This window comes from Schistocerca cancellata, chromosome 1 (genome assembly GCF_023864275.1).
Source record: "Schistocerca cancellata isolate TAMUIC-IGC-003103 chromosome 1, iqSchCanc2.1, whole genome shotgun sequence".
In the NCBI taxonomy this organism is placed as follows: domain Eukaryota; kingdom Metazoa; phylum Arthropoda; class Insecta; order Orthoptera; family Acrididae; genus Schistocerca; species Schistocerca cancellata.
Window position 1 is genome coordinate 613,436,502 of NC_064626.1, and position 60,948 is coordinate 613,497,449.

The window sequence follows — 60,948 nt, forward strand, 5'->3', positions numbered from 1 at the left end:
ATCGACTAGCAACGATAATAGCAGTGCTTGTGCATTGTAAAATCTTTGGGTAGGGAGTTGCGCGGAGCGCACGGAGAGAGGGAAGCAGGTTCCAGCACTTGCAGTGTGCGTTAAGTGTGGTGTTAACGCTCTCGCAGTAGAGTGTACCATTTTGGCAGCATCATGTACGCACGCCGGCCAGATGTCTAGTAGCAGGAGTAAGGACAGTGGACAGGCGGAAGAGGCTGTATTAATTACGATTGCCCTTTCTTGTAATTAGCCGTGCTCCACAAGATGCTACTGTCTTCAACAACAGAAGCAGTTCCAGCAACACAGATTCGTCGTCGGCTCCGAGTTTCGTCATATGCACAGTACTGAAGTAAGACTGTTCACTGGTGAGAAGTATTAACGGCTAACCCAACAACAAAACTGGATGTGATTTGACTGATAAAATTTATTTAAATGATAATCAGTTAAACTCACGGCGATTGTGTCCTCATTGTCCTCAGACATTGTTACCAAGTAGGATCCTTGTTCCCTTTTTCCTTATATGCTAACCGAGTGTCATAAGAAACAAATTGAATAGTTACAGTCAGTTTATTAATGAATAATTTCACTTTTAACAATTTTAGCCTCAGTCTACTTTCAATTAACTGTTGTACAACAGAGACTTCAGTATATGCGTAAAGTAAAGCAATTTCATTTTTCAAGTTTGAGAAACAATCACTGAAAATAAATCCAAATCTAAAGAAATTCACAAAATTAAGAGTGCGGAAGTTTTATTTATTTTACATATAGCTTGGAGCACATGGCTGTTTGGTTTGGTACGTATTCTATTATTTATTTCTCTTCAAGTCAGTAAAAAAAGGCTCAGTTGCTCTTTTGTTTTTTTTTTCTAAATTTCTTTGATGATGTTACGTTGAGGTCACTGAAAGTCATTGTTCACGTAGCGAAGTTCAATACTAACATACAGTTTAATTGCATATTTTCAAATCATTACTCTATTGGTTTTTTTTTCATAATTTAATGACAAACATAACGTAAGCGTGACTTCTCAGTATCTTTATCATTACATATTCACTTAAAATTAGTGTCAAAAAAACTTGACAACCTTCAGTTGCCACGTCAGTGTTTTACAATACATGTTTTTCTTTAGCTTGGAGCACATGGCTGTTTGGTTTGGTACGTATTCTATTATTTATTTCTCTTCAAGTCAGTAAAAAAAGGCTCAGTTGCTCTTTTGTTTTTTTTTTCTAAATTTCTTTGATGATGTTACGTTGAGGTCACTGAAAGTCATTGTTCACGTAGCGAAGTTCAATACTAACATACAGTTTAATTGCATATTTTCAAATCATTACTCTATTGGTTTTTTTTTCATAATTTAATGACAAACATAACGTAAGCGTGACTTCTCAGTATCTTTATCATTACATATTCACTTAAAATTAGTGTCAAAAAAACTTGACAACCTTCAGTTGCCACGTCAGTGTTTTACAATACATGTTTTTCTTTCCCATCATCTTGTACAGGATTTTGGATGTAAATTGCCCTAGTGGACTGGCGACCGTTAATTATTTCCATTTCGTTCATTAGTGAAACATTTGGATTCATGATCAGTGGTACCCCTTTTCTGTCCAGTGTTTTTCGCTAGGGAATGCACAAAAATCTTTCATTTTTCCAAATTATAGCTCTGTTCGGTTTAATTACATTTAATTTTAGTAGACTTTTCCATCAGAAGGATCTGTTTTACACTTTCCTCCTACTTATCGGTATTATTTCTTCGGGAAAGATAGCCTTATCCAATTAGTAAAAATCCATTAGGCATACACGCGATCCACGGTCATATTTTATATCCCAAGCAGGATAGGCCGAGTAGTAATGGGGAGGTTACAAACTGAATCGACATAATATGCATTATTCGTCAGTGGAGAATCTCCATTGCGTAAGGCGAGTTCAACACCCATAGCGTGTCAACGTTTGGTGCGGTATTTTAGGTACGCAGGTAATTGGCCCATACTTCATAGAAGGTAATCTCACTAATCAAATGTACAGTGGAATTGTGGACAATGTTTTACCCATACTAATGGACCATGTTCCACTTAAAACGAAACTGGATACGTGGTTTCAACACGATGGATGCCCGGCGCATTATTCACGACTAGCTCGAGAAGTTTTGAATCGAAACCATTCGGGTCGATGAATTGGACGAGGAGATCCTCAAACGTGACCCGCACGTTCACCTAGTTTGACTTCTGCCGATTTTTTCCTGTGGAAATGACTAAAAGAGATAGTTTACATGGATGTACCAACAACCCCCGAAGATATGTGGCAGTGAATTAGCAATGAATGTGCAAACATTAGCGCAGAGACACTAATACATGTCGGGGTACACAGAGATACAATGAGCATTAGAAACAACGAACAACATTTCGAACATTTGCTGCACTGAAACATTTGTGAGAGGCAAGGGGACTCACAGTAATCAAGCACCCCGAGATAGTGAGAGGCAAGGGGACTCACCAAAATCAAGCACCCCGAAGGCAACACATTACTGCTACGTCCACGTCGTTGTTCCTGGGTAACGCCAAATGTAGTCTAAGAATGCATTGCGGGAGGGTGCACGATGTCACATGATAGCATTTTCCCAAATGAAATAATGTACTTTGATTTTCCTGATCGGAGTGTATTTTTGTGAAATATTACCGTTTTGCAACAATTGCCACCCCCGTATTCGTGTGTGCCGATTACAGCGCGGTCTTTGATGAAAAGAAATAAATGTTTCGTACAAAAGTTAATATTTTTTCACGGAGAATCCAAATCTACAATGAAGGATAGTGGTTTCTATTTAAGATTTCAAACTCACCCCACCCCCTTCCCCCCCGGGGATGGTGCAGTGGTGCAGGGGGGGGGGGGTGTTATGTTAACGGATGTCCCTCATCGAGATGAACAACGATTTTTACCACTCTTTTTTTAATCCGATATGTATTTCGCCACATATTCCGACAAACAGTTTTAAATGCCTCATGCTGTATATCAAACAAGTTTACAGCAAATCATGTAAAACTGTGCTAAAAAGACGCAGATAACTTAATCTATCACTCACAACGCCAAATATCTACGAGGAGAGCAGGAATGACATCCCTACATGTTTTGGAATTTCGAGTTTCCCTGTGAATAACAGATACGATATTCCATCGATGAATAAAAAAGAGAAGACGCCGCCAGAGGAAGGTGCAGTGGCGATTAGGCCAATTTAAGGGGAACCGAATGAACGTTGCCCCCTCTCAGCGATCGGGTGTCAAGCGGTTTGTGTGGCGACCGCGAGTAGTTAGCGCCTCGGCGTTGTGGCCGATAAGATCCTTGGCTCTCTGCTACTTTTGGAATGTTGGTCAGAGCGGGTTACTTCATGTCCTGTGTTGGCTGGATCAGTGGACATTGCCCTCTGTAGAAACTCTCTCAGTGTGTTGCTTGGGCACCTAACTGCACTTGGATTTGGATCATTCTGAAGAAGCCTGGGCCGACTGTGGCGCCGGAACGGTTTCCTATGAGCCACTCCCAAGGGAACGAACGCGTGGGGTACTGGTGGATATGGTCGACCGATTTCAGACAATGGTCGGGTGGTTGTTGACGTATGTTCCTACTCCCTGGGAATTATGATGAGCATACGTACAAATACAGTCGTGGGCGAGCTGTTCTAGGCGCTTCAGTCTGGAACCGCGCGACCGCTACCGTCGCAGGTTCGAATCTTGACTCGGGCATGGATGTGTATGTTGTGTCCTTAGGTTACTTAGGTTTAAGTAGTTCTAAGTTCTAGGGGACTGATGACCTCAGATGTTAAGTCCCATAGTGCTCAGAGCCATATGAACCATTTGAATTACACTCCTAACTATTATAGTTTACGTGTGAAAGGGCTATTCTCTTACTTTCCATACTGGTTGTCCATCATCGTCTGTAAAGTAGTTATTGTGAACCTTTAAAGTGATCTCATTCAAGTTATTTTAATGAGTATTTTTTACTATTAAGCCGTCGGTGTGCAGTAAGCAGCACATAACGTGATTTCAGAGCGCGATTCACTTTTTCCAAATTTTCACCAGTGTATTTTGGTGTCGTAATTTTCTTCTAAACATGGTAATTAGTAATATATATGTTACAGGGTAGCTTGAGTACACATGTGGTTTATATTGTGAGTTCCGCTAAAAAGGTCTTGAATAAAAGAAGTGGTTAATCCTAAATTGCTTGCTCTCTCTGTTAAACGTACTACAGTGAGAGACTAAAAGCTCAGATGGCCCACCAGGTTGAGTGTTTTTAACAAACAACAGGAAGAAGTAATTTTGGTTCTACACAGGCACCTTGTCTGCACGACTATTTGTTTTGCTCGTAAACTTGTCTTCAGCTCCGAGCGGGGTAGGCGCGCGCTCTAGGGCGCCTTGCCACGATTCGCGCGGCTCCCATCGTCGTAGTTTCGAGTCCTCCCTCGGGCATGGTGTGTGAGTTGTCCTTGGTGTAAGTTACTTTAAGTAGTGTGTAAGCCTAGGGACCGATGGCATTAGCAGTTTGGTCCCATAGGGACTAACCACAATTTTTTTGTCTTCAGCCTATTTACTTGGATTTGTTTTACTTACCAGTGGATGTCGAATTACTTCCTGTTAATCATTTCTGTAGTTTTTTAAACCTTAAATTTGGAATATATTGTTAAGTGCCACATTCCTGATCTTATTAAACATCTGTGTCAAGGCTTGAAATTTGTATCAAGATTTCAGAAAACTTTTCTTAATATCTTTTTCTTAATTTTTTTTCTTAAAGGATAGTTTAGAGGTTTCGTAAATTCTACCACCAGTTATCTTGTTTCCAAAAGAAAAAGCCACTAGTAAATTAAATTCTGGTGGTAGTTGCTGAGATCTTTTAGATCTTTCTGATGTGACAATAAAGTGGTTTAATTTTTATTAAATTTTTTATAAAATTATGACCCAGTATCCTACCACTCAATATCAGCTCCCTAGCTCATTTCAGACAGGTTAACCATTGATGATTACTGTTAACGTGCTGTAAAATCAATCAAAGCAACATGTTGTGTCTACTATTAAACAACACTGAGTTTACCTGCACGGTATGATAAATGTTGTGTTGTTGTTGTTGTTATGGTCTTCAGTCCTGAGACTGGTTTGATGCAGCTCTCCATGCTACTCTATCCTGTGCAAGCTTCTTCATCTCCCAGTATCTACTGCAACCTACATCCTTCTGAATCTGCTTAGTGTATTCATCTCTTGGTCTCCCTCTACGATTTTTACCCTCCACACTGCCCTCCAATGCTAAATTTGTGATCCCTTGATGCCTCAAAACATGTCCTACTAACCGATCCCTTCTTCTAGTCAAGTTGTGCCACAAACTTCTCTTCTCCCCAATCCTATTCAATACCTCCTCATTAGTTACGTGATCTACCCACCTTATCTTCAGCATTCTTCTGTAGCACCACATTTCGAAAGCTTCTATTCTCTTCTTGTCCAAACTAGTTATCGTCCATGTTTCACTTCCATACATGGCTACACTCCATACAAATACTTTCAGAAATGACTTCCTGACACTTAAATCTATACTCGATGTTAACAAATTCCTCTTCTTGAGAAACGCTTTCCTTGCCATTGCCAGTCTACATTTTATATCCTCTCTACTTCGACCATCATCGGTTATTTTACTCCCTAAATAGCAAAACTCCTTTACTACTTTAAGTGTCTCATTTCCTAATCTAATTCCCTCAGCATCATCCGACTTAATTCGACTACATTCCATTATCCTTGTTTTGCTTTTGTTGATGTTCATCTTATATCCTCCTTTCAAGACACTGTCCATTCCGTTCAACTGCTCTTCCAAGTCCTTTGCTGTCTCTGACAGAATTACAATGTCATCGGCGAACCTCAAAGTTTTTACTTCTTCTCCATGAATTTTAATACCTACTCCGAATTTTTCTTTTGTTTCCTTTACTGCTTGCTCGATATACAGATTGAATAACATCGGGGAGAGGCTACAACCCTGTCTTACTCCCTTCCCAACCACTGCTTCCCTTTCATGCCCCTCGACTCTTATAACTGCCATCTGGTTTCTGTACAAACTGTAAATAGCCTTTCGCTCCCTGTATTTTACCCCTGCCACCTTCAGAATTTGAAAGAGAGTATTCCAGTTAACATTGTCAAAAGCTTTCTGTAGGTCTACAAATGCTAGAAACGTAGGTTTGCCTTTTCTTAATCTTTCTTCTAAGATAAGTCGTAAGGTCAGTATTGCCTCACGTGTTTGATAAATGTTATATATTGGAAAATGTAAATAAATCTGCTTGAGGCCACTACTGCCTGAAAAATGATGATGATTGACTTCATGGTAACTAATGTAAGTGCTTGAAAATGTAAATAATTTAAATACCTGAGAGAATGTAAAAAGTGTGTGTGTGTGTGTGTTGTGTGTGTGTGTGTGTGTGTGTGTGTGTGTGTGTGGAAAATGTAAACTGAAGATTGTAATTGTAATTTCTGTCTGTTGCTGTAAATTAGCACTTAGTCACCACCACGTTTGTTATCTATGTGAATTCACATACTGGTACTCCTTTCTGACTGACTACATTAGACTCCAAGAAAATATGTTCTCGTTATCTAGAGTTCATCCGATTTAAGTAGGTTTTTTACAAATGAGAACTTTATTAATTTAGTTTGTGATCACGAAATGCCCATCACAGTTACTCAGTCAGTAAATATTTGAAAAAATGTAAAAACGTTAAATGTGTGAACAATGTAAAAATATTAAAAGTAAAAACATTGTGTGATTTAAAGTCTGAATATTTCTTGTTGTAGCTGGAGTGTATGTAAATCTGGGCTGTCAACCAAGTGTGCATCTAATTTTCTTTGAAATGTTATCAATTTGTACAATAAATTATATACACTATGTGATCAAAAGTATCCGGACACCTGGCTGAAAATGACTTACAAGTTCGACGCGCCCTTCGTCGGTAATGCTGAAATTCAGTATGGTGTTGGCCCACCCTTAGCCTTGATGACAGCTTCCACTCGCGCAGGCATGCGTTCAATCAAGTGCTGGAAGGTTTCTTACTGAATGGCAGCCCATTCTTCACGAAGTGCAGCACTGAGGAGAGGTATCGATATCGGTCGGTGAGGCCAGGGCACGTTGTCGGCGTACCGAAACGTCCCAAAGGTGTTCTATAGGATTCAGGCCAAGACTCTGTGCAGGCCAGTCCATTGCAGGGATGTTGTTGTCGTGTAACGACTCCGCCACAGTCCGTGCTTTATGAACAGGTGCTCGATAGTGTTTTAAACAAATAATCGCCATCCCCGAATTACTCTCCAGCGGTGGGAAGCGAATAGGCGCTTAAAACATCAGTGTAGGCCTGTGCTGTGATAATGCCACGCAAAACAACAAGGGGTGCAAGCCCCCTCCATGAGAAACACGACCACACCATAACTCCACCGCCTCCGAACTTTACTGTTGGATCTACACACTCTGGCAGAAGACGTTCACCGGCCACTCGCCATACCACACCCTGCCATCGGATCATCACGTTGTGTGCCGTGATTCGTCACTCCGCACAACGTTTTTTCACTGTTCGATCGTCCAATGTTTACTCTCCTTCCACTAAGTGAGGCGTCGTTCGGAGTTTACCGGCGTGACGTGTGGGTTATTAACAGCCGCTCGACCATGAAATCCAAGTTTTTTCACCTCCCGCCTAACTGTCATAGTACTTGCAGTGGACCCTGATGCAGTTTGAAATTCCTGTGTGATGGTCTGGATAGATGTCTGCCTATTAGACATTACGACCCTCTTCAACTGTCGGCGGTCTCTGTCAGTCAGCAGACGTGGACGACCTGTACGCTTTTGTGCTGCGAGTGCCCCTTCACGTTTCCACTTCACTATCACATCGGATATAGTGGACCTAGGGATGTTTAGGAGTGTGGAAATCTCGAGTACAGACGTATGACACAAGTGACACCCAATCATACAGGCGTATGACACAAGTGACACCCAATCATACAGACGTATGACACAAGTGACACCCAATCACCTGATGACGTTTGAAGTTCATGAGTTCAGCCGAGTGCCCCATTCTGCTCTCTAACGATGTATAATGACTGCTGAGGTTTTTGGGGGTGTCCGGATACTTTTGATCACATAGTGTATATAGTAAAATTTTTTGTTTCAGTTTTTCCTTCATCGTTCCATCAGTAATATTTTATAAAGAAAGGAATAGAATTTGCTGATAATGACGCAGTACAATACTTGACAGGAACATAAGTGGAATATAAAACAGAGGGAGAGGAAGAGATGAAATTAAATGATGAGACAGACGTAAGGTGAAATTTTCTGACAAGACAGTACCTAATTTGACATAGACATTAAGTATAAAGGCAGAGAGATATGAAATACAGAGACTGAACATTACATAACGTGTGTGTGTGTGTGTGTGTGTGTGTGTGTGTGCGCGCGTTTGTGTGTTGTGTGTGTGTGTGTGTGTGTGTGTGTGTGTGTGTGTGTGTGTGTGTGTGCCGAAATTTTTTGATAAACTGCGCTGTTAGGAAATATTGTAAAGTGATTGGATACTTTTGAACATGGCGGGCTGTCGTAAAAACAATATATTGTACAGTAATTGGATGTAAAATTTTCTACGCCAGAGTCATCTTGCATTTTTAAGTGTTTGTGATCTTTTTTAACTCCGAGAGCGATCTATAACTTTTAAATTCGTCGCCATCTGCCATCTTGGATTTTTTAATTACCCACAATCCACAATCTTGATGTTGTCACTGAAAGATGCATGTGGCTTGTGACATGACGATATCACAGGTAAGATGGTGTAGCTTGTGACGTCACAGATGTTTTTCCACTCTTGCCCACAAGACCCGGCAGGGACAGCTCGGGAACCAAAACACCAGCAAAAGGCGCGTCCGCAGGGGTCTCCTCGACGCCACTGTCCATGTACTGTCAGCTAACAGCCACCCATGGGCTTGGCTCCAAGTTCCATCCGTTCCCCTGCTCGCCCCAAGGCTCTTAGAACAGCAGACCGGGAATCAGGCACAGCTCGACAATGCGCACCTACTGCTTTCAACGCCACTTCTCCCGGCTCTCTCACCAAATTCCTACCAGTACGCCGCTCGGCAGTCAGGCAGCAGTAGCCGACCGAGACAGACGCAGCAAGAGGGAAGGAACCGCTTTTGTGACATTTACGAATTCGTAACCAGGAGCGAATTTTATTATATCATCTGTGTGCTTTAATAGTTTAGCTTCTTGAGTTTCTGATTGAAAATTTAATATCTAATAGCCACAGTTCTCGCGTATTCGTTTGCGTCGGAAAGTAAACAGATTTTGTGACATATTACAAGTTCCTAATCAGGGGCGAATTATTTAGTTTTACCTGAGTGCTTCGATAGTTAGGTTTTTGAATATCTGCGTATTATTAGACATAGTTCCTGCGCTTTCGTCGGGGTCTACAGTAGAGTTGCGCAGCACGTGTCTGTCTGCATAGTTTAGTTTTTGACGGTCTTTAGTATGGACAGGGACTGCGATTGTTGTGTGCGGATGCGAGCCGAATTGGTGACACTTCACTCTCGCCGTCCATGGGGATCCAACGGACGTCCAGTACGTCCGAGTCCTCCGCTTGGCCACACCGGTGGCCAACCCCGGTACTGCTCCCACTGAGGCTGACCCCTCATCTGTGGTCGAGTGGGAGGTCGCCCTGGGGTGAAGCAGGCGGCGAAAAACTTACCAGGCGGTTGCACGTAAGGCCTCCCCGGTTTGTCTGACAAACAGGTTCCAGGTGCTGTCTGTGGCTGACACTGTCGCTGAGCCATATGCTGTCACCTGTCCTGTTTCAGAGGAAACCTCTCAGCCTACGAGATCCGAGCAATCACAGAGGGCGGGATTATTGGTATTTGGAAGCTCCAACGTTAGGCACGTTATGGGTCCCCTTAGGGACTTGGCTGACAAGAAGGGAAAGAAAACCAATGTGCACTCAGTGTGCATACTGCTTTCACGTAAGGCCTCCCCGGTTTGTCTGACAAACAGGTTCCAGGTGCTGTCTGTGGCTGACACTATCGCTGAGCCAGATGCTGTCGCTTGTCCTGTTTCAGAGGAAACCTCTCAGCCTACGAGATCCGAGCAATCACAGAGGGCGGGATTATTGGTATTTGGAAGCTCCAACGTTAGGCACGTTATGGGTCCCCTTAGGGACTTGGCTGACAAGAAGGGAAAGAAAACCAATGTGCACTCAGTGTGCATACTGGGTGGAGTCATTCCAGATGTGGAAAGGAGTCCCCCCGGATGCCATGAAGAGCACAGGGTGCAGCCAACTGCAGGTGGTTGCTCACGTCGGTACCAATGATGTGTGTCGCTTTGGATCAGAAGAAATTCTCTCTGGTTTTGTGTGGCTAACAGAAGTGGTAAAGGCTGCCAGTCTTGCTTGCAAGATGAAAGCAGAGCTGACCATTTGCAGCATAGTCGACAGGACTGATTGCGGACCTTTGGTACAGAGCCGAGTTGAGGGTCTGAATCAGAGGCTCAGACGGTTCTGCGACCGCGTAAGTTGCAGATTCCTCGACTTGCGTCAAAGGGTGATTGGGTTTCGGGTTCCGCTGAATAGGTCATGTGTCCACTATACGCAGGAGGCGGCTACACGGGTAGCAGGGGCTGTGTGGCGTGGACTGGGCGCTTTTTTGGGTTAGAGGGTCTCGGGAAAACACAAGAAGGGCTTCAGTCACAAAGGGTGCAGGTCGAACACAGAAGGAGTGTAGATACAGGAACCATCGGTATAACAGTTGTAAATTGTCGTAGCTGTGTAGTATACTACGAATTGCTTTTCTGAGGTCTAACCATCACAGTTGTTAACAAATGAATCAAATGGCTCTGAGCACTATGCAACTTAGCTTCTGAGGTCATCAGTCGCCTAGAACTTACAACTAACCTAAGGACATCACACACATCCATGCCCGACGCAGGATTCGAACATGGAACCGTAGCGGTCGCTCGGCTCCAAACACGGTAGGCGGTGGCGTGTTTGTTGCTGTTAGTAGTAGTTTAAATTGTCGCGAAATTAAAGTAGATACTTCCTGTGAGTTAGTATGGGCAGAGGTCGTTCTTGGTAACCGGAATAAAATAATAATAGGATCCTTTTACCGACCTCCCGATTCAGATGATACTGTTGCTGAAAGGTTCAAAGAAAACTTGAGTTTGATTTCAAACACGTACCCGACTCATACGATGATAGTTGGTGGTGACATTAATTTACGCTCAATATGTTGGGGAAAATACATATATAATTCTGGAGGTACCCATAAAATATCATCCGAAATTGCGCTAAACGTATTCTCTGAAAATTATTTCGAGCAGTTAATTCATGAGCCCACGGGAATAGTAAACGGTTGTGAAAACACGCTTGACCTCTTAGCAACAAATAATCCTGAGTTAATAACGAGCATCAAAACCGATTCAGGAATTAGTAAACACAGGGTTGCCGTAGCGAGATTGAATATTGTAATCCACAAATCCTCCAAAAATAAGCGAAAAATATACCTATTCAAAAAAGCAGATAAAAATTCACTTGACACCTTCCTGAGAGACATCTCCACTCATTCCAAATTAATAATATAAGTGTAGACCAGATGTGATTTGAATTCAAAGAAATAGTATCAGCAGCAATTGAGAGATTTATGCAAAATAAATTAACAAACGACGGAGTTGATCCTCCTTGGTACACAGAACGGGCCAGAACACTGTTGCAGAAACAACGAAACAAACAAACCAAATTCAAACAGTGGCAAAATCCCCAAGATTGGCCATCTTTCACAGAATCTCGAAATTTAGTGTGGACTTCAGTGCGAGGTGCTTATAACAGTTTCCACAACGAAACTTTGTCTCGTAACCTGGCAGAAAATCCAAAGAGATTCTGGTCGTATGTAAAGTACGTTAGAGTCAATAAAAAATCAATGCCTTCTCTACGCGAGTAAACACAGCCTTCCGAAATGCCTTCACAAAAGAAGACGAAGTAAATATTCCAGTATTCGAATCGAGAACAGCTGCCAACATGAGTAACGTAGAAGCAAATATCCTCGGAGTAGTAAAGCAATTTAAATCACTTAATAGAAGTAGGTCTTCAGGTCCAGACTGTATACCAATTTCGTTCCTTTCGGAGTATGCGGATGCATTAGCTCCATACTTAACAATCATATACAACCGTTCGCTCGACGAAAGATCCGTAACCAAAGAATGGAAAGTTGCACAGGTCACACCAATATTCAAGAAAGGTAGCAGGAGTAATCCACTAAATTACAGGCGCGTATCGTTAACGTCGATATGCAGTAGGATTTCGGAACATATGTTGTGTTCAAACAATATGAATTACCTCGAAGAAAACCGTCTATTGATACACAGTCAACATGGGTTTCGAAAACATCGTTCCTGTGAAGCACAACTAGCTCTTTATTCGCATGAAGTGTTGAGTTCTATTGACAAGGGATTTCAGATCGATTCCGTCTTTCTGGATTTCCGGAAGGCTTTTGACACTACCACACAAGTGGCTTGTAGTGAAACTGCGTGCTTATGGAATATCGTCTCAGTTATGTGACTGTATTTGCGATATCCTGTCAGAGAGGTCACAGTTCGTAGTAATTGACGGCAAGTCATCGAGTAAAACATATGTGATTTCTGGCGTTCCCCAAGGCAGTGTTATAGGCCCTTTGCTGTTCCTTATCTATATAAACGATTTGGTAGACAATCTGAGTATCCGTCTTAGGTTGTTTGCAGACGACGGTGTCGTTTATAGACTACTAAAGTCATCAGAAGATCAAAACAAATTGCAAAACGATTTAGAAATGATATCTGAATGGTGCGAAAATTGGCAGATGACCCTAAATAATGAAAAGTGTGAGGTCATCCACATGAGTGCTAAAAGGAATTCGTTAAACTTCGGTTACACGATAAATCAGTCTAATCTAAAAGCCGTAAATTCAACTAAATACCTAGGTATTACAATCACGATCAACTTAAATTGGAAGGAACACATAGATTGCGTTTTATTGGCAGGACACTTGGAAAATGTAACAGATCTGCTAAGGAGACTGCCCACACTACGCTTGTCCGTCCTCTTTTAGAATTCTGCTGCGCGTTGTGGGATCCTTACCAGATAGGACTGACGGAGTACATCGAAAAAGTTCAAAGAAGGGCAGCATGTTTTGTATTATCGCGAAATATTGGAGAGAGTGTCACAGAAATGATACAGGATTTGGGCTGGAAATCATTAAAAGAAAGGCGTTTTTTCGTTGCGACGGAATCTTCTCACGAAATTGCAATCACCAACTTTCTCCTTCGAATGCGAAAATATTTTGTTGACACCACGATAAAATAAGTAAAATCTGAGCTCGTACAGAAAGATGTAGGTGTTCGTTCATTCCGCGTGCTACACGAGATTGGGAATAATAGAGAATTGTGAAGGTGGTTCGATGAACCCTCTGCCACGCACTTAAATGTGATTTGCAGAGTATCTATTTGATGTAGATGTAGACACAAGACTCCTTGGCCATTCTGCACTCACTCACTTTTCGACACTGATGAAGCTGTCCGCATTTGCCTTGACGCTTCTCGTGCTCTCTGAAGCAGTGGGTTGACACCAGCAGTCTTCCCCCCTGCGGGTCCGGGGTAAGAATAGGCCCGAGGTATTCCTGCCTGTCGTAAGGGGCGACTAAAAGGAGTTTCAACCGTTTTGGCCTTCCATGTGATGGTCTCCCTTGGGGTTTGACCTCCTTTTTTCAAAATTCTACAGAAGTACGAGCCTTTTGGGGAAGGACGCCTTATGTGGTGTATCACTGGTCCTCAGTGCACTAAGACCTTAGCACTCAGCATTGTAACAGCATTGTAACCACACCCACTATTCCTCAAATTGCGCCTAAACGCCTGATGGGTTGTACAAGTTCCGCCCATAGTGCGTCCCTATCTGCACCTACGATCATGATGGACTTTCCATGGCACCCGAAATCCAGCACGGTAGCCAGCCCGTTGTGGTGGGGTCGTCATGTACCCTCTAGGTTGTAGCCCCCTGACAACACAGGGATCGTACTGCCGATACCTGAGCTGCACCCTCCCCATGTCAGCCAAGGAGTAGATGCCCATCTCCTTGGGGCATCAGGACTTCCGGCAACGGTCATCCTGCCAGGTGGCCCTTGCTGAGGCTGGGTGGCGCCCGTGGGGAGAGCCCCTGGTCGGAGTGGGTGGTGTCGGGGCGGACGTTTCGCAGATGAAACGTCAACATGTATCAGGTCGATCTGCGGCCGAGTCTTTTAAAAAGAAAGGTACTGTCTCTGGTTCTGGTTCTCCTGCCCTTTCCCCCTTGGCCACTCCCTGGGAGGAAGGACAGGCCCGTCGGCTTGGGGCGAAGTACTTCCCCCACTATTTAGTCTTTTCTCGGACCAATGGGGGGACGTTCGCCACCTCCAAGCCCATGTTCTTTGTGCAGCACATCGAGGACATCTTCGGGGAAATCGAGGCTCTCAGTAAAATCCGTTCGGGGTCCGTTATTATAAAGACCACCTCCGCCACACAGTCGGCGGCGCTCCAGGCGTGCGACCGACTAGGGGACATCCCAGTGTCCATTGTCCCGCATCTGGCACTGAATAGGATGCAGGGGGTTATTTTTCATCGGGACCTTCTGCTGCAATCTGATGAGGAGCTCAGGGCCAACCTGGAGCGCCGAGGCATGCATTTCGTCCGGCGAGTCCAGTGCGGCCCCAAAGACCATCGCATCGACACTGGGGCCTTTATCCTCGCCTTCGAGAGGGACGTTCTCCCAGAGAATCTAAAGGTGATGTGCTACCGGTGCAACGTGCGACCTTATGTCCCGCCTCCTATGCGCTGCTGTCAGTGTTTGCACTTTGGGCACATGTCGTCACAGTGTGAGGCTGAGCCCCTTTGTGGCGATTGTGGACGTCCTCTTCGTGAGGAACATACATGCACCCCACCACCTCAGTGCCGCAATTGTCCTGGCATCCACTCGCCTAGATCTTTAGACTGCCCCGCGTATCAGATGGAGAAGAAGATTCAAGAATCAAAAACTTTGGATCGTCTCTCTTATTCTGAGGCCAGGAAGAAGTATGACCACCTCCATCCTGTGACTTAGACAACTTCGTTTGCCTCAGTCGTGTCCACTCCTTCCACAGTATCCTCACCCCTATCCTGTCCCCCCTCCACCTCCTCACCCCATCCGGGGTCTATGCCTCCGCCTCCCAAATCCCTTCCTTCCAAATCCTCCTCCCTCGCGGCCCCTGCCCCCTCTGCCCCAGGGGCCACCCTTCCTCCTCCACCCCCTCCGCCACCTGAGAAGTGACCCTCTTCTCAGGCATCCATCGGGGAAACGTTCCGGACCCCGGCTTCCGAGGTCCGGCGTTCCAAAACGGACCCCGCGCATGAGGACCTTCTTCGGGTCCAGCCCACCATCCCCGTGCCTCATTGGACTTCCAAGAAGGCCTCCAAGAAGAAGTCTTTATCCCCCTCTCCACCCCAGCGCGTTTCGTCTGACGCTCCATCCGTGAGTCGCTGCTCCCGGCTGTCATCAGTTTCGCAGGGACGCTCTGCAGCCAGGCACTCAGCTGGCCTCTCGTCGGCGAATGATGCTGCCCCTCCTACGCAACCCAGGAAAGTGGCCGCAGCTGGCGACGACTCGATGGAACAGGATCCGCCTCCCGCCGGTTGTAGCGTTGTTCCCTCGAAACCTGGCCCTCCGCGGCCGTCGAGGTGACCAGCTCTTCACCCGTTTCGTTCCCCCTTTTTTCTGAATAGTGATGGCTTTGTTACATTGGAACATAAGAGGTATTCGATCTAATCGGGAGGAATTACAACTGCTCCTCCACCTGCACTGTCCGCTCGTCCTTGTTCTCCAGGAAACCAAGTCGCGCCCAACTGACCGTATTGCTTTTATCCACTATACCTCAGAGCGGTCTGACCTCACCCCTGTGGACAGTATTCCAGCTCATGGTGGGGTCATGTTGCTCGTTCGGGACGATGTCTATTACCATCCCATCCCATTGACCACTCCAAGCAATAGCTGTCCGTATTACTCTTTCTGCCTTTACTTTTTCTGTTTGTACCGTCTACACTCCATTGTCATCCGCAGTTAGTCAGGCTGACATGATGCACCTGATTGTTCAGCTTCCTCCGCCATTTTTATTGTTTGGCGACTTCAATGCCCATCATCCCCTTTGGGGCTCTCCTGCATCCTGTCAGAGAGGCTCCCTCTTGGCGGATGTCTTCAACCATCTCAATCTTGTCTGCCTCAATAGTGGCGCCCCGACTTTCCTCTCGGACTCTACTCATACCTACTCCCACTTGGACCTCACGATCTGTTCTACCACTCTTGCCCGTCGGTTCGAGTGGTATGTCCTTTCTGACACCTATTCGAGTGACCACTTCCCCTGTGTCATTCGTCTCCTGCACCACACCCCATCCCCACGTCCTTCGAGATGGAACATACTGAAAGCTGACTGGGGACTTTACTCCTCCCTGGCGACCTTTCTGGACCACAATTATCTCAGTTGTGACAGTCAGGTCGAATACCTCACGGCTGTTATCATCAATGCTGCCGAACGTTCCATTCCTCGTACTACCTCTTCTTCGCATCGCGTTTCCATCCCCTGGTGGAATGGGGCTTGTAGAGACGCTATCTGTGCTCGACGACGTGCTTTACGCACCTTTCGCCGCCATCCTACGTTGGCGAATTGTATTGGATACAAACGACTCGGATCGCAATGCCATAGAGTCATCAAAGACAGCAAAAAAGCTTGTTGGGCCTCTTTCACCAGCTCCTTTAACAGTTTTACTCCCTCTTCTGTCGTCTGGGGTGGCCTGCGCCGGCTGTCGGGCATTAAGGCCCACTCCTCGGTACCTGGCCTGACTTCAGGTAATGAGGTCCTTGTTGATCCTGTGGCTGTCTCCAACGCCTTTGGCCGCTTTTTCGTGGAGGTTTCAAGCTCCGCCCAATACCACCCTGCCTTCCTTCCCAGGAAAGAGGCAGAAGAGGCTCGGCGACCTTCCTTCCACTCGCTGAATCTGGAATATTATAATGCCCCCTTTACTATGCGGGAACTCGAACGTGCACTTGCACTGTCCCGGTCCTCTGCTCCGGGGCCAGATGCCATTCACGTTCAGATGCTGGCACACCTTTCTCCGGCAGGCAAAAGCTTCCTTCTTCGTACCTACAATCGCGTATGGACCGAAGGTCAAGTCCCCATACATTGGCGTGTTGCCGTCGTTGTTCCTATACCCAAACCCGGGAAGGATAGACACCTTCCTTCTAGTTACCGCCTCATTTCTCTTACAAGCTGTGTCTGTAAGGTGATGGAGTGCATGGTTAACGCTCGGTTAGTTTGGATTCTTGAATCTCGATGGCTACTTACCAATGTTCAATGCGGCTTTCGTCGCCGCCGCTCCGCTGTTGAACACCTTGTGACCTTGTCGACATTCATCATGACCAACTTTTTGCGAAAGCGCCAAACGGTAGCCGTGTTCTTCGATTTGGAGAAGGCTTATGATACCTGTTGGAGAGGAGGTATCCTCCGCACTATGCACAGGTGGGGTCTACGCGGTCGCCTGCCCCTTTTTATTGATTCCTTTTTAACAGATCGAATGTTTAGGGTACGTGTGGGTTCCGTATTGTCTGATGTCTTCCTCCAGGAGAACGGAGTGCCTCAGGGCTCCGTCTGGAGCGTAGCCCTTTTTGCTATAGCGATCAATCCAATTATGTATTGCATTCCACCTAATGTCTCAGGCTCTGTTTTTGTCGATGACTTCGCGATCTACTGCAGTGCCCAGTGAACATGCCTCCTGGAGCGCTGCCTTCAGCGTTGTCTAGACAGCCTATACTCATGGAGTGTGGCAAATGCCTTCCGGTTCTCTGAAGAGAAGACGGTTTGCATCAACTTTTGGCGATACAAAGCGTTCCTTCCGCCATCCTTACATCTCGGTCCCGTTGTTCTCCCATTCGTGGAAACAACTAAGTTTCTAGGGCTCACACTGGGCAGGAAACTTTGTTGGTCTCCGCACATCTATTATTTGGCTGCCCGTTGTACACATTCCCTTAATGTCCTCCGAGTTCTTAGTGGTTCATCTTGGGGAGCGGATCTCACTGTCCTGCTTCGCTTGTATCGGTCCATAGTCCGATCAAAGCTGGATTATGGGAGCCTCGTCTACTCGTCTGCTCGGCCATCCCTCTTACGCCGTCTCAACTCCATCCACCATCGGGGGTTACATCTTGCGACCGGAGCATTCTACACTAGTCCCATCGAGAGTCTTTATGCTGAAGCTGCCGAATTACCATTGACCTACCGGCGCGACGTACTGCTTTGTCGGTATGCCTGCCGGCTGTTGTCAATGCCCGACCACCCCTCTTATCAGTCCTTCTTCGCCAACTCTCTCGACCGTCAGTATGGGTTGTATGTGTCTGCCCTGCTGCCCCCTGGAGTCCGCTTTCGTCGCCTGCTTCGACAATTGGATTTTGCCCTCCCTACCACCTTCAGAGAGGGTGCGAGCCCGACACCACCTTGGCTCCAGGCTCCGGTTCATATTTATCTCGACCTCAGCTCGCTCCCGAAGGAGGGTACTCCGGCTGCAGTGTATTGCTCACGGTTTGTCGAACTTCGTGCGCGACTTGCCTGTCACACCTTTATTTACACTGATGGCTCCAAAACTGACGATGGTGTCAGCTGTGCCTTTGTCGTCAGGACCGTCACCTTTAAATACCGGCTCCTTGACCAGTGTTCCAGCTTTACGGCCGAGCTTTTTGCTCTTCATCAGGCCGTTCAGTATGCCCGCCGCCACCGCCATTCATCGTATGTACTCTGCTCTGATTCACTCAGTGCTCTTCAGAGCCTTGGAGCTCCATATCCGGTCCATCCCTTGGTGCAACGGATCCAGCAGTCCCTCCATTCTTTTGCTGCTGATGGCTCTCCTGTCAGCTTTCTGTGGGTTCCCGGCCATGTAGGAGTGCCTGGGAATGAGGCTGATGATGCTGCAGCCAAGGCTGCAGTCCTCCTGCCTCGGCCAGCCTCCCATTGTGTCCCGTCATCTGACGTTAGTGGGGTTGTTTGTAAGAGGCTTGTGTCCTTGTGGTGGGATACTTGGTCATCACTTCAAGGAAACAAGCTCCGGGCAGTAAAACCGTTCCCAACTGCTTGGACAACCTCCTCCCGACCATCTCGGCGAGAAGAGGTCCTTCTGACCAGGTTGCGGATTGGGCATTGCCGGTTTATCCACCGCTACCTGCTCTCCGGTGACCCAGTCCCGCAGTGCCCTTGTGGTCATGCATTAATAGTGTGCCATGTTTTATTGTCGTGTCCCCGTTTTAGTCAATCTCGTGTTGTACTGTCTCTGCCATCTACTTTACAGGATATTTTAGCTGATGACGCTCGAGCAGCTGCTCGTGTTCTTCGTTTCATTACTTTGACTGGCTTGTCCAAAGACATCTAACTCTTTCACTTATTTTATCTGCATCTTTGTCAGAACTTTCTGGTGTCCCCCCCTCCCCCCTTGAGTTTTACTAGATTCTATGCGCTCTAACAAGTGTGACTGGGCGCTAATGACCTCAGTAGTTGAGCGCCCTTAAACCCCAACCAAAAAAAAAAAAAAAAGAAAAAACCTCCAGTCTTGCCGGCCTCTCTCTGGTGCGGCGGCAGAGGGAGGGGGGGAGGGGGGGGGGGGTACGAGACTTGAGCTGTGCAGCGAAATTGTAGCACACTCATTTCAAATAGCTGAAATGTTGTGAAAATCAGATAGTTCTCCTTGATCATTTGTTTCCTGTATGTGATGCTACATTAACTTCCGTCTCATTTTTAAATACTTAAGCCTTTTAAGACTACCAGATTTCCATTGCAATTTGCATATTTTACTAATTTCTGATATCCCCCAGTTACAATGTTAGACTGTGAAGTAGACCCATGTAATTCATTACAATGGTGGTTGATATATGCTTTGTTTCCTGAGATAAACAACTATTTAATTATTTCGTTTAAACAGACAATGTATCATACGTCACTGGCCAGTGTTCGTTTCTTCTCGCTCTTCTGTGCTACAGTGTCTATTTTACTTGTAGCTTTGTGAAATATGATCATTAGTATTCCAAGGATGGGATAGGATAGTTGTTTTGATGGTTTTTCTATAGTGATCTCGATGTTGTATCATCTTAAAAGGAAAACGGGATATGTTTTTAACTGATCTATTTTACCTTACATCCATTGGTTATGGTCTATGCCCTAAACCGGTAGGTGATATAGAGGTTAAATAAAACAGCTGGTGGTTAAAATGCATTTTATAAGGCGTGTTATCTGTCTCTTCTGCCTTTTTTTATCTTAAGTCATGCAAAGCTCTAATACTCGGTTTCATGTCTCTTCCCTGTTGACACCTGTCTTCTTCTATCACGTCATCAGACAAGCACTAGACCTCACTGTACTCTTTCCACCTATCTGCTCTCCCCTCTGCAATTAACGGTGGAATTCCCGTTGCACTGTTAATGTTTCCGCTGTTGCTTTTATTACACTGAAGGTTGTTTAATGCTGAGTCAGTCCTCCCTTTTTCGATTTCTTCACATTTTTCCCATCAGCCTTTTCATCTTAGCCCCCCTGTACTTCCTACTTTTTGTAATCCTAAGTGACTTGCAGTTTTGTATTTCTGAATTTCCCTGAACAGTTTTGTACTTCCTTCTTTCGTCAGTCAACTGAAGTATTTCTTTTGTTAACCACGGTTTCATCGCAGTTACCTTCCTTGTACCTATTTTTTTCTTTCCAGCTTCTGTGATTATCCTTCTTAGAGATGTCCGTCTCTCTTCGACTCAACTGCCTACTGAGCTATTCATTATCGCAGTATCTATAGCTTCAGGGAGCACTTCATTCCTTAGTAACTGATGCTCCTAATTAGTCTCTCAAACTTCAGCCTGCTCTTCATCATTACCAAATTGTGATCTGAGTCTATATCTGCTGCCAGATACGTTTTATAATCCAATATCTGATTTGGAATCTCTGGCTGACCATGATGTAACTGGAATCTTCCCGTGCCTCCTGTCCTTTTCCAAGTATACCTACCACTCTTGTGATCTTCGAATAGAGTGTTCGCTATTACCAACTGAAATTTATTGCAGAGCTCAGATAGTCTTTCTCATCAATCATTCCTGCTACCAAACCCATATTCTCCCGTAACCCTATCTTTTACTTCTTCCCCTACAACTATATTCCAATCCCGCATGACTCTTGGAGTTTCATCTCCCTTTACGTACTGAATTACCTGTTCAATATCCTCATAAGCCTTCTTTATCTTTTCATCTTTTGCTTGCGACGAAAGCATGTATACCTGAACTGTTGCTGGTGTTGGTTTGCTGTCGATTCTGGTGAGAACAACCCTATCACCGAACCGTTCACAGAAACTCACCCCCCTGCCTACCTTCCTAGTCAACGCAACCTACTCCCATTATACCATTTTCTGCTGTTGTTGATATAACCCTATATTCATCTGACGAGAAATCCTTGTCCTCTTTCCATTTCACTTCACTGTTCCCACTATAAACTGACCCTTAACGTTTCCTTTTTCCGATTTTCTAAGTTCCCTACCACCTTCAAACTTCTGACATTCCACGCCCCGATTCGTAGAACATTATCCTTTCGTTGTTTATTCAATTTTCTTCTCATGCTTAACTCTCCCTTGGCAGCCCCTCCAGAAATATTTTGCCAATGGAGATCATGACACATGTCCTGTGGATATACTTTTTTTGGGGGGTGGTCATCAGTCTTCTGACTGGTTTCAAGTGGACTGCAACGAATTTCTCTCCTTGCCAACCTCTTCATCTCAGTGTAGCACTTGCAAACTACGTCCTCAATTATCTGCTGAATGTATTCCAATCTCTGCCTTCCTCTATGGTTTTTGCCCTCTACAGCTCCTTCTAGTACCTTGGAAGTCAGTCCCTGATGTCTTAACAGGTGTCCTATCATCCTGTCCCTTCTCCTTGTCAGTGTTTTCCACACATTCCTTTCCTCGACGATTCTGCACAGAACCTCCTCGTTCCTTACTCTATCATTCCACCTAATTTCCAACATTTGTCTGTAGCACCACATCTCAAATGCTTCGATTCTCTTCTGTTCCGGTTTTCCTATAGTCCATGTTTCCCTGCCATACAGTGCTGTGCTCCATACGTATATTCTCAGAAATGCCTTCCTCAAATTAAGGCCTATGTTTGATACAAGCAGACTTCTCTTGGCCAGGAATGCCCTTTTTGCTAGACTGCTTTAATTGTCTTCTTCGCCCCGTCCTTCATTAGTTATTTTGCTGCCTAGGTAGCAGAATTTCTTAACTTCGTCTACTTCGTGACCATCAATCCTGATGTTAAGTTTTTCGCTTTTCTCATTTATGCTACTTCTCATTACTTTCCTCTTCCTTCGATTTACGGTCAGTCCATATTCTGTACTCATTAGACTGTCCATTCCATTCAGCAGATCACATACTTCTTCTCCACTTTCACTCAGGGTAGCATTGTCATCAGCGAATCGTATCATTGATACTCTTTCACCTCGAATTTTAATTCCAGTTCTGAACATTGCTACTTCGATGCACAGAATGAACAGTAGACTACATCCCTGTCTTACACCCTTTTTAATCCGAGCATTTAGTTCTTGGAAGACCGTTCATATTATTCCCTCCTGGTTCTTCTACATATTGTGCATAATCGCTCTCCCTATAGCTTACCCCTATTTTTCTCAGAATTTCGAACATCTTGCACTATTTTACATTGTCGAACGCTTTTACCATCTCGACGAATCCTATGAGCGTGTCTTAATTTTTCTTTAGTCTTGGTTCCATTACCAACCGCAACGTCAGAATTGCCTCTCTGGTGCCTTCACCTTTTATAATGGCAAACTGATCGTCACCTAACACATCCTCCATTTTCTTTTCCATTCTTCTGTACATTATTCTTGTAACCACCTTGGATGCATGATCTGTTAAGCTGATTGTGCGATAATTCTCGCTCTTGTCAGCTATTGCAGTCTTCGGCATTGTATGGACGATATTTTTCAGAAAGTATATTGCCAGACTCATAGAATCTACACACCAACCTGAATAGTCGTTTTGTTGCCACTTCCCCTAATGATTTAGAAATTCTGATGGAATGTTATCGATCCCTTCTGCCTTATTTGATCTTAAGTCCTCCAAATCTCTCTTAAATTCTGATTCTAGTACTGGGTCCCATATCTCTTCTAAATCGAATCCTGTTTCTTCTTCTATTACATCGGACAAATCCTCCCCAACATAGAGGCCTTCAATGTACTCTTTCCACTTATCCGCTCTCTCCTCTGCATTTAACAATGGAATTCCCGTTGCACTCTTAATGTTACCACCCTAGCTTTTAATTTCCCTGAAGGTTGTTTTGACTTTTCTATATACCGTATCAGTCCTTCCGACTATCATTTCTTTTTCGATTTCTTCACATTTTTTAAGCAGCCATTTCGTCTTGGCTTTCCTGCACTTCCTATTTATTTCATTCCTCAGTAGCTTTACTTCTGTATTCCTGAGTTTCCCTGAATATTTTTATACTTCCTTCTTTCATCGATCAGCTGAAGTATTTTTTTTACCCGTGGTTTCTTCGCAGTTACCTTCTTTGTACCGATGTTTTTCTTTCCAGTTTCTATGATTGTCCTTTTTAGAGTGTCAATTCCCCTTCTACTGTACTGCCTACTGGACTATTCTTTATTGCTATGACTTCAAGTGTACCTCGTCATTCCTTAGTACTTCCGTATCCCACTTCTTTGCGTATTGCTTCTTCCTGACTAATATCTTAAACTTCAGCCTACTCTTTATCAATATCAAATTGAGATCTGAGTCTATATGTGCTCCTGTGCACGCCTTACAATCCAGAATCCGATTTCGGAATCTCTGTTTGAACATGATGTAATCTAACTGAAATCTTCCCGTATCATCCGGTCTTTTCCGAATATAGCTCCTCCTCTTGTGGTTCATGAACAGAGTATTCGCTATTACTACCTGAAATTTATTACGTAACTCAATTAGTCTTGGTCCTCTCTTATTCCTTGTCTCAAACCCATATTCTCCTGTAGCGTTTTCTTCCACGCCTTCCCCTACAACTGCATACCAGTCCCCCACGACTATTAGACTTTCATCTCCCTTTGCATATTATGTTACCCTTTCAATATCCTCAAATAATTTTTCTGTCTTCATCTTCACCTTGCTACGTCGGCATGTATACCTGAAGTATCGTTGTCGGTGTTGGGTTGCTGTCAATTCTGATAAGAATAACCCTATCACTGAACCGTTCACAGTAACACAATCTCTGCCCTACATTCCTATTCATAAGGAATCCTACTCCCATTATACTATTTTCTGCTGCTGTGGATATTACCCTGTCTCATTTGACCAGAAATACTTGTCTTCTTTCCATTTCATTTCATTGACGCATACTGTATCTAGATTGTGCCTTTGCAGTTCCGTTTGCAGGTTTTCTAGCTTCCCTACCACATTCAACCTTCTGACATTCCACTCCCAGACTCTTAGAACGTTACCCTTTCGTTGATTATTCAATCTTTTTCTCATGGTCACCTCCTCCTTGGCAGTCCCCTTCCGGAGATCCGAATGGGGATTATTCCGCAATCTTCTGCCAATGGAGAGATCATCATAACACTTTTTCAATTACAAGCCACATGGATACACGTTAGCGTCTTTAATGCAGTGGTTTCCATTATCTTCTGCATCCTCATGCCGTTGATCATTGCTGATTCTTCCGCCTTAAGGGAGATTTTCCCACCCCGAAGGCATACACATTATGTATCTTCAATCCAGTGGTTTCCATTGTCTTCTATAAACTCATGCCGTTGATCATTGCTGATTTGTCTGTCTTTTAGGAGCAGTTTCCCGCTCCAGGGGCCAGAGAGTACCCTCAATCTCTGTCCGCTCCTCCAACCTCTTGGACAAAGCGGTTGGCAGAATGAGAGTGATTTCTTGTGCTGGAATTCTTCGGCTGCCTTTGTTGACTTTTTTTTCCTAAATTTAAGCAGTGACATGATTCACGCCCAGGATCGCAGACCTCTTGATTGCTCATCTAAGACGCTACTCCTAGACCACGAATACTTAAACTTCATATGTATCATCCATTCAAAGGTGTTCTCGTTGGGAGATATGAACAGGCGAACAGGACAAGAGATGACCTCCAAATAAATTAAAATACTGAATGTCGTGTAGACGTTCTTTTGTGTCTTCAGTGCTGTGTTTCTCGTTCCTTCTGCATACATTTTCCGTAGACCACTGCTGATTCCTCTGCATTTACCAGGCGGTTTCTAAAACCAGGAGCAAGAAAGGAAATGCCTTGGGTCGTATGTAACTTTATAGCGTTATCCTGCATGCGATTATTTTTATTGTTACTTATTTTTTTTAAATTTCTTTATCATTATTCTTAGAATATTCTTAGTTCCAACAAGAAAACAACGTATGACTGTCTTGTATAATTTCGTCGGTTTTTAATTGACAACAGAGGAAAAATAATCTTAGCAATTCTAATTTTTGTGAGATAAAAGTTTTCAATTAAGAGAAAAATAATTAATTTCTGACTCTATGCCCAATGACTGCATAACCGAATGCAGCACCATTATGATGACGATACGAAGCAATTTTCTACCCAGACTTACCTTGCTGATTGGAATTTACGACTGCAATAAGGTTATTTGATATAACATTCTCACACACCATCTCTTCGTATAATTGTTGCCCCTCAGAGAGGATGAAAGGGAAGCAGTGGTTGGGAAGGGAGTGAGACAGGGTTGTAGTCTCTCCCCAATGTTATTCAATCTATATATTGAGCAAGCAGTGAAGGAAACAAAAGACAAATTCGGTGTAGGTATTAAAATCCACGGAGAAAAAATAAAAACTTTGAGGTTCGCCGATGACATTGTAATTCTGTCAGAGACAGCAAAGGACTTAGAAGAGCAGTTGAATGGAATGGTTAGTGTCTTGAAAGGAGGGTATAAGATGAACATCAACAAAAGCAAAACGAGCATAATGGAATGTAGTCGAATTAAGTCGAGTGATGCTGAGGGAATTAGATTAGGAAATGAGACACTTAAAGTAGTAAAGGAATTTTGCTATTTGGGGAGCAAAATAACTGATGATGGTCGAAATAGAGAGGATATAAAATGTAGACTGGCAATGGCAAGGAAAGCGTTTCTGAAGAAGATAAACTTTTTAACATCGAGTATAGATTTAAGTGTCAGGAAGTCATTTCTGAAAGTATTTATATGGAGTGTAGCCATGTATGGAAGTGAAACATGGACGATAAATAGTTTGGACAAGATGAGAATAGAAGCTTTCGAAATGTGGTGCTACAGAAGAATCTGAAGATTAGGTGGGTAGAGCACATAACTAATGAGGAAGTATTGAATAGGATTGGGGAGAAGAGAAGTTTGTGGCACAACTTGACTAGAAGAAGGGATCGGTTGGTAGGACATGTGTTGAGGCGTCAAGGGATCACCAATTTAGTATTGGAGGGTAGCGTGGAGGGTAAAAATCGAAGAGGGACACCAAGAGATGAATACACTAAGCAGATTCAGAAGGATGTAGGTTGCAGTAGGTACTGGGAGATGAAGAAGCTTGCACAGGATAGAGTAGCGTGGAGGTCTCCATCAAATCAGTCTCAGGACTGAGACCACAACAACAACATGCCACTTTTTGTTTCTTTTACCCAAGCACTATGCAATGTACAAACGAAATGCTTAATCTCAATGACTGAGATGTTATGAGAATACTCTGAATAACTTGAGGATCAACCGCAAAATACACTGATGAGCCATAACTTAACTACAGCCTGCTTATCATGTACTGGTCCACCTGCGGAACGCAAAATAGCATCGATTCTGCGTGTCATGCATTGGACAAGTCCTTGCTGAGTGTCCAGAGGTATTTGGCACCTGACGTCTACGCACAGGTCACGCGACTACCGTAAATTAACAGCCCGTAGTTCGTGGCGCGCAACTGGCTCCCAATAGCTTCCTAAATATTTACATTTGGGTTCAGAACACTCGAATCTGGTGCTAAGATATCAATGTGAGTTTATTGTTATGTCTCTCAAATTACTGTAGCACAGTTCCGAGCGTGTTCACTGACAGCTATCCTAACGGAAGGTGCCATCTCCGTTGTGGAAGACATCAACCAAAAAGGAATGCTGCTGGTCTGTTGTGATGTTTACATAGTGCGCAGCTGTCACGGTGTCTTCGATTTCTACCATAGGTCCTGCGGAAGCCTAGGTAAACGTCGCTCAATGGATAGTACTGTCCCCCCCTCCCCCCTCCCCCCCCCCCCATGCTTGCGACAGTGGCGTGGTGTTTCTTTCGAGCAGCTCTATGCCTTGTTGACAGTGTATCTGGTGACGACCACCGATCGGATGTAACAAGGTAAGTTATTCATCCGACCAAGTGACACGTTTCCATTGATCCACGTTCCAGGCTCGATAATCTAGAAACCAATGTTCAACAACGTGCGCTGAACGGTGTCCTGAAGACCAGTTACGCCTATGCCAGAGTTGTACAATGTCGTCTGCTCTGACTCAGATAGCCGCTTAACCTACTTTTCAGAACGGGCAAGCCTCCACCCTCCACATTCTTTGATGAGCACCTTGTAGCCCACTCGTAGTTTCACTGGTGCCTGGGCATAATAAGCGGCCCTTTGTCAAAGAACTTTATGTCAGTAGATTTTCCCATATGCACCCCCTACTATGATTCTCCGCTCGCCCATGGTCCTCCTATACACTTTCCTTGCAGTATCAAATGCCGACTGCACCACCTGGCAACATCCTATCTTGCGATGGCCAGTTGTCGTGAGGATATGGCCCATTAAAGTAGGCGTGTCCTTGCTTTTGCTCCACTATAATCGGGTCCTGCAATTTTATACAAAGGCAGTATAAAATGGTAGAGTGGAATCGGAGTTTTCTGAGCTAAGTGGTGTTACAAAATTTTCACCTGTCATACCGTATACAATACAACATTTAACTTTATACCCACAGTTTCCCGATCTCAAAGATGTAGTTAATTGCATAGGAGTTCATTCTCTGCCCGCATTTTATTCTTGGTTTGTTTTAAAAGGGACAAATGCTGGTGTCTCAGCGCCGTATTTTACATTCTCGTTTCCTAGCCTTACTCACGAACGAATGGACTAAAACATGGTGTCGTGTACTAATATTCTGATTGGGTTAAATTCTATTGTCACGAAAATTTGTTTTAATCACTTATTTAATTTTTTCCTTGCGCTTGTCTGATTCTTTTAACGTCTTTCTACACATATTCGTTGTCGGTCGTCATAATACGATGATGCAATGGATCAGCAGCCATTGTCGCAGCCTTAAGTGCTTATTGCGCGTTCCAAAAACGAACCTATCTTCATTCAGCAGCCAGAGCACGAAGTGCGATGTCACTTTTGAACGTCATTTTTATTACAATACGAATTCTGATGCAAGACTTTCAGTTATCTTTCCACGGCCAAACATTATCGTGTTAAAGGTGGACCGACAGCGCAGGCTTTGACGATTTCAATTCCCCTGTCATTATAACCGCACTTTTTACTTATTCTTTACAACTAATATTCAAAAAAAATATCATTCAGAGGTAGAGCTATTAGACGTACGGTCGAAAGTCTGGGCTATTAGCAAGACGACTAGAAAGACATAAACAAAGATGACGAAGAGTGTCTCATATAATAGAAAATTAGATAAAAGTGTGAAATTAATTGTGTGTTTTCGCATATAGACGTAATTTAGAGTAATCCAATGTTGCTGTCCAATCACCAAACATGCTGTAAAATAAATGTGTCACAAATAAAACCAAGGTACTGGATTGTTTTATTGATACTGGTAGAATAATTTTCAGGTAGATATGGAATTTGTGAATTTTTATTTCAGGATTAGATGTACAAAGAAGGCACCAAGAAGATTCATTTGAATTATACATATAAAGAAACCACAAGACTGTAGACCATCTGAAATACAGATATCCCAAAGTCAATACGAAGTGCTGCTATCTGAAGGGATTAGGTAAGCAGAGAGCGCACAACGATGTCTGGCGCATCGGGCACGGTTTCCTTGAAATCTGCGTACCGGCAGCAGTACGAGTATCCCTTCCTCGTATTATTGGCGTCCCAGGACAGCCATCTGATACTGCGGCACATGTCTTTGCAGACTATGTAGTCAGAGGTTAGGTTGCGAATGTATGGGTTATTTACGCCTAGGAGCACCACAGCTTCCTTAGTGAACGCATTGTACACGATCTTCCAGAAGATATTCGGCACTGGAATGTACCTTCTGCCATGAGCATAAAGGTACAACTCCGTCTCGACTTCATTCGCATTGGGCAGCGTCGTGATGCCGTGAGTGCCCGTGTAGATTTCCAGGTTGACCAACGTGTTCTGAGCATAGGAACGTACGTCGTTCTCCATGGTGTTCCAGTTGGCACCGTTGAACGATTTCCACTGCGGCGCGGCGTTCACGTAGAAGTACGTGGCGTTTTGCTGTATGCGGAGCATGAAATCGGACCTAGCGGCGAGGTGTCCCCTGGTAAGGAAGTTAGATTTAGAAATGTACCTGTTCGCTCTGGAACCCAGTAGTGTGGTGAACGTATTGACCTGCGTATTGAAATTGTACTGCCTCTGCACGTCGATGTTCCCGAAAAATCTGCCGTCCAACCACGTGGACGTGAACGAACCGTTTTGCTTGCCCCCTATTTCGGCGACCATTGTGAAACTGACGTAGACCGTTTTGTAGCAGCGATTATCGAAGCAGACATCAATGAGTGTGTAGAAGTCTGAGCGCACCTTGTAGCCAAGTCGGATCATCTGGTACTGACGTTTGCTGCCACACTTTCTGCCCGTCACCTGGGCCGATTGCTCTGGCGGGGACAGGCAGTCGAGGTCAGCAAAGGCGTATCGCTGTTTTTTCACTTTGAAAGTGGAGGCCGAAACGCAGGAGGCTCTTACTTGCTGCCCATTGATGCGCCGGAACCTGCTGCCAGGACACGCCAGGGTGATTTTCTCGTTATAATTGAGCGAGATTATTCCCGAAGAGTCTGGCTTCACGAAGCCGTGCACGTCTTTTCTGCCACTGCGGTTTAGCAGTAGTGGCTGTGGGTTGGGCGTCACGGAACTGTTATTCACGTCCAACAGGCAGCCTGCAAATTTGAACAGAAAATTCATACTGGTTGCACCGATACATTACACTCGCAACAGGTTTTTAAAACGTTACAGTACTACAGCCGAAGTGTTCGTACACAATATTTCATAAGTTTGAAATTACTACGTTAAAACATGTGTCGTTCATATGAGAAAAGTATCACAGTAAGTGAGATCACGAGTCCATTGTTCTGTAATGCGCAATTACAAAAAAAGTTGGTCCGTGGTCTATTCCTAACGTTGCTACATCTGTACACAGAGCAAGCAAAAATGAAATCAAGGACTAATTTAGAAATTAGAGTAAAATTCAGGATGGAGAAGTAAATACTAAAAGCTGATGATATTGTAAATCTAATAGAAATGACAATGGTCTTGGAAGGTCTTACGTCTTACAGGCGTTGATTTTTATCACGCCTATAAGCAGCTAAAGGTCTGTTATTTCATTGTAATTTCATTCTTCAAGAGCTGTAAGATCACCAATGGGATCGGACATGTCCGAAAGGTTCACTGGCCAATGATCTTCTTCAGCCGGCCGGGGAGGCCGAGCGGTTCTAGGCGCTACAGACTGGGACCGCACGACCTCTACGGTTGCAGTTCGAATCCTGCCTCGGGCATGGCTGTGTGTGATGTCCTTAGGTTAGTTAGGTTTAAGTAGTTCTAAGTTCTAGGGGACTGATGACCTCAGAAGTTCAAAAAAATGGCTCTGAGCACTATGGGACTTAACATCTGTGGTCATCAGTCCCCTAGAACTTAGAACTACTTAAACCTAAGGACATCACACACATCCATGCCCGAGGCAGGATTCGAACCTGCGACCGTAGCGGTCACGCGGTTCCAGACTGAAGCACCTAGAACCGCACGGCCACACCGGCCGGCACCTCAGAAGTCCCATAGTGTTCAGAGCCATTTGAACCATTTTTTGATCTTCTTCAGTGCGGATGCACTCAAATTGCCCGAACTCTTACGAGAATCGGTAGATTGACTGCCATTTGTAATGAATATAGTGGGCAGGGGCACTACAAATGTAGTGTGCGGACAGCAAGTTGGACATATGGGTCTCACGGGGGCGTGCCAGAGATCAGTCCCTGCAGTCGCAGTGTCCTCTGTGTCCTCGATGGCTAAGTCGGATAGAGCGTGTCCCATGTAAGCAGGAGAGCTCGGGTTCGCGTCCCTGACAGGGAGCAGACAATTTCAACTGTAGCCATTGATATTCATCAACGCCTGTAAGCAGCTAAAGGTATGGATTTCATTGTAATTTCATAATGGAGTGTATTATATTTAAGTCACGGAATTAGATTACGAAATGGTAAACATTAAAAACAGTTGAAGAGTTTCGCTATTTAAGGAAGCAACGTAACTGATGACGGCAGAAGCGAAAATAAACTCGACACTGACAAAAGCACTGAAAAAGAGAAACATGTAAACATCGATTATAAATTTGTTATTGAATCTTTTGTGAAAATTATTTATCTGGAGTGTAGCTTTATAATATTATAAAAGTGAGACGTAGACGAAAAACAAGACAGACAAGAGAAAAATGGAAGACATATTGTTACAACATGACTTACACGTGTGTTACATTACGGCGATTCTGCCTCTCTCTCCTCCGTGCATTTAATGATATGTTGATAGTTTGATGAAGTGAAGTGTATATTGACGGGTTCGATACAGAACAGTTGTTACTGGATCACCAAAAATACGATTTATTACTTAAAACATTATTCATCTCAAGCACTTTTTTAAATTTCCACAATTTAGCAATATTCCACATGCCGCCACACGACACTGATCGGTTCACACTGAAACTCAAAAGCTAACAAGCGCGGCGCCGATTATTATATAAGAAGCGAATTACCAGTTCCATCGGAACAATGCCTGCAAGCACATCGTCTGAGCTCCACCCGCCCCGACTTGGAATTACAGAGTGTGACTCCCTCCACTCGACTAAACGGTCTAGTCCAGCAACAAAAATTACACGGTATTCAAGGCACTGTCAGCGAGCGACGATTATTTCGGAGTGGTGCCTCGGCAAAACCAGAGGTATCTGCAGTATACTCCTACACTGTGCGATAATGCACATCAATAAATTTACGACCCTATGTTACATGATAAATATCTTGACGAGTGACAGTATAAGAACCCCATATGGTGCTCACAAGGGAACCTCCCCATCGCAACCCCCTCAGATTTAGTTATAAGTTGGCACAATGGATAGGCCTTGAAAAACTGAACACAGATCAATCGAGAAAACAGGAAGAAGTTGAGTGGAACTATGAAAAAAATAAGCAAAATATACAAACTGAGTAGTCCATGTGCAACATAGGCAACATCAAGGAGAGTGCGCGCTGAGGAGCGCCGTGGTCCCATGGTTAGCGTGAGCAGCTGCAGAACGAGAGGTGCTTGGTTCAAGTCTTCCCTCGAGTGACAAGTTTATTTTTTTTCTTTCAGATAATTATCAAAGTTCAGGCACTCACACATAATCAACTTCGCTCTCCAAAATTCCAGGACATGTTCAGATTTGCTTGGACATATGCAGGATTTGACAGTCTACACACGGAAAAATTTGAAAACGTTAAAAACATCTGTTTTGACAGAGCACAGGGAAAACTGTGCGACTGTGAAACTGTTGCATTCATTTGTTGCAGTTTATGTGACAAACTCTAATGCTTTCATCACTTTTTTGGGAGTGATTATCACATCCACAAGAAAACCTAAATCGGGCAAGGTAGAAGAATCTTTTTACCCATTCGCCAGCTGTACAAGTTAGGTGGGTCGACAACATATTCCTGTCATGTGACGCACATGCCGTCACCAGTGTCGCATAGAATATATCGGACGTGTTTTCCTGTGGAGGAATCCGTTGACCTATGACCTTGCGATCAAATGTTTTCGGTTCCCATTGGAGAGGCACGTCCTTTCGTCTACTAATCGCACGGTTTTGCGGTGCGGTCGCAAAACACAGACACTAAACTTATTGCAGTGAACAGAGACGTCAATGAACGAACGGACAGATCATAACTTCGCAAAAATAAGTAAAGAAAACTTTTCACTCGAGGGAAGACTTGAACCAAGGACCTCTCGTTCCGCAGCTGCTCACGCTAACCACGGGACCATAGCGCTCCTGAACTCAGACTTTCCTTGATGTTGCTTATCTTGCGCATGGACAACTCAGTTCGTATATTTTTCTTATTTTTTTTCGTAGTTCCACACAACTTCTTCCTGTTTTCTCGATTGATCTGTGTTCAGTTTTTTAAGGCCTAACCACTGTGCCTACTTATAACTAAATCTGAGGGGGGTGCGATGGGGAGGTTCCCTTGTCAGAATAACACTGAATATTGGATATGTAGGTTGGTTAACGAATGAAGATGTCTTCATTGAATCAGAGAGCAAAGAAATTTGTAACGCAGCCTGACTAAAAGAAGGATTAGATAATACATATGTTTTTGGATGGGATCCGCCTTTAGCATAACATAATTTTGTTTTTTATCCCAAACATGTTTCACTGCAGTTGCAGCATCATCAGTGGGCTTTATTTTATGGCTGTCAGACATAAAGAATCTCCTTTACTGTTTGTATATATGTAAATACTAGCAATTACAGAGTTTTGAAGAAAGACATAAAATTATGAATTCATACATGGTGTGATTTTCCTGATTTATTCTGTTTTTACAGTGACTGTTTTCTTTCGCAGTTCGTCATCTGCAACCATATACAATTTAATGTAGACAAATTATTTAAGCAAAAATTACGATTTGGAAACTGTTACGGCTATGCCTGAAATTAATTAATTCTATGTGGAAGGTTTCATGCATGTGTGTGTGTGTGTGTGTGTGTGTGTGTGTGTTTGAGACTGACAGTTAAGCAGTCGAGTGATCAGGCAAGGGACTTGCAGGTTAGGGCGGCATCCCTGTGTTTAGAAAGCAAGTATGTAGACTTGGGGCAGGAAATTTTAAGACGTAATGAATTCAGTGACACCGAGCGCTCTGAGCCCCGAAGTCTAGGCAGTTTGCCATCCGATCACTTTGCTAAGTTATTCAATCCGATTGTGTGCTTCCTAATCAGTATTTTAGAACTGTCTGTGGACAGTTCAAATCAAGTGCAGAAAGCCTTATGGCTGCTTTTGAGGTTTGACTCTCATACTGATGCCTGCCCTCGCTTTAATCTTTAGCAAAAGGGATATTGGGTACTCTGGTTTCAGAAATCTTGAGACATCAGTATTCTATGGGGTGGTTGAGGGCAATTATTATAGGCAGAAAGTTGTCGACACATATGTTCAGTGAGCTTGAGCGGAAGTATTATTGGCAGGTTCAGACATCGTCGGAGATGTTGAGCCAATATATGGAACAAATGTTCACAGCCATGCTAGTCCTCGGAATGTCCATTACTGAGTCTGATAGCGCTTTGAACATGTTGGAGGGCATGTGCCCCAAGGATCGATCACGTTTGCTGTTTGTTCACCATCCCACCAACTTTGGTGAATTGCAATAACTCTTAGATTCTATTGAGGCGCTCACTTATGGTGATGAGCAGCGTAGGGTAGATGTAGGTTTGGCACTGGTGCCTTATGTTACCAGGGGTGACAAACCCTCTCTCAAGCGTTGTTTTCGTTGTTGCCTGCATAGCCAACTTGTACACAAGTGTCAGGCTGTGCAGGCCCCGAGGCCTAACGGCTGACACTGTGGGGGAGGCGGGGCAGGGAGGGGGGAAGAGGGGTGCAGGGTTCGTACATGTCAGAGATGGTCACCCCTTGGTGAACACATATTCAAGCTGCGACAAGGTCGTCGCTCCCTTATGTTTGTGTCCATGTCGGACAGCAACCTCTGCGAACATTATTGGACTCCAGCAGTAATTTTTTATTGCTTGACTATAAGTGGTATTTGGAGTTTGCCATGTGTATAAATTATCTCCTGTGTGCCCCTGCCCTCAGAGATATCATGTGTCCAATCTGCAAGAGTTCCCTCTGGTTGGGGAGGTGCACATTAGCTTGTACATTTGCAATTTTTTCTGCTTGAGAGATTGCAGGGCACTCTCACTTCTGATTCGGTGTAGGGAATACGATCTACGGCGATTTGACTTCATTCATTGTGATTTAATGGTGGGCAGCAGTTTATGGTCTTGTTTGCGTGCTCTAGGGAAAGAAACACGGTAAGATTTACCTGCGTTCAAAGGAACAGTGTACCAACTTAAACGACTGCAGTAAAAGCGCGGCGTTGGTGGGGCGACAAACCGCGTTTTTTCTGGAGAACGGTGAGGAGACATTTCCAGACGGGCCGTGCCGCGGCCGCATTGTGCAGAAACTCATTAAGCTTTGGCGTCAGACGTCCAGGTATACGGCCTAGCACCGAAAAGTCGCCGACTGCACATTGTAGGCCTTGTTAGTGAGCAAGCCGCCAAAAGAAATGAAACGATCTGCGGATGTCCGTGGGACAGGAAAACTGGGGCCCAAATGTCCACACTCTGTTTCAAAACATCTTTTGTCAATGTGAGTTTATGGCCGTTCTTTGCAAACTTTGAAATGGATGCAACAGGGGAGATAACAAGCTGTTTATGGAGGGCTGTGCTTCCACCCTGTGTTGTGTTAGCAAATGACACGGCAAACATGTGGGAAAGAGCCCGTGAAGCTGATTTTTTTTCCATTTTCTGCCAATTAACTTTAAGTCTCTGATTGGTCAAATCGGTTTGCAGTGCAAAGACCATTCACCGAGCTTAGAATGCTGGGCTCCAGCTCGTGATTGGCTTGTGTGGAAATGGGGGAAATAAAAAAAAAAAAACAGAGAAATGTGCTTTTAGAACCGAGCTGACGAGGAAATGGGGAGAAAGGGAGATCAGCACTCTTTTACAAGCCTCTTGTACTAACGCTTCACTAGTAAAGGCAGGTCTCTACATAAACGGTGAGACTTGTGTCCTTTGCTAGAGCGCGACTTAGAGCCTGTGCCAGTCACCTTCTGAACCATCAGAGGTACTGCTTATATCATCACGGTCACAACGAGTGACGCGTGGGTGTACTTATTTGTCTTGAGTCGGCCGTCTAAACATTTGATGTATTCCGACACGCACAGTCGTGGCACGGAGTCATATTGCTTTGGTAGACCAGCAAATTGGTCCACCTGCACACTGGAATCCATCAGGGTTTCAGAGGCTGTTAGGGAGGTACCTGCATTTTGAAGTAACCGAACACAGGACCGTGTACTTGCATTTTTCGGGAACGCGCATTTAATAACAGATTTCCGCCATCCATGACTTCAGTCGCCGAACACATCATAGTGCGCCGCCTTCACCAGTAGGTCAGTAAAGTATTCGCTGCTGCAACATAGGGCTATAATATCTATTTCTCAGCACCCTGTTCTTTCGAACCATATTCTTCCTTTTTTTTGTATGGTGGAATATAGATGCTTGGTGGTGGCGTAGTTTGATGCCATAACCTGGATTCACGTGTATGAGGTGAGATAAAGCGAGCAGTGTTCTGGTTAGTGTCGTGTGTCGATCCCCAGCAGATGATTTTGTCCACCATAGATCCCATTTTAGTAAGGTTTTTGTTAAATAAATATTTTTTGTATGATGATTCTTTAATAATTTTGTTGTCTTGTCTTGTTTAAGATCAATAAATCAATTGTGAATTTGACTACAACTTCTCCCTGAGTTCTGATTAACAGTTCCTTCGCATTTTTTGGCGGTCTAGATCAGAAACATAAGGAGTAGCTTCATCATTTGGTGTCCACTGCGTGGATCGTTTACTTCATTAACCGTAATCTTCTTTCATGGTTAATCTCCTGGTTGTAAAGGACCTAGCAGTTCAACGTATTGCTCAGTTGCGATTTTTTTCAAAGAACTGAGTTGGTCCTTGATTTTGCTAGTCGTGCCTTCTTTAAATTCTCGCCAGGTGAGAAGATAGCCCTCTGTTATTGTCGCCATCCAAGCGTCATTAATTCTATAACTTGTGAGACTGGGGAGTTTGACATGGTTCATCTTCAATTGGAGCAGGCCACGCATTTGTTGGGTCTGTTGGGAGAGTTTCCTGATGTTTTGTCCAATAATCTAGGAGTGACTTGTGTGATCCTATATGATTGATGATGTTCCTGTTCAGCAGTCTCCTTATCGACTTTCGCCCCCTAAAATGAAAATCTTGAGGCTTAAGCTGGATAATACGTTGTAGGGTGGGGTTATCAGGCCTTCTCCTTATGCCTAGTCGATTTTTCTTGTCCCCAAGGCTTAGGGTCAGGACTACAGAGCAGTCATGAATTATAGGCTGCTGAACGAAAAAGTTGCTTTAGAGTCAGTCCCCTTGCCTCAACTTCACAACTATTTCACATGGTTCTCTGAGGTGAAGTGGTTCACTCTGTTTGACTTGAATCAAGCCAATTATCAAATCTCTCTCACCAAAAAATCTAAGCATGTCACAGCCTTTTGCACTGACTGGAATCTCTATGAGTTCAATAGGGTACCATTTGGGTTGGCCACTGGAGCTGCTGTTCTTTCTCGTTTGTTGGAACATGTCTTGAGGGACTTGCTTTCGTCTGTGTATTTAATTACCTGGATGACATGGTCATTTATAGTGTTTCGTTTGAGGAACACCTTTCCCATCTTAGACAGGTGTTGTCGAGCTTTGTGATGCTGGATTGACCGTCAAGAAATCTAAGATTATTCTCGCCAGGAGTCAGGCTTCATTTTTGGGTCATCTAATTTCTACGGATGGCGTTAGTATCGACCAAGAGCGAATGAAGGACTTGAAGAGGTCCCCAACCTACAACTAGGAAGGAGGTAGCTACGTTTATTAGAATGGCCAACTATTTCCGCCGGTTCTTTCCAAATTTTGCTCAGGTTGCTGTCTCTCTTAATAACCTACCCAGGAACGGAGTAAATTTTGTGTGGGGCGAAAGCCAACAGTGTGCTTTTGAAGCTATTAAGACCCCTCTCCCCGGTGTTGGCTGTGCCCAACTTTGGCAAGAGATTTATTGTACAGACCGAAAAAACACAGGGACTGCTGCGGTTCTCCTCCAGGAGACCAAGGTCAAAGACACTGTTTACTTTTGCGTAAGGAGTCTGTCCGGACCCAAATTGAATTATTCCAAGTATGAATGTGAGACATTGGCCATTCTAGAAAAGTTCCAATTCTATCTGGAACATAGGGAATTCGATTCAGAGACCAATAATCAGGAGTTAAGTAGGGTGCTGACCAGACCCGGGAAAACTGGTAGAATTGCGAGGTGGGCGTTCCAGATTTCGACGTTTCATTTTAAGGTGCGCCACATTAAAGGTTCTGACAATCAGGTAGCCAATGCACTCAGCCGCATGTTTGAGGAGGAAGATACAACTGAGGGAGATAGAGCCGATGGCTCTGATGAACTTGATTGTACTGCTCTGGGCGAAGTGCCACAGTTATTTGCCGATCTTAAAAGTAAGCAGGGCCAGGATCCACTGTAGGGAACGATTAGTGGGCAATTTTCCAGGAAGGAGGTGCTCAGCTTTTCACTGAAGAATGGTATATTGTGTAAGCAAGTGGGTGAACCCGGGGAATTCAGGTTTTGCTTGCCTCTTTAGTTAATCCCCTCCATCTTTCATTACTACCACCGTTCGCTGGTGGGTGGACATTTAGGCCTGTACGAGTCCTTGGCGAAGACCTGGCTGTCATTGTACAGGGATATCTGGCGTTTGGTTAGTGAGTGCGACTCTTGTAGAAGGAACAAACTCAATGACAACTCGCCGAGGGCGCTATTATGATCAGAGCGCTAACTGTACCCTATGGATAAAATCTTTACTGATTTTATGGGCCCCCATCCCCGTATTAAGAAAGGAAACCATTATCTCATTGTGGTCGTTGACCCATTTTCGCGATTTGTTTGGCTCGTTCATAGCCAAGGGGTTACTGCCGCTATTACTACTGGACACCTCACTAACATCTTCTCCTGGTTTGGCACCCTTAAGGCTCTGGTGAGCGATAACACTCTAGCATTTGTTTTTAAGCAATTTAAACAGTTCTGTTTTCGCAATATCGTTACGCACATCATTACCACGCCATATTATCCTCAGGCGTCCTTCGTCGAAAGAGTGAACCATAATCTTAAGTCGTCCTTTATTATATACCATGATAAGTCCGCAAGGAAATGGGATACTACCCTCCCTTGGCTCAACTTTGCGTTTAATATCGCTCAACACAAAGCATCGAAAGCTGATCCTGTCGCCCTTCTGTTGTCATATCCCCTCAATTATCCACAATCTAATTTTTGGAATATTAATGATCTTCTGCCAGCATCTGTCACTCCTGATATCCTTAAGGAAAATTGCCAGTGGGTTAGGACAGATATCAAATCAGCCCATCGTTGACAGGCAGAGCGCTATAACCAGGACAGACGTCCCTTTGAGCATAATAGGGGGTTAAGATCTTTGTTAGGAACTACCCGGGATGATTCCAGGATGGCATTAGACTTGGTAAGTTCACCCTTCCTTTATCAGTCCATGTTCAATTGTTTTGGTTCTAGGGCCGGTTAGTTTGCTGGTCAAGGATTTAGCCACTAGCAAGAGCCTCAGAGTCCACCACAGTCAAGTTAAGCTGGTTATTTGATCTTTTTGCCCTTTCTCTGGGTGCGGAAACCCAAGCGATATCGTGGCACCCTTTTTCAGAGGCGGAGAACCTCGAGCGATCGCGTGCGGGGATCCATCAGTTGCCCACTACACCACATCATCAACACGCCACACTGCCCAACGCCCAAATCAACGAGGCCCGCCAACAACGAGACCACACCTCCGTGCCGGGGCGGAAGGCAAAATACCACCAGCTCGGTGCGAATCCAACTGCCGAGCCGAGCGCGCGCGGCCCCCCGCGAAAAACGTTCCAGAGGGCAGCAGCCGCCTCAGCGCCAGCGCAGGCCGAACCAGACGGAAACAAAAATACAAGTCGCTATCAATAGTGCCGGATACGGAACGCGCCAGAGAAATGGCACAGTGGGAATTTAAGGAGATAGGACCTGGATAACCAGAGGTTGTACAGAGTTTCAGGGAGAGAATAAGGGAACACTTGACAAGAATGGGGGAAAGAAATACAGTATAAGAAGAATGGGTAGCTTTGAGGGATGAAGTAGTGAAGGCAGCAGAGGATCAAATAGGTAAAAAGACGAGGGCTAGTAGGAACCCTTGGGTAACAGAAGAAATATTGAATTTAATTGATGAAAGGAGAAAATATAAAAATGCAGTAAATGAAGCAGGCAAAAAGGAACACAAATGTCTCAAAAATGAGATCGACAAGAAGTGCAAAATGGCTAAGCAGGGATGGCTAGAGGAAAAATGTAAGGATGTCGAGGCTTATCTCACTAGGGGCAAGATAGATACTGCCTACAGGAAAATTAGAGAGACCTTTGGAGAAAGGAGAACCACTTGCATGAATATCGAGAGCTTTGATGGAAACACAGTTCTAAGCAAAGAACGGAAAGCAGAAAGGTGGAAGTAGTATATAGAGGGTCTATACAAGGGCGATGTACTTGTGGGCAATATTATTGAAATTGAAGAGGATGTACATGAAGATGAAATGGGAGATACGATACTGCGTGAAGGGTCTGACAGAGCACTGAAAGACCTGAAACGAAACAAGACCCCCGGAGTAGACAACATACCATTAGAACTACTGACAGCCTTGGGAGAGCCAGGCCTGACAAAACTCTACCATCTGGTGAACTAGATGTTTGAGACAGGCGAAATACCCTCAGACTTCAAGAAGAATATAATTATTCCAATCCCAAAGAAAGCAGGTGTTGACAGATGTGAAAATTACCGAACTATCAGTTTAATAAGTCACGGCTGCAAAATACTAACGCGAATTCTTTACAGACGAATGGAAAAAGTGGTAGAAGCCGACCTCGGGAAAGATCAGTTTGGATTCCGTAGAAATGTTGGAACACGTGAGGCAATACTCACCCTACGACTTATCTTAGAAGAAAGATTAAGGAAAGGCAAACCTACGTTTCTAGCATTTGTAGACTTAGAGAAAGCTTTTGACAATGGTGATTGGAATACTCTCTTTCAAATTCTGAAGGTGGCAGGGGTAAAATACAGGGAGCGAAAGGCTATTTACAATTTGTACAGAAACCAGATGGCAGTTATAAGAGTCGAGGGACATGAAAGGGAAGCAGTGGTTGGGAAGCGAGTGAGACAGGGTTGCAGCTTCTCCCCGATGCTATTAAATCTGTATATTGAGCAAGCAGTAAAGGAAATAAAAGAAAAGTTCGGAGTAGGTATTAAAATCCATGGAGTAGAAATAATAACTTTGAGGTTTGCCGATGACATTGTAATTCTGTCAGAGACAGCAAAGGACTTGGAAGAGCAGTTGAACGGGATGGACAGTGTCTTGAAAGGAGGATATAAGATGAACATCAACAAAAGCAAAACAAGGATAATGGAATGTAGTCGAATTACGTCGGGTGATGCTGAGGGAATTAGATTAGGAAATGAGACACTTAAAGTGGTAAAGGAGTTTTGCTATTTGGGGAGCAAAATAACTGATGATGGTCGAAGTAGAGAGGATATAAAATGTAGACTGGCAATGGCAAGGAAAGCGTTTCTGAAGAAGAGAAATTTGTTAACATCGAGTATTGATTTAAGCGTCAGGAAGTCGTTTCTGAAAGTATTTATATGGAGTGTAGCCATGTATGGATGTGAAACATGGACGATAAATAGTTTAGACAAGAAGAGAATAGAGGCTTTCGAAATGTGGTGCTACAGAAGAATGCTGAAGATTAGATGGGTAGATTACATAACTAATGAGGAGGTGTTGAATAGGATGGGGGAGAAGAGAAGCTTGCAGCACAACTTGACTAGAAGAAGGGATCAGTTGGTAGGACATGTTCTGAGGCATCAAGGGATCACCAATTTAGTATTTGAGGGCAGCGTGGAGGGTAAAAATCATAGAGGGATACCAGGAGATGAATACACCAAGCAGATTCAGAAGGATGTAGGTTGCAGTAGGTACTGGGAGATGAAGAAGCTTGCACAGGATAGAGTGGCATGGAGAGCTGCATCAAACCAGTCTCAGGACTGAAGACCACATCAATAACAACATTAACGTCTAACTTTTAGGAAACATTTACGGATCTCCGTATGTTGTTGTTGTTGTGGTCTTCAGTCCTGAGACTGGTTTGATGCAGCTCTCCATGCTACTCTATCCTGTGCAAGCTTCTTCACCTGTGCAAGCTGCTTCCCTTTCATACCCCTCGACTCTTATAACTGCCGACTGGTTTCTGTACAAACTGTAAATAGCCTTTCGCTTCCTGTATTTTACCCCTGCCACTTTCAGAATTTGAAGGAGAGTATTCCAATCACCATTGTCAAAAGCTTTCTCTAAGTCTACAAATGCTAGAAACGTAGGTTTGCCTTTCCTTAATCTTTCTTCTAAGATAAGTCGTAGGGTGAGTATTGCCTCACGTGTTCCAACATTTCTACGGAATCCAAACTGATCTTCCCCGAGGTCGGCTTCTATCAGTTTTTCCATTCGTCTGTACAGAATTCGCATTAGTATTTGCGCGCTGTGACTTATTAAACAGATAGTTCGGTAATTTTCACATCTGTCAACACCTGCTTTCTTTGGGATTGGAATAATTATATTCTTCTTGAAGTCTGAGGGTATTTCGAGTGTCTCATACATCTTGCTCACCAGATGGTAGAGTTTTGTCAGGACTGGCTCTCCCAAGGCTGTCAGTAGTTCTAATGGTATTTTGTCTACTCCGGGGGTCTTGTTTCGTCTCAGGTCTTTCAGTGCTCTGTCAGACTCTTCACGCAGTATCGTATCTCCCATTTCATCTTCATCTACATCCTCTTCAATTTCCATAATATTGCCCACAAGTACATCGCCCTTGTATAGACCCTCTATATACTACTTCCACCTTTCTGCTTTCCCTTCTTTGCTTAGAGCTGTGTTTCCGTCAAAGCTCTTGATATTCATGCAAGTAGCGAGCCAGTGGGTGTGTTGGACCTTCCATCGAGCTACGGACCCCTTGAAGATGTCTCCCGCAGTCGGAGACGTAACGTTGGGAATTGACACAGAATTCATCAACCGACCACGGCATAACAGCCCGGATAATTATAATGGACATGATGTTTCCGGCCGTGAAAGTCTACATTTTAGTATTTGCAGCATCACTTAACATGACAATTTCTGTCACGTGTTTCCAGCATAAGAACGTACATAATATCACCTGGGTGCCACCAGACAACAATACTAGTAACCAAACTGATTATATATTAATAGGTACCAGGCATGGCACTGATGTACTAGCCTGCCGTATTTTGAGAGATGCTAATGCGAACGCTGATTATTATCTATTCCAAAAACTACAGGGAGAATTTAAAATGCACTCAAAGTTAAAGGAGAATGACAAAATAAGTATATCTCAGAAGAAAGATCAATATCCGTAGAAAGGAATTTCAGCCAAAAATAGCACAATACAGAGGACAAAATAGTGAACTGATAGCATCACAAGAAAGAGTATTACATGGTTGGGCAAAGTAGTTTAAGGAATTATTATATTCAGAGAATGCTGAAGCATGGGACCTAACTGAAAGCCAACAAGTGGAAGAAGATAGCAGATGATGTTGTGGTGTATCGAGAGGTTGTAACAATGGAAAATTGTATTGAAATGCAGGAGGATCTGCAGCGAATTGACGCATGGTGCATGGAATGGCAATTCAATTTCAATGTATACAAGTGTAATGTGCTGCGAATACATAGAAAGAAAGATCCCTTATCATTTAGCTACAATATAGCATGTCAGCAACTGGAAGCAGTTAATTCCATAAATTATCTGGGAGTGCGCATTAGGAGTGATTTAAAATGGAATGATCATATAAAGGTGATCGTCGGTAAAGCAGATGCAGACTGAGATTCATTGGAAGAATCCTAAGGAAATGCAATCCGAAAACAAAGGAAGTAGGTTAGAGTACGCTTGTTCGCCCACTGCTTGAATGCTGCTCAGCAGTGTGGGATCCGTACCAGATAGGGTTGATAGAAGAGATAGAGAAGATCCAACGGAGAGCAGCGCGCTTCGTTACAGGATCATTTAGTAATCGCGAAAGCGTTACGGAGATGATAGATAAACTCCAGTGGAAGACTCTGCAGCAGAGACGCTCAGTAGTTCGGTACGGGCTTTTGTTAAAGTTTCGAGAACATACCTTCACCGAAGAGTCAAGCAGTATATTACTCCCTCCTACGTATATCTCGAGAAGAGACCATGAGGATGAAATCAGAGAGATAGAGCCCACACAGAAGCATACCGACAATCCTTCTTTCCACGAACAATACGAGACTGGAATAGAAGGGAGAACCGATAGAGGTACTCAGGATACCCTCCGCCATACACCGTCAGGCGGCTTGCGGAGTATGGATGTAGATGTAGATGTAGATGTAGATGTAGATGTAGAAGAGGAAAATGGGATGCCCTCGTTGCAAGAGTGTCAGCTAACAATCCAACCATAAGTCACCTGGCCATGATGACGTGCCAGCTGAGCTTATTAAATGTGGTAGAGAACATCTAGTTAGATGTATGCACCCCCTGATCTTAGATACCATATATTTATTGTGATTCCTGAGTTTCTCCCGGCGTATTTGATAATCAAAATATCCACGGGTGTGCTGCCGGTCTATAGTGTCCAACGGGCACAATATTTCGGCGATCATACATGTCGCCATCATCAGGTGAACTGACGGACTGAGCTCCTGTGAACGTGCCGGCACGGAGATCCGTACGCTATGGCTGCTCAGAGGGAACCGGGTCCGGTCGCGGCGGCGGCCTATTTAAATACCCTCCGCCCGCGGCGCGCTTCCTCCGCCGTCCGCGCCCCGCGCCACGGTCGCCCGGTGGAACAAATTGTGACGGCGTCTGAGATGACGTCGGTGTGGTGGCTCTGTCCGCCGTGGTCGTCACAACTATACGTTTGCTCGATTTACTCTTGATTAACCCAATCGCTGGTTCCCAAGCCTTGCTAAGATTATAGCCACAGTCACGGTTTATGAGGTCGTCATTGGTGCGAATTTCGATGGCCTCTCTAACAACGCTGTCCCAGTATCTCGACGTCTGTACCAGAATCCTCGTGCGGTTATACTCCATGGCGTGATTTTCCGACAAACAATGTTCAGCGACCGCCGACTTGCTCGGATACATCAGTCGAGTGTGCCTCTGGTGTTCACGGCATCGATCCTCGACGGTACGCATCGTTTGACCAATATACCACTTGCCACATTGACACGGAATCTGGTACACGCCGGCCTTCCTCAAACCGAGGTCATCTTTGGCGCTCCCCACCAGTGCACGAGTTTTATTTGGAGGACAAAACTAGTTCCGACCTGGTGTTTCTTCAGAATCCGGGCGATTTTCCCCGAGAGTGCGCCTGTGTATGGAATAAATGGAGTGCCTACCTCCTCTCTCTTGACTTCATCCATCTCAACAGGTTGTGCTGCAGTGGTTGGGCGGAGAGCACGTTGAATCTGCCACTCTGACTACCTATTTTTTCGAAATACAGTTCTCAGGTGTTCCAATTCCTGGGGTAGACTCTCTGCGTCAGAGATAGCGCGCGCCCTATGTACTAGAGTTTTAAGTTCCCCGTTCCTCTGTGATGGGTGGTGGCAGCTGTCTGCGTGCAAATACAGATCAGTGTGCGTTGTCTTCCGATACACCCCATGACCTTAGGGTGCCGTCAGCCCTTCTTTTGACCAAGACGTCAAGGAAAGGTAATTTACCCTCCGTTTCAGTCTCCATAGTGAATTTGATGTTGGGGTGTATGGAGTTTAGATGTGTAAGGAAGTCAAGGAGTTTATCCATACCATGTGGCCAGGTCATGGGGTGTATCGGAAGACAACGCACACTGATCTGCATTTGCACGCAGACAGCTGCCACCACCCTTCACAGAGGAACGGGGCACTTAAAACTCTAGTACATAGGGCGCGCACTATCTCTGACGCAGAGAGTCTACCCCAGGAATTGGAACACCTGAGAACTGTATTTCGAAAAAATGGGTATTCAGAGTGGCAGATTCAACGTGCTCTCCGCCCAACCACTGCAGCACCACCTGTTGAGATGGATGAAATCACGAGGGAGGAGGTAGGCACTGCATTTATTCCATACACAGGCGCACTCTCAGGGAAAATCGCCCGGCTTCTGAAGAAACACCAGGTCGGAACTGTGTTTTGTCCTCCAAATAAAACTCGTACACTGGTGGGGAGCGCCAAAGATGACCTCGGTTTGAGGAAGGCCGGCGTGTACCAGATTCCGTGTCAATGTGGCAAGTCGTATATTGGTCAAACGATGCGTACCGTCGAGGATCGATGCCGTGAGCACCAGAGGCACACTCGACTGATGTATCCGAGCAAGTCGGCGGTCGCTGAACATTGTTTGTCGGAAAATCACGCCATGGAGTATAACCGCACGAGGATTCTGGTACAGACGTCGAGATACTGGGACAGCGTTGTTAGAGAGGCCATCGACATTCGCACCAATGACGACCTCATAAACCGTGACTGTGGCTATAATCTTAGCAAGGCTTGGGAACCAGCGATTGGGTTAATCAAGAGTAAATCGAGCAAACGTATAGTTGTGACGACCACGGCGGACAGAGCCACCACACCGACGTCATCTCAGACGCCGTCACAATCTGTTCCACCGCGCGACCGTGGCGCGGGGCGCGGACGGCGGAGGAAGCGCGCCGCGGGCGGAGGGTATTTAAATCGGCCGCCGCCGCGACCGGTCGAAGAGAAAATCCCAACACCCAATCCCTAATCCAGTTCCTTCCCATATAACACCACTCATCTCGCCTACCCCAGGCAAGCACCAGACACATTCACAACAATTCATCACATATCACAGACACCAAAAATATATAGAAAAACACACACACACACACACACGTACACAGGGGAGTAAAAGCCAAAAGGCTACAAACTCCCCCTCACACTTCCCCAAAGAGGGGAATGTATTAGATGAGAGCAGCAGCGACCGGACCCGGTTCCCTCTGAGCAGCCATAGCGTACGGATCTCCGTGCCGGCACGTTCACAGGAGCTCAGTCCGTCAGTTCACCTGACGATGGCGACATGTATGATCGCCGAAATATTGTGCCCGTTGGACACTATAGACCGGCAGCACACCCGTGGATATTTTGATTATCATATATTTATTGATTTTAAAGCAGCATATGACACTATAAAAAGAAATAAGCTTATTGAAGCCATGAATGAAATGGACAATCACAACAGTTAATACCCCTCGTAACTTTGACTATGGGAAAAGTTGTATGTTAAGTATTGGATACAAGCAAATTTAACACCAAGTTTTGAAACTAACTGTGGACTGAGGCAAGCGGTGCACTCTCATGTATGCTTTTTAACTTAGCTCTAGAGAAGGTAATAAGGACAGCTCAAATCAATAAAACAGGCACTATGTTCAGTAGAATGGTGCAGACGTTTGCCTATGCAGATGATATGGATATTATTGCAAGAACAAAACTAGCTTAAAGAAACATTAGGGCACTGGTGGAAGCACCAACAGAAATAGAACTGGAAGTGAACTTCAATAAAATGAAATACATACGAATAATACGACCAGAACTAAATACAATGTTAGAAATTGACCAGGTGCAAATAGAAACTGTTAGTGAGTTTGTCTGTCTGGGGATACTGGTAACATCACAGAACGCTATTAGTATGGAAGTAAAGCGGCTCATTCAGCTAGTTAGCCGGCCGGAGTGGCCGTGCTGTTCTAGGCGCTACAGTCTGGAGCCGAGAGACCGCTACGGTCGCAGGTTCGAATCCTGCTTCGCACATGGATGTGTGTGATGTCCTTAGGTTAGTTAGGTTTAATTAGTTCTAAGTTCTAGGCGACTGATGACCTCAGAAGTTGAGTCGCATAGTGCTCAGAGCCATTTCAGCTAGTTAATATACTGAGGAGACCAACGTCAGGGGACGCCTCCACACCTCGTGTCCGACCTTCTTTTGCCCAGCGTAATGCACCAACTCGACGTGGCATTGATTCCACAAGTCACTGGAAGTCCCCCGCAGAAATATTGAGCCATGCTGCCTCTCTAGCCGTCGATAAGTGCGAAAGCCTTGTCGGTGTAACATGTTGTGCACGAACTGACCTCTCGATTATGTCCCTTAAATCTTCGATGAGATTCATATTGGGCGATCTGGCTGGCCAAATCATTCGCTCGAAATGTGCAGCATGTTCCTCAAACCAATCGAGAACATTTGCGGCCCAGTGACATGACATTGTCGTTTGGGAACGTGGGTCCATGAATAACTGCAAATAGTCTCGAAGTAGCAGAACATATTTCAAGTCAATGATCTCTTCAGCTCGACCACAGGCCCGAGGTATTGCAGGTAAACACAGACCACACCATTATGGAGCTACTGCCAGCTTGCACATTGTCTTGTTGACAACTTAGGTCCATCGCTTCGTGGGGTCTGCGCCAATTGAGACAAACAATTCTGTTCGGGGAACATGCGCAACTGAGCATTATACCAGAGATTGAAAATACCGCTTCGTTTGCAAAGTTCTTTTTTTCACACAAGACTGGTTTCGGGCTCCTATAAGCCTATCTTCATGTGTCGTAACTCCCTGCTCTGCGCTGATAGGTAGCACACCGCGCCTACTACACGTCCACCGTGGCGCTCGGGGGTTACAGCACCAAGTTATGACACCTGAAGATGGGTTTATAAGAGCCCGAAACCGGTCGTGTGTGAATAAAAAGAATTTTACAGCTGAAGCGGTATTTTCAACCTCTGGACTTATCAACTGAAATCGGTACTCATCTGAGACCCTACGTCAAACCGACAGGTTCGCGAGCGCATGAGATGCTCAGCAGACGTTCTGTTAGCATATCCACTCGCGACGGTCGTCTGCGGCCATAGCATCATAACATCAAATTTCGCCTAACGGATACGTTCGTCGTACGTCCAACACTGATTTCTATGGTTGTTCCACGCAGTGTTGCTTGTCTGTTATCACTAACAACTCTAAATTAACACCGCTGCTCTCGGTCGTTGCGTGAGTGCCGTCGGCCTCGGCGATATTAGTGGTGAGAGGAAATGCCTGGAATTTGTTATTCCCAGTACTCTCTTCAGCCTGTGGATCTCAGAAAACTGATTTCACCAACGATTTCCGAAGTGGAATGTCCAATGCGTCTGCTCCAACTACCATTCTGCGTTCAAAATTTGTTAATTCCCGTCGAGCGGCCGTAATCACGTCAGAAAGCTTTTCTACGAATCACCTGAGTGCAAATGCCAGCTTCACTTTTTTTTTTTCTTTATTGATTTTCAATTCCCCCCCCCCCCCCCGAAGGGGGCGGGCTGGCAGCAGCTTACTACGCTGCTCTACAGCCTACAGACTTTAAAAAAAAAAAAGGAAGAAGAAAGAAACAAGGAAAAACAGGCGATAAAACGGTGATTTAAGGTGTAAAATGGCGTAAAAATGCGGAAAGTTAAAACAGAAAGCAAAAGGGGTTGGCAATGTTGATAAAATACACAGGAATCAGACAAGTAACATAGTAGACACACAATTTAAAAACATGGAGACAGTCTGGTTTCTGTTCGCAAGAGATAAAAAAAATCACACCCAGCGACAGTATGATGGGTGTTCGCTACACTTCCCAAAAGACACAACACGGAACACTCACTGGAAAAACACACCGTAAAACACTGCACGAAAATGGCGGCACAAATATGGCACTCCCGATCCAAAGGCAGATTGGGGGGGGGGGGGGAACTGGAGGAGGGGGAAAAACAAGGAGGGAGGAGAGGAAAAAACGAAAAGGGAGGGGGGAACCAAGGAGGGAAAGGACTAATAAAGGGGGAGAAGGGCAGACGCGAGAGGGAATGAGAGGAGGCAGAGGAGGGAAATGTAAAAGGACTCGGGGGTGTCAGCTTCACCAATGCCCTTCCCTTTTATAGCTCGTGTCGCGATGCTGCCGACATCTGTATGTGTGCATATGGTCGAATCATTGTAAATGCGGTTATGCGCTGGCCTCACAACTTAAGTCCAGAAATCTATCCAGAAGAACAAAGTGCCAACTATATAAAATTTTAATACGTCCAGTATTAACATATGGCTCAAAAACAAGCACACTGACACAACTGTGTGAAGAACTAACAGAATGTTTCGAACGAAAGGTCTTACACAAAATCTGTGGGCGACTAATGAAGATGGAGCATGGCGTAGGCAATATAATTTTGAACTTTATGTATATAAAAGTTCTTGAAATCACAAAGTTCATTAAAATAAACCACCTGAAATAGGTCTGCCATGTTTGTTGAATGGAACATGAGGACCCAACAAAAATAACGGTGCTACAAAACCCAGTGGCACGATGAAGCACTGGAAGACAGAGACTTCGGTACTTGGATGGCATATAAGAAGTTTTAAAAATTATTGGTGGCACAGGCTGGAGACGCAACACGCTGGAAACGGACAAATGGAATGATGTCCTAGAGTAGTTGTAGGTCCATTAAGGGCCGTAGAACCAGGAAAAAGAAGAAGAAAAAGTCGAAATCTTCTCATGGAAATGTTTTGCAATTTAAAATCTGATTTCGAAATTGTCTCAGCATTATTTACTTTATCTGAAACCTTCCGATAACGTCAGGTCTCTTACATTCTTCCTACATGATTCTGAAACAAAGAGTTCACATTGTCTAAATTACACTCTGTGCAAAATTCTATGAGGTGCCTACCACTGTCATTCCTTACACCCGAGTCCATGTTTCCCTACTGATTTTTTGTCCCTTCCTTTTCCTACTATCGAATTTCAGTCCCCCAAAAAATTAAATTTTCATTTTCCTTAATTATGTGAATAATTTTATTTTATCTCATATTTCAGTCACTGCGGAGCCAGTTAGCATGTAACCTTGTGCTGCTCAGGTCAGTATTGGCAGTATATGTATCTTGGCTACTATAATGGGTTCACCATACCATTCGTAGTGTTCGCCTCCGTAGATTAGTGGCGAGCGCGAATGATTGCTATGCGAAGCACCCTGGACCGGTCCTCGGCACAGATTTTGAGGGTCCTGCTATCAGAGCTGGCGCCAGGAACAGGCACTCGTGAGACATTATTCTGAATGTCTCGCCCGAAAACTACTTCGAGCAGATAACTGGGGAACCACCTCGTGAAGGTAACGTCTTAGGCCTCCAAGCAACAAACACACCTGAACTAATCGAATTAGTTAACGTAGAGGAAAATATTAGGGGCCATAAGGCTGTGACGGCAACCAAGACTACGGGTTTTCTAAGTAATGTTAACAAAGGTAGATAGATATTATTGCTTAGCGAGAGTGTACGGAAGTAAATTGCAGAGTATCTGAGTAGCCAGTGTGGCGTCACCTGGAAGCCCATCTAATGCATGACGCGATTTATTCAACTGATATGAATGATGTTTTGCAAAAACAGATATAATGTCTGAAGGGATACCGCAATCACTGGTTATACAATGTTACTTAATCCGTCTTGATTGCAAAAATGTTTATTCACATGACCGGTTTCGGTTCCTCTAGAACTATCTTCAGATCTGCAATTTCGGTTACAGGAGTAACTACTTAAACCTAACTAACCTAAGGACATCACACTCATCCATGCCTGAAGCAGGATTCGAACCTGCGACCGTAGCGGTCGCGCGGTTCCAGACTGTAGCGCCTAGAACCGCTCGGGAGGGGGGGGGGGGTCGAGTTGGCAGACAATATACAGGGTGCGGATGTGTTCAAGGAAAAGGAGAAGGTGGGGGAAGGGGATGAGGTCGTAGAGGATGCGCGTGGGGGACAGAAGGCGGATACAGAAGGCGAGGCAGAGTGCATGGCGCTACTTTCGTCGCTGCCCCTGAGGCAAGTGACCAACTGCACTTAGCTCACAGATGAATTCACCAACGTCATTACATTCTTCATTCGAATTGTAATATTGCCCACAGTTGCTTTACAGGGTATTTTAATTCCTTCTTTGCAACCATATGAAAATGTGTCTTTGTCATCAAATGCGATTTCTTTTATTGAAATAAAACATCATCAGTCGTGGTATATCAATAAAAAGAAAGGTTTTCGCGAAAAACAAGCATTTCCTTGTAGTTGCATAGATGGAATTATAATATTCTCAATAATCACCAACGTCAGTTAAAATTTAGCACTTCTAATTACTGTATGAAGAAAAGTCGTAGTTAAACGTTGTTACCAAAAAATCTCGAAAAGTGATTGCCCGAATTACTTCAAACTATTACAGAATACTCAAATCAACTTTCAGAGGACATAGGCGTCACAGTTCTTAAATATATATATATATATATATATATATATATATATATATATATATATATATATATATATATAAAGGAAATGTTACTAGCTAAAATCTCAAAAAGTTCTTGACTGATTCACTTCATACTTCTGCACGATACTCTAATAAAAGTTTTGGCAGAGATAGGCTACAAATTTTATTAATACACTCCTGGAAATGGAAAAAAGAACACATTGACACCGGTGTGTCGGACCCACCATACTTGCTCCGGACACTGCGAGAGGGCTGTACAAGCAATGATCACACGCACGGCACAGCGGACACACCAGGAACCGCGGTGTTGGCCGTCGAATGGCGCTAGCTGCGCACCATTTGTGCACCGCCGCCGTCAGTGTCAGCCAGTTTGCCGTGGCATACGGAGCTCCATCGCAGTCTTTAACACTGGTAGCATGCCGCGACAGCGTGGACGTGAACCGTATGTGCAGTTGACGGACTTTGAGCGAGGGCGTATAGTGGGCATGCGGGAGGCCGGGTGGACGTACCGCCGAATTGCTCAACACGTGGGGCGTGAGGTCTCCACAGTACATCGATGTTGTCGCCAGTGGTCGGCGGAAGGCGCACGTGCCCGTCGACCTGGGACCGGACCGCAGCGACGCACGGATGTACGCCAAGACCGTAGGATCCTACGCAGTGCCGTAGGGGACCGCACCGCCACTTCCCAGCAAATTAGGGACACTGTTGCTCCTGGGGTATCGGCGAGGACCATTCGCAACCGTCTCCATGAAGCTGGGCTACGGTCCCGCACACCGTTAGGCCGTCTTCCGCTCACGCCCCAACATCGTGCAGCCCGCCTCCAGTGGTGTCGCGACAGGCGTGAATGGAGGGACGAATGGAGACGTGTCGTCTTCAGCGATGAGAGTCGCTTCTGCCTTGGTGCCAATGATGGTCGTATGCGTGTTTGGCGCCGTGCACGTGAGCGCCACAATCAGGACTGCATACGACCGAGGCACACAGGGCCAACACCCGGCATCATGGTGTGGGGAGCGATCTCCTACACTGGCCGTACACCACTGGTGATCGTCGAGGGGACACTGAATAGTGCACGGTACATCCAAACCGTCATCGAACCCATCGTTCTACCATTCCTAGACCGGCAAGGGAACTTGCTGTTCCAACAGGACAATGCACGTCCGCATGTATCCCGTGCCACCCAACGTGCTCTAGAAGGTGTAAGTCAACTACCCTGGCCAGCAAGATCTCCGGATCTGTCCCCCATTGAGCATGTTTGGGACTGGATGAAGCGTCGTCTCACGCGGTCTGCACGTCCAGCACGAACGCTGGTCCAACTGACGCGCCAGGTGGAAATGGCATGGCAAGCCGTTCCACAGGACTACATCCAGCATCTCTACGATCGTCTCCATGGGAGAATAGCAGCCTGCATTGCTGCGAAAGGTGGATATACACTGTACTAGTGCCGACATTGTGCATGCTCTGTTGCCTGTGTCTATGTGCCTGTGGTTCTGTCAGTGTGATCATGTGATGTATCTGACCCCAGGAATGTGTCAATAAAGTTTCCCCTTCCTGGGACAATGAATTCACGGTGTTCTTATTTCAATTTCCAGGAGTGTATATAAGGCATATGGATATGTATATAAAATCTATACTACAGTAAAAAGACAAGTTGTTTTTTAATGTTGTTACCAAAATTCTCGAAAAGTCCTTGTGAGATTTACTTCAGATTCTTGCACGATGCTCTTATAAACGTCCGGGCGGACATAGGCTACACATTTCCTTAAAATATATGATATACAAATATATATGGGTGCTTGCGGTGTCCAGGTCACTGTGCGCCATGTTTTATTGGATTGCGTTTTATTTTCTTACCAGCGGGTCGCGGCTGACTTGCCAGCGGACCTGCCATCTCTTTTAAGCAACACTCGGACGAATGTGGCTAAAGTTTTAAAGTTCTGTGCCCTGTCAAATGTTTTTACAAAGATTTTAGGGAGAGGATTTTAATTTGCTAACTGTGTGACAAGCTCGCCCATATTTTATGTAAGTGGCCAGCCAATAACAATTTCCTGTGACATTCTTGTTGCTATGTTTCCCCTTTCCTTAGGTTTTACTTTCTTATGTAGCATTTTCCTTCTTTTCCTGCTTTCTTTGAGTGTGTGCTTTAGTTTTCTTAGGTGTGTCCACATTCGTTCCTTTTAATGTGTGTCAGGGCGCTGATGACCTCGATGTTGAGCGCCCATGAGCCCCAACACACCACCACCACCACCACTGTAAGAGGGGGAAATGTTGCTAGTAAAACTATCCAAAACTTCATGGCCCATTTACTTCAAATTATTACATACCATTCTAATAAACATTTGGACAGACATATGCTGCACACTTATATGTTATATAAATGTATTTATATGTGTATGTAATATATTTACAGGAAATGTTCTTACAAAAGTTCTTGACGGATGTACTTGAAATTTTTACATGATATCTAAGGAGCATTCAGACGGATGTAGACTGAATAATTTTTAAAGTACAATCTAGAAGTTTTCTATTAAAATTGACTGCGAGTATGATACTGTTGTCTTATGCTATGCTGTGAAAATGTGCGGTTACTTTTTTCCCGTAGTCAGTTTTAACTACAATAGCAGTGCCCTGAAACATAAGACAAATTGTTTCTCTTAGACATATTCTTTCTCCTTATATATGTAATTGAATAAAATTATTTACAAAACTATGAGCTGTTTTGTTTTCTTCCTCGGAGTCGTTTTTAATAGAAAACAGGAAACTTGTATTTATGGCTAATCGACGTATGGTTAGAATACTACTACGGAATATGAATCGTCCGAAAATTGTGATCCTACTTGCGCGCAGTTTAAAACTAAGCGAAATAATGTCACTGAAGTTACTGTCCTCACGGATGCAGCAGCAAGTGATATCTGTCATACCATTTACCCATTCATTTTAAGCAATTTCAATTCCCTATCAAGGATTCATTGGCAATAACAATAGACAAGGCTCAAGGTCAGAGAGAAAGGAGAAGAGGAAATGACAGGGGGGGGGGGGGGGGGAGAGGAGATGAGTGTAGAGAGGGGAGGAGGAGATGGACAGAGAGAGAGAGAGAGAGAGAGAGAGAGAGAGAGAGAGAGGAGGAGGTGATATACAGATATAGTGGAAAAGAGAGATTAGAGATTAGAATGTATATCCAATTGCCATTCATATTTAGCAATTACAAATCGTTGCCGGGTTCGCTAAGCTTAAATTATTATTGTCTCTCTAAGTGTTTTTGTTTGTTACTGTGCAGGAAAACTACAGTCACTAAGAAGTTCTTAAATTTAGAGAGGCCTTCGGATTCGGCTGTTATCTGGTAGATGTATATTATCTCATCATACGGCTAAGAACCGCGGGCCGCATGAACACTTGATTCGGGCCGCACGGAGCCGGCGGCCCGAATCAAGTGTTCATGCGGCCCGCGGTTCTTAGCCGTATGATGAGATAATATACATCTACCAGATAACAGCCGAATCCGAAGGCCTCTCTAAATTTAAGAACTTCTTAGTGACTGTAGTTTTCCTGCACAGTAACAAACAAAAACACTTAGAGAGACAATAATAATTTAAGCTTAGCGACGACCACTGATCCACACTGTTGCCCCTGCACCTGCTGACGAGGCCGCTCACCCTTCCTTCAGGAAACGTACGTTAACAAGACCTCTCCAGAGATATCCCTCCGCGATTGTTGCACCTATGCTACGGCTACCTTTATTACTGAGGCACGTGCGTGGTCCATGGTTGTTTGGGGGAGAGTGAAAGCGTATAGACGGCAACCAATCGAAAGGCCGATAGTTCTGCATTTCTTCATTCACAGTGGTAACGTGTCCATGAAATTTGTTATATCTTAGTCTGTATATGGTTCAAATGGCTCTGAGCACTATGGGACTTAACATCTATGGTCATCAGTCCCCTAGAACTTAGAACTACTTAAACCTAACTAACCTAAGGACAGCACACAACACCCAGCCATCACGAGGCAGAGAAAATCCCTGACCCCGCCGGGAATCGAAACCGGGAACCCGGGAGTGGGAAGCGAGAACGCTACCGCACGACCACGAGATGCGGGCTTAGTTTGTATACGTGCAGCCTGTATATACACTCCTGGAAATTGAAATAAGAACACCGTGAATTCATTGTCCCAGGAAGGGGAAACTTTATTGACACATTCCTGGGGTCAGATACATCACATGATCACACTGACAGAACCACAGGCACATAGACACAGGCAACAGAGCATGCACAATGTCGGCACTTGTACAGTGTATATCCACCTTTCGCAGCAATGCAGGCTGCTATTCTCCCGTGGAGACGATCGTAGAGATGCTGGATGTAGTCCTGTGGAACGGCTTGCCGTGCCATTTCCACCTGGCGCGTCAGTTGGACCAGCGTTCGTGCTGGACGTGCAGACCGCGTGAGACGACGCTTCATCCAGTCCCAAACATGCTCAATGGGGGACAGATCCGGAGATCTTGCTGGCCAGGGTAGTTGACTTACACCTTCTAGAGCACGTTGGGTGGCACGGGATACATGCGGACGTGCATTGTCCTGTTGGAACAGCAAGTTCCCTTGCCGGTCTAGGAATGGTAGAACGATGGGTTCGATGACGGTTTGGATGTACCGTGCACTATTCAGTGACCCCTCGACGATCACCAGTGGTGTACGGCCAGTGTAGGAGATCGCTCCCCACACCATGATGCCGGGTGTTGGCCCTGTGTGCCTCGGTCGTATGCAGTCCTGATTGTGGCGCTCACGTGCACGGCGCCAAACACGCATACGACCATCATTGGCACCAAGGCAGAAGCGACTCTCATCGCTGAAGACGACACGTCTCCATTCGTCCCTCCATTCACGCCTGTCGCGACACCACTGGAGGCGGGCTGCACGATGTTGGGGCGTGAGCGGAAGACGGCCTAACGGTGTGCGGGACCGTAGCCCAGCTTCATGGAGACGGTTGCGAATGGTCCTCGCCGATACCCCAGGAGCAACAGTGTCCCTAATTTGCTGGGAAGTGGCGGTGCGGTCCCCTACGGCACTGCGTAGGATCCTACGGTCTTGGCGTACATCCGTGCGTCGCTGCGGTCCGGTCCCAGGTCGACGGGCACGTGCACCTTCCGCCGACCATTGGCGACAACATCGATGTACTGTGGAGACCTCACGCCCCACGTGTTGAGCAATTCGGCGGTACGTCCACCCGGCCTCCCGCATGCCCACTATACGCCCTCGCTCAAAGTCCGTCAACTGCACATACGGTTCACGTCCACGCTGTCGCGGCATGCTACCAGTGTTAAAGACTGCGATGGAGCTCCGTATGCCACGGCAAACTGGCTGACACTGACGGCGGCGGTGCACAAATGGTGCGCAGCTAGCGCCATTCGACGGCCAACACCGCGGTTCCTGGTGTGTCCGCTGTGCCGTGCGTGTGATCATTGCTTGTACAGCCCTCTCGCAGTGTCCGGAGCAAGTATGGTGGGTCTGACACACCGGTGTCAATGTGTTCTTTTTTCCATTTCCAGGAGTGTAGATTAAGGCTGTTGATGATTCTTGCATTACTGCCTATATAAAAAGTTCCTAACTGTGACTGTAATCTTAATGCATCCTACATCTACATTTATACTCCGCAAGCCACCCAACGTTGTGTGGCGGACGGCACTTTACGTGCCACTGTCATTAGCTCCCTTTCCTGTTCCAGTCGCGTATGGTTCGCGGGAAGAACGACTGCCTGAAAGCCTCCGTGCGGGCTCGAATTTCTCTGATTTTACATTTGTGATCTCCTCAGGAGGTATAAGTAGGGGGAAGCAATATATTCGATACCTCATTGTAATCTCCCCACGGAAATTTACCCTCTACCACGCAATAATTAATAATGGTCAACCAAATCATCCACATTTATTCACTTTTAGAAAGTATCTGATTTGATTTCTAGTAATATATGCGCCGACAGCCCGTCGACGCCAAGGTATTTTTCTAGTAAGATTATTCTTTGGAATAACAAAGATACATAGATGTATACTCCATGGTTATTATAGAGAGAGAGAGAGAGGGAGTACAGCTTCGGAAGTATCTGTCGGAAGATTGTCGGGTTGCTAAAAGAGATATTTGCTCTTCTTCTCGCTAAAACGAGGTAGTAAAGTTTGTGCCACTAGCGTGTTATTGGTGGATAGAGAAAAACGGTAAACGAAAATTTCGTAAGACTTGGAATCAACAGAAAACGGAACATGTAATGGAGATGGATTGAATATACTATTTTCCTCAGAAATAAGGTTTGTGCCCCTTTTATTCTAGAGTGAATGACGAATGAGTTCTCTGTCTGAATCATCGATGATTGTCTTGGCCCTGTAATTAGTGGGGAAGTTCCAGCTGTGACGAAGAGAGCCTGCAGTCTCCGAGTTTTGATAAAATCGTCCAAAAAGGCTTCGTCCACATCTGAAATTCTAAATCTGTCGTAAAAATGAACGAATTGTTCAAACGATCGATTTTTCCCAACTGAATGCAGCGCTTAGCAATAATAACAAATGTAAAGATCTTTCCCAGCAAACCAGCCGCTGAATATTAAGATGAAGGGCTCCACCAGAGATTCTATTGGGCTGATTCCACGTAAATAAAATAATATATTTAAAACTGTACACAGATAAAAGACAGAGAGAGAGAGAGATATAGACAGAGAGAGAGCGAATGAAACTCGAGAAAATACTCAGAATCCTCAATTAGCATAATTGTTTGCCTATCTTATCACGGATAAGCCCAAAAGATAAAACAGGAGGCCCTAACTGTATTGTACCGATTTATGTGTGAGAGTGAAGGGGTAATAAAGGCGACAGATACACCTCTGTACAGACAAAACATTACACCAAGTTAGCGGCAAGCTGCATTCACATACTTACATCAATTACAGTAGAATTCATTATATCATCCAGAAACGCACCATCTCGAAACCTGGACAGCAAGCTACACCGCGATGCAGAGCGCCTCTCTTGCAGAGTCTGCCACTTGAGGTTGCTAAACATCTCCGTAACGCTATCACGCCTACCAAATAACCCTGTGACGAAACGCGCCGCTCTTCTCTGGATCTTCTCTATCTCCTCTGTCAACCCGACCTAGTACGGATTCCACACTGATGAGCAAAACTCAAGTATAGGTCGAACGAATGTTTTGTAAGACACCTCCTTTGTTGATGGACTGTATTTTCTAAGGACTCTCCCAATGAATTTCAACCTGGCACCCACCTTACCAACAATTAATTTTGTATGATCATTCCATTTCAAAACGTTCCGTACGCATACTCCCAGATATTTTACGGAAGTAACTGCTACCAGTGTTTGTTCCGCTATCATATAATCATACAATAACGGATCCTTCTTTCTATGTATTCGCAATACATTACATTTGTCTATGTTAAGGGTCAGTTGGCACTCCCTGTACCAAGTGCCTATCCGCTGCAGATCTTCCTGCATTTCGCTGCAATCCTAAAATTAAAAAAAAAAATTTTTTTTAATGGTTCGAATGACTCCGAGCACTATGGGACTTAACAGCGGAGGTCATCAGTCCCCTACAGCTTAGAACTGCTTAAACCTAACTAACCTACGGACATCACACACATCCATGCCCGAGGCAGGATTCGAACCTGCGACCGTAGCGGTCGCGCGATTCCAGACTGAAGCGCCTAGAACCGCTCGGCCCATCCTAAAGTCACATTACATTGGAAAGAAGTAATACAAAGTAATGATAAAGTCACGGAGAGAGTATATAGGCTTTGTATTTAGGACAGTTGAAGACAGTAAGCGAATGGACGAGGAGAAGAAACTGAAGATTATCGATAAGCTAAACCAAGTTTTCATAAGTACGTTCCCCGTATGTCTGGAGAGGTAGTAGTTAAAGAGCAGTGTGTGTTGCCAGTTTACGGTAATGAGACACGAGCGGTTAATGAGAAATAAACAAATTGGCTGAGGGAAGTGCTGTCTTGCGCGTTGAGGAAGTACTGTACCTAGTCGAGGACGCTTGGAGGCGACGCCAGCCGTCCATAGCGCGAGCGCCAGCAGCAGCGGCAGAGACATTGTGGAATCTGCACTGAGCACGCCGCCGCCGCCGCCGCCCGCTTATACTTACTTCTTGGTGAAATTCCGAGAATCTCCCTCCCTAGAAGACGCACTCGCCATTTTCCTTCCTCCAATTGTTCATTTTCTTTGGCATGTATCCCGTAATGTCGCGGGATCAGCATTTTAATCTGGAAGTGGTATAGGACGGCCGGATGGCGTTTCTGTCGCCACCCTTCCTTCCCCCGAACACCCTCGAGAAGCAGATTGTGTATGCCATGTGTTGCTGCGTCTTCTACATGGTGGTTCTAAAGTCTCGATCCATTTCTAAAAAGTAATCGGTACTCATGCAGTGGACCAAAACCCAGCCAAGGATTCCAAGATGACTACGCGCAACAAATGGTTGTAATTCTTACGATATATTTTCGAACAGT

General features: G+C 44.9%; 1 protein-coding gene across 1 annotated transcript; it reads right to left on the bottom strand.

The window, feature by feature from the left end:
• Nucleotides 1-29,058: 29,058 nt before the first annotated feature.
• Nucleotides 29,059-60,535, bottom strand: LOC126090078 (uncharacterized). The gene is made up of 2 exons (XM_049906962.1): nt 60,466-60,535; nt 29,059-30,191 (listed from the first exon to the last, which is right to left on the bottom strand). The coding sequence occupies exons 1-2, from the start codon at nt 60,533-60,535 to the stop codon at nt 29,059-29,061; spliced, it is 1,203 nt and encodes a 400-aa protein (XP_049762919.1).
• Between the last annotated feature and the right edge of the window lie 413 nt (nt 60,536-60,948).

Excerpts from the sequence above, each read along its gene's own strand:
- LOC126090078 (XM_049906962.1), bottom strand. The coding sequence starts at position 60,535 with ATGTCTCTGCCGCTGCTGCTGGCGCTCGCGCTATGGACGGCTGGCGTC. Across the intron at positions 30,192-60,465 it reads CTCCAAGCGTCCTCGACTAG|GCTGCCTGTTGGACGTGAAT; the intron begins GTACAGTACTTC and ends TCAAATTTGCAG.